Source organism: Akebia trifoliata, chromosome 8 (assembly GCF_017979445.1).
Source record: "Akebia trifoliata isolate Shusen 1 chromosome 8, ASM1797944v1, whole genome shotgun sequence".
Classification (NCBI taxonomy): Eukaryota; Viridiplantae; Streptophyta; class Magnoliopsida; order Ranunculales; family Lardizabalaceae; genus Akebia; species Akebia trifoliata.
Window position 1 is genome coordinate 14,180,023 of NC_141382.1, and position 72,089 is coordinate 14,252,111.

The following is a 72,089-nucleotide window of genomic DNA, read 5'->3' on the forward strand; positions in this document are numbered from 1 at the left end:
ACTCATGTTCTACTACTCCTGCCTCGCTAAGCTTCGGATCTGAAACTAAAAAAATGGAGGATGAAAGGGTGAGTAACAATGGTTACCCAGTAAGGAAACAACAATTTCTGCCAATAACCTCTCCTAACATGAACGAATAAACATACTGAATCATTTTAAAATAAACAAAGTTTTACAGAAGAAAACTACGATTAACTGGTACATATAGCCAGGGATGAGCAACTAAACATTTTAAAACTCACATTACATCGATCAGCAGTACTCACTATAACATTCTCTTTTTATACAAATCTAATTGATCAAATGGAAACAATAAACATGCATTTCATTTTATATATCAACAAATAAGCAACAGATAGATAATACACGATGGTGGAGTATTGGAATTAGAGAGTTGGGATTCACGACTGGATCGCTCCCAGTCGGGACATGATGTTACAATTCCTTTCTGGCTTTTAGTTCCTGATTTTGTGGCCGGTCGCTGCCCTTACCACGTTTGGTTGACCATTTATCCGGCTCAGGCTGGCCGTTTGACGTGACCGTAAGCAATGGGTCTCTTTTCGATGTGTCAAAACGTTCGACTACTATAGATTGTTAGTGATCACTGACTAATCATCTTCGTCTATGCCTATCAGGCGTACATGTGATTCCCAAAGATACAAACCATTCGTATACGACCACCTTTACATTACAAGTTCACTGGTAAAGATAGAGAGGAATAAACCCGGATTCCAGTTGTGACTCCACTCTCATACGCGTCCCATACCACGTATGAGTTTGGTGGTCCCTACCGTACATCCCAGGATAGTACACCACTCCGGATGATATGATGCACTATCCCTTCAGGCATTCACAAACTCTTTAACAGCTCACAAAATAGCTACTTATATATATTATTTTCATTTGAAAACAAAAGAGAAATTAACAATACAAGGTTGAGAATAGATATCCAGTTTCCTACCATGCAAGTGTGGCCACCCGGCCTAAAATAAATAACATAACAGAGCGCCTCGCGCTAACAGAAAGTAAATAAACATGCAACCAGTAACATTATCCCTGGATATCCGTTCACCAACCTGCATACAACACAACAACGTAAAATGCAGACATCACCACCCTCGGGTGTACTCTGACATTTTACCGTTTCATACCCTTTTTCCCTTTTTTTCGACTTTTACAGTTTTCAATCTCTTCATAAAATATCCATTTTCTGATATTCATCAACTCAATATGAGTTTATTGAATATTAAATCACATTTTTCAACTATAGAATTTATTTCTATCAATAATATTGAAAAAAAATACAAATTTCATATCAAAACGGGGTCCGAGCAGTGCACAAGACCCAATTTATGACAATAACCCGTTAAAATACTCTACCCACGTATAATTTGTTAAAAATACAATTAACATATCAAACATGCAATTTCTGGCGTGAATTTTGAAATAAACAAAGAATTCTATATTTCGGAAATACATCCAAATTTTTCCAATAAAATCCTAAATGCAATTTTCACAATCTATGATTACTAATAGAAATTGAGAGTTCCTTACATCACTAGGCGACGGAATTGAAGCACGTGCGCGGAAATCGAGGCGATTGGCGCGGTAATCGAGATGGACCGAACTTCGAAGCGGCTGATTTTTAAAACTGGCTTGGTGGTTTCGAAGATCTCGATGTGCTCGTCTCTCTCTCCTCCCTTCTACGGCGAAAGACGGTTTGATCCCGAAATCGATGAAAACCGAGGTCGAAGTTACGAAAATCTCCGTATAAAAATACGGCTGATTTTTGACTATACAGGGTGAAAAAGACGAGAAAATGGAAGGAACTTGATTGGTTATGTAGAGTGAGGCTACGACGGCTACTGTTTCTCCCTTGCGTCGGAAAGCGATTTGACCCCGAAACGGACGAAATCCGAGGTCAAAGTTTCGAAATTTCCGTATCCAAATACGGCTGATTTTTGACGATATCGGGTGAAATAGAAAGTGAAATGAAGATAGGTTGGGTGGGTTTTGTAGAGAACGAAGCTGCGGACCTTTTTCTCTCTTCTGCGGCGATCGTCGAAAGTGGACCGTTTGCGAGAGATCTGAAGTGGAAAAATCGGAGGAAAAACAAATTTATTTTTTTTTTCGTTTTTTTTTTTTTTTTTTTTCCGCACTGTTTGGACGAGTGGGGAAGATGAGATTAAAAAATATTTAAATATTATTTATATAATATTTGGGACGAATTCGGTATTTCGCCTATTGTTTTGATCGACGATAACTTGGTCATTCGGTCTCCAAAACTGACAAACAAACTCTACTCTATTTTTCCTAATTTTTCATTCCGGATCTGATGGTATAGTCAATTTTTACAAATTATGTCTCCATAAAAAATTTACATTTTTGGCCTGACGTGACCCATAAACTTGATGTCGTTTTCGTTTTTGGCGATAATTCAACTTCCTGATCTCCAAAAATGACAAATAAATAGTCTATGTTGAATAATTTTTTCGTTATGAAACCAATGGTATGATCGAATTTTAAAAATTATTACTCCAACAAAAAGTTACTGTTTTAGCCTGGTCCGACCCGGTAATCGAGGATTTTGCAACTTTTATATTTGGACTCGCATTTGAGCGTGCTTACAGGCTAAACTATGTTTTTTGATCATTTTGAATCTAATGGTGAGGTCAGATTCTATTAAAAATGATCAAAATAAGGTCCCACAGTTTTACCCTAAGTCCCACTTTCAAGATTTTCTTAAAATTCCACTATTTATTTTTTTTCTCGAGATACGAATTAAAAATTCGGGGTTTCACAGTACTTGCATATTTACTACTTTATGATTTACTATTTTCAATATACTGTTGCATATTTATAATTCTAGAATATTTAGGAATGTCATCACACTTGTTAATTTATTTTAAATAAATTTTGAAAAATATAATTATTATTTTTTGTATCCATTAAAGAAATAATGAATACTGATAAGATGAATCGGTAGTTCTTTTTTGACACAATTAATTAATTTAAAATAAAAGAGATTTTATATTATCTCTAATAGTATGAGATACCATTTGAGAATATCATTGTACCTACTATTCGAGAAATTCTTATCTTATCTTTATTAAAAAATAATAAATTGTATTGTAAAAATAATTTGTAGATGACTAAATTGATTGAGGACATATGCATACCACAAATGTATGATAAATGTGACTCGTCAAATGATCATTTATAGTCTATAGTAGTTAAACGATTGATTTTTATCAGAGATCAACGATCAACCTGAGTTAAAAAATATAGTCAACTAATTATGGTAAATTTCCAGACCGACTATAAAATCAAGAACTAATGGTGAGTTCCACACTAGTTAAGTACTGGAGCATCAATAACTAGTTAAGTAATAGAGCATCGATATACATATTAATACTTTTGTATCGATCGTATACCTCATCATTCTTATAAAATACACCATCAGGATTGATATTCTTATGACATATTTATGTTTATTTTATTTTATTATAAGATGAAGATATTTCATTACTATTTTATTAAAGATTACCTTATTTAAGTATTACTCATTTTTATTTACTTTTTTAAAAGCCTGCATTAGTTGTAATAGATTAGTTTGTTTATCCATTCATATTAGGACTAATAATTTGGTATGTGAGTTTACTATTGAGTAACTTCCCTATTACTCACCCTATCAACAAAATATTTCAGATGTCCCAACTATCGAGATACATGTTCTTAATGAGGAACAGTATATAAAAGGATCGTAGGATCAAGATGATAAGCACTATTTCTGTTATATGTTAGTAGAACTATTTTTGAATACTTTTGAATTTCTTTATACATATTAGCATCTTGTGTGTTGTGTATTCTTGTATGCATATGTCCAGGGAGTGAGAGTTACTGTTTACGACGTGGATAACTATCGATCTATGTAAGATTTGTAGTTGTTATATGTATATTTTTGAGTTGTAATTATAATTATGTTTTTTTTAATGATTTATATTTGTTATGATATGGTGGTTGGAATGCAGTGGATATATGGATTTTGATTACACAGATATATCTCTATATGTGAAAAAAATTTCATAGGTTCAATTTTAAGGGGAAACTCTATTGAAATTATTTGGAAAAAATCTATATTGTATTTAAACTTTGACGATTTTGATTTTGGTTTTTTTTTTTTTTTTTTCTTCCGCTCCACCCTTAAGAATTGGAAAAATCTAGATCCTAAATCAGGGGGGGTGGGGGGCGTGACCATTTTAGGCCTAATGCTCTCTATTTTTTTTTTTTTTTTTGTTGACATTCAATTGAGTTGCAAAAATGAATAAATTTTGAATAAAAATTTATCCCTTTTGCCTTTTGCCTTTAAGGGCTTAAAAAGAAGAAGATTGCAAACTGTCCAAAGGTTTATACATCTTGAAACATTTATATCTTATGTCTCTAATCGTATTGATGCATGCGGTTATATGCAGTTTAAGGTTACCCAATCTTCAAATCTCCTTGAATATTGAAATGTGAACCTCTTAGGTTAGTAATTGGGGTGGATATTCTCTCCCCCCCCCCTCCTCTCGTTTATCCAAATGATCAATGTAGGGGGCTTGAGAATGCCAACATCTGAGGTTAAATTTTAAAAAAGAGGGGAGTGGTTTGTGCATTGAGCTATGAAACATATGTGCACAAGTGCATGTACAAATTTGCATCAACCCTTACAATTCTGAATCAAAACTCAATAAATAAATAAATATCACAAGTACTCCCAAAAAAAAATCATCAACATAAGGAAACAAACAACAAACAAACATGTTAGAAACAAAAAATCAAGATAAAAAGTTGAATATTTTTTGAAAAATGACCAAGCAAAATTAGTTTGGACCCACAAGTCCCCATAGAGTAGACAAATTATAGACTTAAGATGTTCATCATAGAACCTCAATGTTACGTTATTTGGAGTTATCACCATTCTTTCTTGGAAATGAGTGTGAATAGGCATTTGAAATGATTTTGAAATTGGTTTTATCATTGTAGTGACTTTCATATATGGAAAATGCATGGTCTACCTAAGAACAATATCAAAAATTGAAAACTCAAATTTCCTGAATCAATGTGGTGTAGTGAACAGTGCACTGCATCACATTGAAACCTAGGGATTTGTGCCTGAAATTTTCATACAGATCGTAGTTTGTTTCCCTGATTACAATAAACACAGATTTTTTTGATTTTCTGAAGATTTTTTGGATCGACAAAAAATAGAAATAGAAATGAAATAAAAATAAAAATAACAAATTAACTTCAACCAACTTAAAACAATTACATCTTTCCTCGGCAGCGGTGCCAAAATTTTGATGTCGCCGTTGTCATCTCGTCATAAATTAAATTTTATACTCTCCTTAGCTTATAGGCAAATAAAGGATCGAACCCAAGATAAAGAGGGGATGTTACCAAGTTAGCATGAATTGAAGTTAATCTAAGTGATAGTTCAAACCTATTTTTATATTTTTGTGAAAAAAAATGGAAAGTAAAATGTTGCTGGAAATTAAAGTAATGGAAGAGGAAATTATACTAAATAGCAAAAGATAAAACATCCATTAGTAATTAGAGTAACCTATGATTAGCACATGAAACTATATTAGAGTTTATACTTTTTTGCATTCAATTATAAAGGTTTGATGTGAGTTCTTTGAGTTGGAAGATATGACACGAAACTTTTGAGAAAACGCTGTAGTTAAGACTCCTTTACTCAAGAATGTGTGAAGTTCCTACCACTAAATATCTAATTTATGCATTGTTTATTTTGATCTCACTTAAGCATAAAACATCTAAGTTAAGCATATAAGGTTTAGAGATTCAACTAAAGCCTTGATCCATAAAAGTTTGATAAAACCTTGAAGTGAATCCTATAAATATTATAAAAAATATGAAAAGATAAAGAATAACAAAAAATTAAAGCTTGCTCCTAGACTTCCTCCTCTCACTAGTGGAAGGAGTTGATGAGATTATCGTTGTTCTTCTCACCGGAGTTAATAAAATCTTACGTTTACCTTACTTGTGGGGCAAGTAGGGGATCGAACCCAAGAGAAAGGAGGAATAGAGTTAAGCTAAGAAGATAAAATTCAAATTAACTAAAAGGAATTAAAACTGTTTTTCTTTGTATTTTTGAACTTATAAGAAATGTAAAATTAACTTACTAGAAAAGAAACTAAAGTAAATGAAATAAAAGCAAGTAAACTTATGAAATAAAACACCATTAGAGGTGGATCTACCTAGAACATGTTGATGAGCAATTCTTAGTTTCAAGCCTTTTTATAACTCAATCGTAAGGGCTTGGTATTAGCTCCTTAGATCGGAAAGTTTTGCAAATAAAATGAAATAATGGAACATAAACAAAGTAGAATTCTTTGAAAACTTCCTACTACCAATTATCTAGTTTAAGCATACTTTATCTTGATCTAATCTAAGCATAAAGTATCTATATTAAGAATAATAGGTGCAAGAAACTTAAAGAGAATTCATAAGCATTTTAAATAAAAGAAAGGCATGAAATTAAAAATACACAAGAACTTGCTCTAGGCTTTTCCACTCTCCAATGGAGGGGAACTTAGCCTAATGTCATTGCAAGAGAGGGAAGATAAGAGATGAAAGAACTTTTCTTCATTTCATGGAGAAAATTACAACTTCTTCTTCTTCTTCTTCTTCTACTTCTTATAAGACTAATTAGCCAAAAGAAATAACTAGAAAATGAAAATACAAAAAAATAAGAGATAGGCAAAGAGCCTTAGATTAAAGGAGTCTTGGATAAGAGAACCAAAATGGGACCCTTTCTCTAGAAATGAAGGCTCTATTTATAGAGAAAAATGTGTGTAGAAGAGTCTAAAAGTAGCCTCCACTTTTTTCTTTGCACAAAAGACAAAAGAGGAGAATATGAGTTAAGGATTAGGGCATTCCAAAGGATTAGGACATTCCAAAGTGTTAGGATATTCCAAAGTGGGCCCAAATGCTTTTGCCTTGAGATTTTGATTCCAAATTGTTGATTTTCTGCACAAGAAACACACGTAATTAGATTTATCTAGTAAATGAATTTATTTATATATAATTAAGCCTAATTAACATGCAACGTGGTGGTTTGAGGCTTATCATGATTATTATCTTAATATAGAGAAATAGGTACAAAAATCAAGATAAATATCCAAAAAATGTGCGTATAATTGAGTGTTTGGAGACACTCATCACACCCCTAAACTTACCTTTTTCTAGTCCCTAGAAAATAAAACTACCACTTTTGCAGGCACCTCAACTGTATTTAGCGAATGCAGCAAGCCCTTGAACCGCTAGGTTACCCCTAGTGGACGAGTTTGACTCGTGAGGGTTTGCAGAAAATATACCCACAAAATTTGAAAACAACTTTGAAGTAAAAATAGTCAAAATCAAAACTTATATTGAAAAGCACAAGTCTTTTTTTTTTTTTTTTTGGTTTTGTCAATCGATTAGAAGTATTGCTTGGTATAGAGTCCCACCCTTATTTCTCTACGACAAAACTTAGACTTAAATTGACCTTTGAGTGATAGTAATTCTAACTCAGAAATTTAAGAGATGCGATTTCCTAAAATGGAGTTTCAACCTTCTAACTACTCAAGAATAACTAGAGTAACTTAGGGTTTAATTCTAACTTAGCATCCTGTCTGGGGTAGTGAGAAGTGTGGATGTTCACTTTAATACCTCTAAGGGGCTTTATCTGTGATATTCCAGTATACTCACATTTTTACACTTGATGGCTTTCACTCTACTAAAACTTTGGATCTTTGACTTTTTTTTTTTTGAAAGGTTTCTCCTTTTTTTTTTTTTTCTATTACTTCTTCACTCTTTTTCTAAGAAAAGTAGGCAGCCATTTTCAAGGTACCCAGTCTAATTCAATGGTTGATGTACAAGGTGTATACAATCTAGTTCTGTTTTTCTTCTAATCAACCAACCAATTGAACAAGGAAGTCGAAGTTCATCAAACCTAGTTTTTCCTTAAACTCTAGGTAGAAAGAAGGTAACAAGCTCTTTTAATACAATCTAGACCTTGTGGTAACCTTATTAGAAGTGACTATAAACCAAAAGATAACTTTTCTCTAATTTTTGCCTAAGAGAACATAAATGGGGACTCCAGATCATAGCTTCTAATGAAATACTGATTAAATATTTTCACTAAGTGCTTAAAAGATACAAGCTAAGACTTTGAGAAAAATTCAACAAAGTTGCCAATCAAATATTTTTCAATTTTTTTTATTTTATTATTTTTTTTGTATAAAATAGAAAATAATAAGTGGAAATCCACCCATACACCCCCAAACTTAAACATTATATTGTCCTCAATATTTCAACATATACATGCAAAGGTAAAATTGAAATTGACAAAATGAAATGAAGTAGGTTAGATAGCAACCTGAGAAAGACCTTATAGTCCTGTTGATATTTAACACAATGTCCCTTGAAATGCATGGATTGCCTCCCAGAAGCGCTAAGTTTAACGTCTTTAGCTAGACGAAAACATAGTTAATTTTGATAGACGGGATCATCGAGAAAAAGAACTTCCTCCTGCGGACATACTCGAGAAACGGTTTGAGAAGTTGGCCATTCACTTTGAAAGTGGATCCGTCCTTAGGATTAAGGACTTCAACAGCACCATGGGGGTAAACTGTTTGGATATATATGGGCCAGTCCATCGAGACTTAAGTTTTCCAGGAAAAAGGTGGAGTCTATTATCATACAACAAAACTTTTTGATTAGGAATGAAATTCCTCCTAAGAATGTGCCTATCGTGAAAGAATTTGGTACGCTCTTTGTACCTTTTGGCACAATCATATGAGTCATTTCTAATCTCTTCTAACTCGTCTAGTTGTAATTTTCGCTTCTCACCGGCTTTATCAAAATCAAAGTTGAGGCGTTTGATCGCCCAATATGCACGATGTTCTAGTTCTACAGGGAGATGGCAGGCCTTGCCAAAAATTAACCGGTAGGGAGACATCCCTATGGGTGTCTTGAATGCAGTCCTATAGGCCAGAGTGAATCACTCAATCTCAAAGACCAATCTTTCCTTGAAGGATTGACTGTTTTTTCTAAGATAGTCTTTATTTCCCTGTTAAAAATCTCCACTTGTCCACTGTTTGTGGGTGGTAAGGTGTGGCAACCTTATGCGTTATGAGGTATTTCTTCATCAACGCAGCAAAGATCTTTTGCAAAAATGCGAGCTACCATTACTTATGATAGCTCGCGGAGTACCAAATCTTGAAAATATCGTCTCCTTGATGAATTTTATCACACAACCTTGTGATCGTTAGTTCTACATGCCACAGCTTCGACCCATTTTGACACATAGTCAACGGCAACTAGATGTATTGATAACCCTGGGGATAGGAAAAGGTCCCATGAAGTCTATATCCCACACGTCAAAAATTTTCGATGATCAGTATAGGATTTTGAGGCATTTCATTTCTCTTAGAGATTTTTCCTAATCTTTGACATCTATCACAAGATTTGCTAAACTCGTGGGCATCACGAAAAATACTAGGCCAGAAAAAACAGCATTGTAGGATTTTCATGGCGGTCTTCTTACCACTGAAGTGCCCTCCGCAGGCATGATTATGGCAAAACTCTAAGATACTGACTTGCTCACAGGTTGGAATACAATGTCTAATGATTTGATCAGGACAATACTTAAATAAGTATGGCTCATCCCAGAAATACCATTTTATTTTTGACAGAAGACGAAGTTTCTCTTGACTAGTCATTTCGACTGGGAATTGACCTGTAACTAGGTAGTTGACAATGTCCGCATACCATGGAACATTGGCTTGAGAGATTTGCATAAGTTGCTCATCGGGAAAGGATTCAGAGATGGGTAAGGATTCCTCGGATGGCTTGTTAACTATCCTAGATAAGTGATCAGCTACGACATTTTCTGCCCCTTTTTTATCTCGGATCTCAAGATCAAACTCTTGTAGAAGTAGAATCCAACGGATTAACCTTGCTTTAACATCTTTCTTTGATAGAAGGTACTTCAATGCTGCGTGGTCTGTGTAGATCACGACTTTAGATCCTATGAGGTAGGGGCGGAATTTTTCAATGGCATAGATCACTGCTAGCATTTCCTTCTCTGTTGTAGAGTAATTAAGTTGAGGCATCGTTTAAGGTTTTACTAGCATATTGGATAACATGAGGTTGTTTTTCAATTCGCTGACCCAAAACAACAGCGCCTATGGCATAATCTGAAGCGTCGCACATAACTTCAAATGGAATGCTCCAGTTTGGAGGTTGAATAATGGGGGCCGAGGTTAACTCGGACTTGAGCTTGTTGAACGCAGAGAGACATGACTCTGAAAAGTCGAAAGGAAACACCTTTCCCAATAGCTCACATAAAGGCTTCGAGATTTTCCCGAAATCTTTAATGAATCTACGATAAAAACCCGCATGGCCTAGGAATGACTTAATTCCTTTGACCGTTCTATGATGTGGTAATTTTTCAATTAGACCTACCTTTGCCTTATCTACCTCAATCCCCTTAGTAGCAGAAACAATGTGCCCTAGCACAATCCCCGATGTTACCATGAATGGCATTTTTCCCAATTGAGGACTAGATTGACCTCTTTGCAACGTACAAGGACCAAAGTCAAGTGATGGAGACATTCCTCAAAACTTGGTCCGAAAATTGAAAATCATCCATGAACACTTCGAGATATCTTTCTAGCATGTCAGAAAATATACTCATCATGCACCGTTGAAAAGTAGCGGGTGCATTGCATAATCCAAAAGGCATGCGACGATACGCGAAAGTTCCAAAGGGACAGGTGAATGTTTTTTCTCTTGATCGATTGGAGCAACAGGTATCTGGTTTGTACCCGGAATAACCATCTAAAGAAGCAATAATAAGAATGTCCTGCTAGACCGCTCTAACATTTGATCAATGAAAGGTAAGGGGAAAATGATCCTTAGGAGTCATCGAGTCGAGTTTCCTATAATCGATACACACATCTCCATCCATTTTGGACTCGAGTGGGGATTAATTCGTCGTCTTGGTTTACTAACCACAGTGATACCAGATTTTTTAGGAACTACTTGTATAGGAGGACTCACCCAACGACTGTCAGAGATAGGATATAATAATACCCGCATCTAGCAATTTCATCACTTCCATCCGAACCACGTCTTTCATGATAGGATTTAGTCGTCTCTAAGTTTCTTAAGGAAGGTTTAGCAAAATCCCCTAAACGAATGTGGTGCATCACCACAGATGGACTAATTCCCTTGATGTCAGCTACTGCTCCAACCAATAGCTTCTTGATGTTCCCTTAATACTCCTAACAACTTTCCCTCTTGGACTTCATTGAGGTGAGAGGAAATGATCACAGGCAAGGTTTGATTCTTGCCAAGAAATGCATATCTCAAGGTCTCTGGAAGAGACTTGAGTTCCAATTTTGGAGGCTCAACATGAGAAGGAACAAGATTGGATGTGTGTACAGGAAGACTTTCAGCTTTTGCGTGCCACCGCACAGAATCTAAGAGTGGAACGGATTCAAGCAAAGCATTGACTTCGCTTATAGACTCTTCTACGTCCAAGTCAAGGCCAAAGTGAGCCAAACATTTCGTTAGGGGATCAGAGTACCCTAATTCTTGATACGTTTGATTGACTAGCGTATCTATCATGTTCACTTCCTCCATACATCATCTACATCAATTCCTTGAAATTGTGGAAGACGTTCAGTTTCACTTTCATATCCTCAAATGCTAAAGTCATAATTCCGTTTCTACAACGAATGACTGCGTCAGACGTGGCTAAGAATGGACGTCCTAAGATGATAGGAATATGACTGTTCGAATTGATGACTGCTCTGTGTCTAAGACAACAAAGTCAACAGGAAAATAGAAATCTTTGACTTTAACTATCACACGTCCTCAACTATACCCTTTGGAATTTTTATGGACCTATCGGCTAGACTCAACGTGATATCTGTGGGTTTCAAAACCCCCAAACCTAATTGTTTATAAACCGAATATGGTAAAAGGTTCACACTGGCCCCTAAGTCTAAGAGACATTTTTCGACCACTTGATTTCCAATATGAATATAAATTGTCGAACATCCAGGATCCTTAAATTTTGGTGCAATCGTTTGTTGGATGAGTGACGAAGCTTGGGCTGCCATAATAGCTTCCCGAGGAAATGGTGTTTTCCTTTTAGCTGTGGTCAAATCCTTTAAGAATTTCGCATAGAAGGTATCTGCTTAATGGCATCTAGGAATGGGATATTGATATGCACATTTTGGAAGATTTCTAAGACACCCTCAAACTGCTTACCTTTTTTAGAATCTCTAAGACGATGGGGAAATGGAGCTTTTGGAATTGGCAAAATGATAGAGGATTTTCCAAATCTTTCTTCTTCTCTGTTGGAGACTCTATGCTTCTTTTTAAACTTTGTCCTTTCTAAGACCTTTTCTCCCGTGTCAATAGGTTGGACCTTGTTGTCCACCTTCTTTCCCGAATGCAAGGTGTGGATAGCCTGGACTGAGTCTTGTGGAGCTCCAGAATGGCTTCCTACTTCGTATTGACCTTTGATCCGTTTGGAATCAAAGGTTGACCTTTAGGGTTAGGGATAGTCTGACTAGGAAATTGACCTTTCTCTCTCCCACTCAAGGAAGAGCTAACCCTGCCCCAACTGAACTTCCATCTTAGCTATGGATTGCGCAGTGACCTGGTTAATCTGAGTTTGATTTTGATGGGTTTGCTGTTGAGTTTGGATGAACTGCTGTTGCTGCCTCATCAACTCGGCAATCATAGATTCTAAGGACGACTGTTGTTGGGTAGGCTGCTGGTAATTGGTCATGGGATCTGGTATGATGGCTCTACAATCGGTAGATTATTGGGGTTGATAAGGGACTTGAGGAACAATGGCTTGGTTTGTGGAAGAACCAGATTGCCTAGGAAAACTCCTATTATAACCTGACGGACCACTAGATTGAATAGGTTCGTTCTGTCTGTATGAGAAATTAGGATGAAACCTATTATCTGGGTGATACGTTTGGCTAAAAGAGTTTGGAGTTGGCTTCTTAAAAGCACTATAGCCATTAATCGCATTTGCTTGTTCAACTTTGATTTGAGGCAATGTGGGACAACACTCGACCAAATGGTCATTGCCGTCGCATATGACGCACAAAGAACTCGGTTCTACAGTCACTTACGAAATTGTACGAGGGTCTAGGTGAGGTTTGGATGCTGAGATGGTAAAGGCATCTAACTTCTTCGTGAGATTATTCATCCCACTCACTAGACTACACATGACATTTTTGAGATCAGGGTCTGCCTTCATCTCATACATGCCTGTCTTCCTAACCGGATCATCTCTATCAAAATCTTCTTGGTTAGTACTCCAGTTTTGAGCACTCTCAGCTAACTCTACGAGGAAATCATACGCTTGGTTGGGAGTCTGGTTCATGAACTGACCCTTATGCATTGACTCGACTAAGGTATGTTGATTCATTGTTAATCCTCTATAAAAACTTTGCACCAACTGTGCTTTGTCAATGCCATGGTGTGGGCACTTGACCAATAATCATTGAATCTTTCCCAAGTTTGGGAAAATTCATCATCAGGACGGGCTCTAAAATTTCTAATAGAGTCCTTCATTTTCTCAGTTTTGGCCACGGGGTAGAATTTGACCATAAATTTTTGGATAGAACATCCCAGGTAGATATGGAATTGGGTGTTAGGGAGTTCAACCTCGCAGCTACATGGTCTTCCAAGGATAACGGGAACAGAATAAGCTTGATACTCTCCTCATCTAGATTCTAATTTCTAAAAGTTTGACATATAGTCAAGAATCGATTAAGATGGGTGTAAGGTTGTTCACGTTCTAAACCGTGGAACTTAGGGAGCATATTGATGGTGGCAGCCCTAATTTCAAACTGAGGTGCATTGTTCAACGGTAAAACAATGCATGTGGGAGGAGATGCGGAAGCTGGAGCGAAGAGCTCATTGAGAGTTCACTCTCGATCACCCATCATAACTACTGATGGTGTCTTGCGTATCCTACTGATGGTACGTTCGATCTCAGGATCAAATGGTTCTAACACGTTATTTTGTGAACGTCTACCAAGCATACAAATCACACAGTCGATCAAACAATCACGAAAAGAAAAGACTGGACCTAGATAGGTTGCCTAAAGCTAGACAGCTCCTAACTGGGTAGAAATAGCGCAACTAGCCTTCCAACTCGATTCTATGAAGTCAAGTTTGAATCATTCGGATCTCTAGATCGGAGGAGGCGCATAATGCATAAGCAAGAGCACGCTTAAATACCTTCCTTTCTTGAATAGACTGAGTCTATCCCCTCAAAGGGCAAGATCTTACTAGATACAAAAATGACCAAGAAGCGCAATTGGCACAACTTGAAGCGGAATTTCTCCTATTGAGCTCGTGGGCCCTATAGTCAAGTCTAATTGATTTTAATTAATTTGATTGGATGACTAGTGAATTGATTATACTAATTAGAGCAAGGAATTGGTAATGACTTCCAATCCTTATATTATCATGTCATCCCTAGGAGAGAGGTGCTCTTTACTACTTAATTAACTATTCCAAGTGTGTGTAAATTGGAAAAATAACATACAAAGGCAAGGAGTAACCCACTAGCAAAGAGAGGCGTGGTGTTTTGGGATTACCTCCCGTGCTAGACGGGGTGAAGACGGTTTGAGTCGACTTGAGCCACCAACTCCAATTTTGGTGTGCGAACCTAAGGAGCCGTGACGGTATTGTCCACCCGTCGTCCTTCCTTAGTCTATTACAATCCAAGCCTTCTTGGATAATTAATAAAAATTACAAGAAATCCTATACAAGAGTTTCTAAAATAGAAATAAACCTAACTAAAGATTAAAGGAAATTGAATGAAAAGAAGAAAAAAAATGTTCACCTACAAGAAGCAAAACAGAAATGTTAGTAGAAATGATAGTAAATGGACTCAAAAACAGAATCTGACTTACCGCTAATCTTGCTGACTTTGTAACATTTATAGAAAATTTCGTTCTACCCCAAATCGATATACACTAATAGATAATCGGAGATCGGAGTAGAAAGTTACAGTCAGTTTAAGTTCTGCTGTCAAGGGTGAAAAAGAAAACGAGAATGACTTTTTTTTTTCAATATTTTTTTCTTCTTTCTTCTCTCTTAAAATCTCAAGAACACTTGAACTTATAAAAATGAAACCAAAAGAAAAAAAATAAAATAAAATAAAAATGAACAAAAATAAATTTTAAATCAAAACTTACCACTACTACCTTTACCTTTCCCCCCGGCAGCGGCGCCAAAATCTGATGAGACTATCATTGTTGTTCTTCTCACCGGAGTTAATAAAATCTTACGTTTACCTTACTTGTGGGGCAAGTAGGGGATCGAACCCAAGAGAAAGGAGGAATAGAGTTAAGCTAAGAAGATAAAATTCAAATTAACTAAAAGGAATTAAAACTGTTTTTCTTTGTATTTTTGAACTTATAAGAAAATGTAAAATTACTAGAAAAGAAACTAAAGTAAATGAAATTAAAAGCAAGTAAACTTATGAAATTAAAACCATTAGAGGTGGATCTACCTAGAACATGTTGATGAGCAATTCTTAGTTTTAAGCCTTTTTATAACTCAATCGTAAGGGCTTGGTATTAGCTCCTTAGATCGGAAAGTTTTGCAAATAAATGAAATAAGGAACATAAACAAAGTAGAATTCTTTGAAAACTTCCTACTACCAATTATCTAGTTTAAGCATACTTTATCTTGATCTAATCTAAGCATAAAGTATCTATATTAAGAATAATAGGTGCAAGAAACTTAAAGAGAATTCATAAGCATTTTAAATAAAAGAAAGGCATGAAATTAAAAATAACACAAGAACTTGCTCTAGGCTTTTCCACTCTCCAATGGAGGGGAACTTAGCCTAATGTCATTGCAAGAGAGGGAAGATAAGAGATGAAAGAACTTTTCTTCATTTCATGGAGAAAATTACAACTTCTTCTTCTTCTTCTTCTACTTCTTACAAGACTAATTAGCCAAAAGGAAATAACTAGAAAATGAAAATACAAAAAATAAGAGAATAGGCAAAGAGCCTTAGATTAAAGGAGTCTTGGATAAGAGAACCAAGATGGGACCCTTTCTCTAGAATGAAGGCTCTATTTATAGAGAAAAATGTGTGTAGAAGAGTCTAAAAGTAGCCTCTACTTTTCTTTGCACAAAAAGACAAAAGAGGAGAATATGAGTTAAGATTAGGGCCCAAGGATTAGGATTCCAAAGTGTTAGGGCATTCCAAGTGGGCCCAAATGCTTTTGCCTTGAGATTTTGATTCCAAATTGTTGATTTTCTGCACAAGAAACACACGTAATTAGATTTATCTAGTAAATGAATTTATTTATATATAATTAAGCCTAATTAACATGCAACGTGGTGGTTTGAGGCTTATCATGATTATTATCTTCTTATATAGAGAGAATAGGTACAAAAATCAAGATAAATATCCAGAAAATGTGCGTATAATTGAGTGTTTGGAGACACTCATCAGGAGTCTAGCCTATAGTCATGGCAAGGATACAAGAGAAATAACATTTGTATTCATGATAACCAATGTACATTATCTCCTTGAGAAATTACAGAAGTTGTTGAATTAAAATCTAACTAGAAAATAAAAATTAGAGAGAAAATGCCAAGGGTATTGAAAGAGAAGAAGAGAATGGACAAGAGTCCAATGACTCTTTTTAAATTGGAAAAATGGTCTATTTATAAACTTGAGGTGTTCTTGGATGATCCAAATATAGTCGTCATTACTCTTTGCGTATAATCTCACGTGTGAAGCAACATGGAAAAAATTTAGGACGAGCCAGTCAAGGAGGACTGTGTTACATTGAGAATTCATTGTGTCGCAGTGCTCTAGAAACATTAATAATTTATTTTTTACTGCATGCTTGATCTAAGTTCTTGATTGCATTGCACTCTTGCTTAAGTGATGTGGTGTCCATTTGGATGAGTTGATCATTGATATATATAGTGAATACACACGATCAATTTTCTAATATTTACAATTATTTTGTAATTAAACTAACTTAACGTGATATAACATAAAATGTGATAAATGGAGGCTTAACACAATTATTCATCTAAAGTAATGAAATAAAGACGAAAATTGAGATAAATACCTGGAAAAAAGTACAGATAATTCAGTGTTTTGAGGTACTGATTAAAGAGGACATGCCCTCTTAACAAAAACCCACTTAACCTAATTGTTACTACTTTAGGGTTTAGTAAGGCACTTAGTGGGACACATGTACGACTAGAGATGGGAATCATATCATCTCAATCGTTAAGAACTTGAAATGGCATGTCATTTAATGTGACAAGATGTTGATGAACATACATAATGATTATAATTAAAGATTGCGTACTATTGATGACACCTATTTGAAAGAGGGAACATTTCTAGATATGACAACGAGGTTTCACACTTTCTTAAGAGGGGATAATTGTAGAGGGTAAAATTGATATTTTATTAGGATCCTGCACGTGCCTTAATGAAGACAAGAATTAAATGGTAGAAAAACGATTGCGTAAGGTAAATGGTATTCAAGACATGTCAATAATTCAGCTCTGCTCAACAAGAAGGTAGCGCATATTTCAAAATTTGTCGTGATTGATAGGGTAGACCAAGTTAAAAAATTTGCGCGATCCTTTACCTCGCTTAACAAGCTCTAAGACTCTGGAAAAATCCCAAAATTCTTAGAGCACGATAAGGAAGGTTCCATTTTTGGTTTAGGATCCCTGTGATCATGAGATGCCCCATGAGCAAATCCCGAATAAAGGGGAAACCCTGATCTTAAGGAAATCCTATATAATAAAAGAAGGATCCATGGCTAAAGGTCTTTTTTTCGATCTCCTGGAGATTGAAGCTAATACTAGTGACATCTTTTCTGCAACTCTAATTTGATTGTCGAAGAATTATTGGCAGGTACCACACTGGTGCTATCAGGAAAGTGTCTTCTCGGAATAGTAGAGTGGAGTAAATTGAGGTAAAACTCAAATTTTCCTCTATAATTATTAATATCTCTACAATCTCAATTATCTAGTTAATAACACGAGTGATTTTTCCAAAATTGAAACTTATTAGATGGTTAAGGCCATGTCATTTGGACCATTCAGATTGGTGACTAAATTTGTAAGAATATAGAAAGCAAACAATGAGAGCTCATTTTTATTATATTTATTATATATATGGTAGCATTCCGTAGACAACGTTTTGTCCTATATGGCAAAATAGTTTTGAAATGGGCGGATTCTAAAACTTCTAACCCTATGAAAAATGGTTACAAACTAGTGGTTAAAATGAACAGTCCATGATTCATTAACTTGTAAACTAGGATTATCAATTTCAGAATTGGCTGATCTTTTGCAAGGATGATCCCCTCACCATAAAGATCACCCTCACAAAAAATCAGCCGATTCTGAAACTTTTTTCCCATATAAGACAAACACGTTGTCTAAAATGTTGTCTATGGATCCCAGCCCTACATATAAAATAGGGTTTTTGTCTCAGTATTAAACATAATCTCCGGTGTTAGATCTATTTGGGAAGATCCTAAGGTGGATATTGTTTCCCACTCAAACAACCTAAAACCACCCCCACTCTCCATTTCTCTTAAACCATCCTCTCCATTTTTGAAATCCAAAACTAATTTTAAGAAAAAAAAAAAATTAACCACATGAAAACTATTGAAGGGAGGAAAGGTCTTAGGCTTAGGTCTCTCTCTCATTTTGTTTTTATTAGGGAAAGAGGGGAGGGGGGGGGGGGGGGTCGTGATTTTTATTTGTGTGATTTTCTGTGATTTTTCTATATCTACATTTTTTTAATAATTGTTAGAGATTCAACGGGTAACGAATACGTGCACATGTCACACACGTGCCGCAGGCACGGGCATCCGCTAGTATATTATATAATGAATTATGATCCATTGATTCCTAAGAATGACCCATGAAAAAAACACATGATCTCAACCCTTTAAATGCAAAATCCAATGGTGTAGATTTATCCTTGAGATAAGTATCTCCGAGATTTGTGTTCTCAAGATACTCATAAATCTCAACCAATGGATTTTGTGTTTGAAAGGTTGGGCTCATGTGTTTTTTTTTTATGAGTCGTTTTTAGGAGTCAACGAATCCCAACTCTTATATATATAACGAATTTGGTTGAGTGCTCGATTTGGTTCGGTTCTAGAATTTCCTAAATCAAGAATCAAACTAAAATTTCAAAATTGTAAATTAAAACCAAACCGATTTGCTAAAAAATCGAATTAAACCAATCCGAAATGCCTTGACTCAGTCCTGTTCTTGGTTTGGCCCGATCTAATATGCACCCCTAATTATAGAGAATTACAGAAAACATACCATAGAGGATCCGCTCCCTTGATTGTGAGCCTAATATGTTTTAAACTCCAATCAAAACATGCCACGTAAACACTGTTGGCCAATTACTGGACGGTGATGTAATTTTGTTAAGATCAAACATTTCTTATTTCATAGTAAAAAGAGTCAGTGATAACCGGACTATCCCACATGGCATACTCAAAATACTCTCCTGATGTGGCATGTGTTATAACCGTATATTTTTTTTCCTCGGGATATAAATCTGCATATCACCATATATCATTACTCTAGAAAAAAACTGCTTGGGCATGAACGGAGATTTTTTCAGCCAGTTTCTCTGACCTTCGAATTTTTGTGAAGTTAAACCATGCTTTACGTCCTACCAAGTTAAACAGCTTTCGGTTTCCATGGCTGTACACCTCACTGATTATGCCTAAATTCCCACAATGTTTGTAGATTAACGGTGTTGGAAATAGCAAGTGCAAAGGCAGTTCATTTACGAGCGAAACATGAATCGTAAAGAACAAAAGAAGATCCACATGTTAGGAGGTTATGAAACTGACAGAACCGATACACCACGATTCCTTCCACCATGACACGTTCTCTCCATGCAGAGAACCCACTCACCTTATTTAACTCACAATATCCTTAACTTCTTCCCGAGCACCAACTCTCACATAGCATAACACAAACAACTGAAAAAAAAAGAAAACTACAAACACATCTTAGTTCTAACGCAGTGTTGAAGATGCCAGGACTTACGATAGGAGATATTGTTCCAAACCTGGACGTGGAGACCACCCATGGAAAATTCAAGATTCACGACTACATTGGAGACAACTGGGCTATCATCTTCTCTCATGCTGGTTTGTATTAATTAATTAATCCTCTCTGGGTGAGAGTTTGCTTCGTTGTTGCTTAAATTTAATGTTTGTTGGTCGGGTTTGTAGGTGATTTCACGGCAGTGTGCACGACCGAGTTAGGAAAGATTGCAGCTTATTCGGATGAATTCGAGAAAAGAGGGGTGAAACTATTGGGTCTCTCTTGTGATGACATCCGATCCCACAGAGAATGGATTAAGGACATCGATGCCTACATGGTGATTGATCACTTCCTCCTCCTATTATTGTTTGTTTTGTGTACGTGTGTCTTATTGGTTGATCGTAATGGTTCCTATCTTAACAGCACTCGCTCTGTAAAACAAATCTGAATGTTGGGTCGTATGACTGGCCTGTTTGCCACGTGTAATAGTACTCTTTTAACAGTCTAACTAATCTGTCAAAGTCAAAGGTCTACGTAAAATGTCACGTGGCACTAATCCGACCTAAATGTTACACTACAAAATCAGTCTTATCATTTTTGGTCATGGGCATTGAATCTTTTCACGAGCAAAGTCAGAGATTCTATTGACACACCAATCATTTTGCAAATAAACCATTCATGTAGTTGGTGTGTTACAAATAAAAGTTGGTGTGTTAATAGAAGCTCATTCAAAATTACTGGAGTCCACGAGGCAAGGAAGTGTTTTAATTAACTTAACGGCTGAGATAAACTTTGTGATACAACTGTGATGAGCGTTGCATGCAACAGGGGTCCAAGGTGAAGTACCCGATCGTAGCTGATCCAAAGAGAGAGATCATAAAGCGACTGAACATGGTGGATCCAGACGAGAAAGACTCCAGTGGAAACCCAGTCCCATCTCGGGCTCTCCATATTGTGGGTCCAGACAAGAAGGTGATTTCCCATGAGAGACTCTATTGGCACATCAATTTATACTTACAATACGCCAATCATTTTGAAATTAAACATCATATAGATCGTTGTGCTATAAGTAAAATTTGGTGGGTTGATAGAAGTGCTCTTTTCATTACTCTTATAATATTCCTAAATTACCCTTCACCTTGTAGTTAGTTACTTATTCTTGATATTTTCTTCGGTGTGCAGGTTAAACTGAGCTTCCTGTATCCGGCGACCACAGGGCGGAACATTGATGAGGTACTGAGGGTACTGGATTCACTGCAGAAGGCAGAGAAGCATAAGGTTGCGACTCCGGTGAACTGGAAACCGGGTGATCCGGTTGTGATATCTCCAAGTGTGTCGAACGATCAGGCTATGGAGATGTTCCCACAGGGGTACAAGACAGTGGACCTTCCATCCAAGAAGGATTACCTGCGTTTCACTAATGTCTAATATGAATGTTGCCTATCAAAATATATATATATATATATATATATATATATATATATATGCCTAGTATGAATGTACATGAATTAGTAGTGGCTCATTGTGTTGCTTGGTAGGGTCATGTGTTTGGTTGTATGCAGGTGCGGTAAGTGGGTTTATATGCATGTATGTTTGTAAAATTTTAATCTAATTAGCATATTCTCTATCATGTTTTATGTTGGGAGTTCTGGTGCATGGCACACTAACTCCTATAAAATTAGAGGCGTGATGAATGTGCGCGGTTGGGCCCATGCGGCTGATGTGTGGGCAAGGGCACATAACCATAGATCCTTTTTATCAGGATACACAAGAAAACGGTGCTGTGTCTATGCCTTTGTCATGTCAGCCACGTACCAAATCGAGTGCTCGTCCGAAACATGGTTTCCTTGAGATGCACTTTTTTATTGGGAGTTTGGGAACCGTAGATCTGCGTTCTTCAGGGAAACATGACTTCCTTGAGATATACTTTTTATGGGAAAAGTGCAGTCATATGTCTCGAGTAGTGTAGATCTATGATTTGAACTTGTCATGTCAAGCTAGTCGATTAAATTGGCCACGCCCGATTTTTCATAAAATTATGATACGTCGGAGCCAAAACCCACTGTGAACATGATTTACAAAAATAATAATAATAAAAATAAATAAGTGAATAATAATCTATATTTTAATGAATGTTTTGATTTTTATCCCCTTAACAATTAAATATTGATGTTTGGTGCACCACTGGTCATGTGACCATGTCAAAGTAACCAAGTAAATTAGATCATTAGGTCTAACGAAAGTCAACGTTGGTTTGGTGGAACCAATACCTATCACCACCTAGTTCCACAACTTGATTCGCGACGCGAGAGGGATTCATAAACGTAATGCTGAAGTAACATGAAAAATGTACACATGCTGACGTGGATGTGTTAGAGGTTCCCCCCTCTCTTCCCTGCTACATTTCAATGTTAGCCCCCCCTAGTACATTTCAATGTTAATCCAGCACGGCTCATTGACAAATTGTGGATGAAACTACCTTAAAAAAAGAACATAGATTTGTTGACAAAATTAGTCGTAATAATATGACCCATTAGGTGGCATATTCAATCGACTCCATGACATGATGAGTCGTGACAATTTTGGGTATAGTAGATTAGCCTCTTGGGATACACGATTACACTCCCCCATAAAAAGGTGTATTCCGAGGGAATTGTGTATCCCAAGGCGTACAAATCTATGATTCCCAAATTTTTCCACGTCATGGAGTCAATTGAGTATGCCACCTGGTGAGTCATATTATTAGGACTCATAACAAAATTATGTGCAGTGTGCTAAGTTGATGAACAACTAATGGCTTGACGACATATGTATGGAAATTGAAATAATGACGTGGATTCTCTGTAGCAACTTTTTCTTGTAACGTTTCGTTTTTTGTCTGTTAAAAGTGTCATTTGAAACATTTGGGGAGGTTTTAAGCTCATCTACACAGATCTAGGAGTCATCATCATTCAATTAAAATGTGAATAGACATTATAAAAGATTTTTTAAATCCTGTTTTGTTGGCTTGTAGTGACTCACATATCCAAAAGATAAGAGAAAATGTTCTACTTAGAAATCTAAGGTAATAAGGTTCACTTAGGGGACAAGGAAGGTGTTAGACACCTTGTCCTTCTCTTCCTAAGATGATTACCAATAAATAACCAAATTGTATAATTAGGAAACTCTCTTTTTAAGGAAATTATGAAAAGAAAAGCAATAAACAAATTAATATAGTCTAATTTTAGAAAACTAAGAATTAAACTAATGAGCAAGCTAAAACATAAATGTTGCTTGCTGAAAATTTTTATGACTTTAGTATTTTAGTGGGAATCCACATGGATTTTAGTGGGAATTCACATGGATTTCATCTTCTTTGATGCTAAGACTTTTCTTAGGGTTATGTACTCACTTAGGAGCATATTTTTGTTGGTTTAATTTTTAGGAGGTGTCTATGAGTTGGATACCACCATGAAAAAATTAGGGACCTTATGCATGAGATGTGTCCTCTTTGAGACTATTTTTGTTAGCTTAGAAAGTTTGGTATAGATCTAGATAGATCTCCACCTTTGACCCTTAGCTATTTTAGAGAAATGTAGTGTGATGTATATGCACATAATATATGCATGTAATGAACATAGAAAGATAAGATTACCTTCAATGAGGGATTACTCTTTAACTCTTAAGTCATTAGAAAAAAAATTAGAAAAATCTATTATAGGAATTTAAATTTTCAAGGAAAGTAAAGAATAAATAATCTAAAAATTTAAAGCTTGGTAGAATGTAAATAAACAATTATTCTAATACTCTTGAGAGCTTATTGAGGGTTTATAAGAGGAGATTACCTCTAAGAGGTTTTACTCTTTATCTCTTAGCCTCACTAATGCAAATAAAGATCTATATTATTATAAAAAAGTATGAAATAACCTTGTTTAACGTAAAAAGGGGAATAGGTAGAAGATGAAGGTTTAGAAGGGATTACATAGAAAAAATTAAAACTAAACCCCATTTTGGTTTCTTCTTCTTGGTTAGAACTTCTTAGATATTTAGGAAATGATTTGAATAGAGTTTGGGTAGGCTAGAAGACTTTGAGGAGAGTCTTGAACATAATTTTAGATCAATTGAGCTCCTCATCCTTTTGCCTTGGATGGATGTCCTATTTATAGGATTTTGGAAAATCCTTAAGGATAAACTTGTTCTAAATCATAGGATTCCCAATATTTTCAATAAAATCTATAGAGAAAATCTAAATTACCTTTCCTCTCTTTAGACTTGATAGTCTTTCACTCACCTATAGGTCACACCAATCATGATGATCAAAAGGATAGGATTGTAAAAAGTCATAGTTTCTAAAGAATTTTTTGAAGAAGGTAAAAGAGTCTTAGGTCATTAGTTTGGGTTAAATCCAAAAATATTAGGCTAGATGACATGTAAATATGGATTTGGATTTTGAATATTAAGGTTATCTAGCTTAATTAATCTTCCAACAACCTAGGGTTAAGAATGTCTTTATTCACAAGTTCTAGAGAATTCTATGGATTGGGTAAAGTTATCAAAATCCCTTGAACTTGATCTAATTACATTACCCTTTTAAGATTGAGGATAGACTTGGGAATATAAGGGTTATCTACCTTAGTTTAGTTCTAGCAATATGGGGTTAGGGTAGTAATTATACTCATGTAGTGACCAATTTGACCAAGAGTCTTTGTTGGAAGAATAGAAAAACTATAAAAAGACCATGATAATGGATTTATTGACTGTTCCTTCCTGAGAGGTAGTTTTATGATCAATTTCCTGGAAAATAACAACAAGTTCATTATAATATGTTGATACTGGTCGACCATTTTGCTTGGTAATATCTCTAGCTCAACTCAAAAATACAGGTTTCGTCTGATCCATCATAGAACGTTTTTTATATAGGCTCCCATATCTCCTTGGCTGTGAAGAGATGAATAAATCGCTACATTAGCAACGGACTCATTGAGTCAATAAGTCAACTATTCACTCTGTGATTTTCAGTAATCCACACTCCAAGATTGGGATCTCCAGATTCTGATTTTTTTCGTTTCTCCGGTGAGATATCCAGCTTTGTTGCGAGCGCCAATACGCATCTCCATGAGTTGAGACCAAAATGGGTAATTGGTCTCATCGAGGGTAATTCTGGTTGGAAATGCAGAATTGTCTTGGTGTACGATAATCTGTTGTGTTGGTGTTGGGGTAAGCTCGGTTGATGCTCCTATAGTGGTAGCCATCAGACTCACAACAACTTTACGAAGATGATTTTTGGACTATGAACTTCAAGAAAAAGTATGTATATGACTGTTTTATTGCAGATGTTTTTGGAATCAAGCCTGCTCTGATACCATTTCAAACAATAGAGTTTCTGTAGAATAATTTTCAATATTAATTCTTCTCCAAAACAGAGGCAATATATCGATACAATTACATCCTAAAATTAGATACAATTACACCCTAAAATTAGGGAAACAAATTGTTATTTATTTATATACAAGATTGGTCAACTAACCAGGTTTCTGAGATTAATTACAAAATCAATCTAATATTACGCACAGCTCATTCACACACATAGGGATTCATTTTTTTAACCAATGACCTATAGAGTTTTGTTTGCTTAGATACCAATGAAAAAGATATCAAATATGGTGCTTCATTCTTTCTATCTGTTAATCTTTCTCCATCCCACGTTTCTTTATTTTGCTTAGTTTCTTAATAAGTTTGTGATTAAACAAAGTTGAGGTTAGAGTTTGATACTTTATGAAGGTAAATAGTTGAATTTTGATGAATATAGTAGTGACATATTTTTGGCTATTCAGGTATGAGCTTATCAAGTTGAACTATTTTTTAGGGTTATCATTGAGCATTGTCTAAGTGTTCTCAAAACAAGTAACTTTTGCTTCATAATTTAGGTTAAGTTGAACATCTTGTTTTCTACTTGGGATAGCTTGTCATTGTCATTCATGCTTATTAAATAGTGTTTTTTTAGTATGCATTATTTAATTAATTTTATTTCCTTCCTTCAGAATCTTGTGTTTGTTGGTACGAATGAAAGATGTTATGTGATCTTAAGAAATTGGATTTTGGAAAAGGAATTTTTGCTTTTGTAAAGAAGAATGAGTATATTAAAAAAAAAAAATTCCTCATTTCCTAGCATAATAAAAGAAAGATGAATGAGTGAGGGTGAACAATCTAATCACCTATATGTTGTTGGTATACTTCTTGAAATGAATACGATCCAATTGCCCACTCATTGGCAAATTTGATTGGGTGTTGTAGTCAAGGCACTGAGAGATTGATTGTTGCGGAATGTGACTCATAGTAAGCTTTTTGCTTACTCTTGTAATGCATTTTTCTTTTGAATTTTAATTAGTAGATGGATTAGATTAATTAGGTGTAAAAAAATTAAGAAGAGGGTCTACAAGTCTTAAATATATGAACACTGATGTGTGATTGCTATCCAATAATTGGGTACTAGACCATTGTACAAGATCTGATGCATTATCCTTTTTTTTTTTTTTTTTTGGTACAAGATCTGATGCAATAATTGAGTACTAGACCCCCTTTTTTTTTGTTGCTTTATAAAATTGCACTAACAAGACATGAATGAACAATTCTGTCTTGAATTATCATTTTAAGTCTAAATGCATAATCATTCTATAATGCTCTAATGGCACTGATATTTACCTCCATCGTGATAAAAACTTGATGCCCCAAAACATAACAACATGGAGTGCATGTAATTATCTTGGAACGACATCCAATAAAGTATGTTTGACATATTGATTTAATGTACTTCAGGTTTGTAACATCCTCTTTTGTAATATATCTTGTTTTATGTATTCTGAGGGTATACTATATTTGATATACAATTGATCTAAGTTAGTATCCATAGACAAATATTACTTTCGATGTCATTGTGATCTTTGGGACCCATGTTTTTAGTTTAGAATTAGTCTCATGTTTGATTTGTCTTGCTGTAAATTCAGGACAATTGATGAACTTGGAGTAGAAAGGTCTATTGTTTCTAGTGAGAATCATTGCGTACTTAGGTCACTTGATCTTTTTCTTCATTTTAATGCAATAGAATTTTGTATTTTTGTGATATGTTTTGGTTTTACCTTTTGACTATGAAAGGTTCTGTAGCACACTTGGAAGAATTGGAGCAATTTTGAAGGGAATTGCTATGATGAAAGAGCTAACTCTTTGTACAAAACACTAATTAGTTTCATTTGGAAAGTGCATGTCCAAGAGAATCTTTACGGCATATTTGAATAAGATTTGTGCCAAAGGCCGTCAAGTATGTTCTGTTCTGATTACTTGTTTTAAGCTTGGCATGCTTAGCTGGTTTTGTAAATTTTTTGGAGTTATAATTGAGCTTAGCAAATTGAATGTTGAAGATAATACGTTACGAGAATTTGACTTTTGGCATTATATATTCGTTTCTTGTGAAGCATTGTTCTAGTAGTTTAGGTGTAAGGGTAATGGTAGGATCATCACAACTTATGTGATTGTGGGGGGGCGAAAACCTGATTTTTCCCTCACACTCGAGAGATTTGTCGCCCAAACTAGTAGGAACAGAACCACTATGTGTATCCAAGAATTTTTTTTTTTTTTTTATCTTTTTTACTTATGAATCCAAGAAAACGATGATTATAAATTGTCGTCTAGGATGTCGTTTATGATGATTGTCAAATCTAGTCGCTTTTCCCAACACTTTCTCTACTATCTCATCTGTTGCAAATAAAAAAACTACTCCAATTAGAACGACTACTCAATTTGCACAATATAACGTCGTGACCACATCCTGCTTTCACATTTAGGAGTTCAGAGTCATCAATTTCTAAAGCCCCAAAAGGTTTTTTTTACTTATTATTTTAATTTTGATTAAGTCATGAATGAAAGATGATCCGAGTTATATTTTTTCAACATGGCACTCTATCAATTTAAAAAGGGATTGACTAGTTGCATACCACTCATTACCAATTGCACTCCATCACTTATAAATTCCCCTTTGCACTCCCTTTGAATGATTATACTCGAAAAATAATTTTAAAAAAAATGTCACACTCCTCTCTTTTTTTTTTTTTTTTTTTTTCCTTCCTCAACTATGCCTAAAGAAATTATTTCTAGTTCAGTAATTTTTCTAAAAAATATTTTTTTCGTTTCAGATTCATGTTTACAAAGTTATATTTTCTTCAAATACGTAGTTTCAATTTAAATTCAAAATAAAAAAAAGAAAATTAACTCCTTAATTAAATTGGAGTCAAAGAGAACAGAAACAAAATCAATCACAAAATATAATCAAAGTAGAGCACGAGCGAATACGAGCCTACGCTCGTCTATAAGTTAGAATAAAGTTTAAATCCAAAAGATTAAAAAAAAATATTTTTTCTAAAGATAGGTATGCAACGAACCATTCGAGGTGTGCAACTAATTGGTCCCATTAAAAGAAAGGTGTAGCAGGGAGTTACAAGAAAAACCCAATTTTTGTCAAGTGCGAATATCACCGATGATGAATAGCTAGAAAGCATCGGATGGTGGTGCGCTAAAGAGAATATTTTATGGCCTAAACTATAGGGTGTACCATGCGCTCAATGTCTACTCTTCATTAGGTAGAAGAAGTAACGAAATAAGTCGTAAAGATTGCCCCACTGGTAACCCCTTTAAAAAAAAAAAAAAACATAATGCAATAATTATACCAATTGGGCCCCATCAATGCGAGAATCGAAAAGATCACATCAGTATTCTTCACAGCTATGAGATGTTTTTTTAAAAGGAAAATGATGGACATGCCTTTGTTGTTGGACCGTGCGTTCAACACTCTGCTGACATCGTAATGCATAGAAAATCGTTGATTTTTTAACATTGCTGTAGATGCTTTTCTTCGAAATACGAGTAAAAAAGAATCTACAGTTATATACGCACCACCACATCATTTTTGTCACCTTTGTGTCATTCCAGCATTTTCCTTTTTTAAATTGATTTCGTGGAAAGAAATTTATGCTCATCTATATACTGCCACGTCAGCGCATTTTGAGCACAATGTCCAACGAAGGTAACATATGGAGAAAATTACGGAGGAAAAGTGGAAAACCACTTTGTGCGAGTTTGAGACAGGTAAGTCCCCACATTTTGAACCGTTGAATTGGCTGGTTCACTTCTTGATATGCGATGCCTTTCGGCCACAGTGAGCTATGATTGTTTGACGATTTGCACACCAAAATCAGCTTTAATTAATGTTTTGCGGTCTTTGGATAAAAGCATCTTTCAGCAGGGAAAGTTGAAAACTCGCTACAACCATACATTGTGAATGGAAACACATACGTACGAAGCCTAAAATTGGTTGGATACAGCTAATCCGGCTGACTTTTGGGTGCGTAGTTAGATCCATTCACGGGTGCAACAACACAAACACCCTAACCAACTAAGGTGCTGTTTGTTAAACTGAAAAAAATAAGTGCTGAATAGCATTAAACGTTGAAACTTATAAGCACTGAATTTAAGTGTTAAAAAAGTTATTTGTTTAGATGCTGAATCATGTTTGTTACACATTGCTGAAACTGATAAATTGTCTTTGTTACCCTTACAATCATATTATACATTGTTTGCATGTTTTAAATGCTTATTTATTATCAAACACAATAAAATATATTATTTCTTATAAAATAAAATACAATTTATTTTTAAATAATAAATAATACTCAAATCTTCAATTATAAATAATAATTTCTATTTATAAAAGCCCACAAATTTCAAATTAAAAATAATAATGTCATACAAGTCACCAAAATTTGAAATCAACTTTAAAAAGAACTTAATTTTTTATGAATAATTTTCAATGGAAATGAAGGATGTGTAATTATAAAAGTACCCTATGAATTAATAAGGGCAACCCACACTATAGCCATTTTTTGTTTTGTTTTATATGGATTAAAATTTTTGGAATGACCAAATTTTTAGTGAGGATAATTTATATGGTCTAGAGATCATCCTCACCAAAAATCAGTTTATTTTGAAACTTCTAACTCGTTAAAAATAGTTTTCAAAAAAAAAAATGGATAATTTACAATTCTTGAACTTGTTTTGATAGGGTTAAAAATTTCAAGATGTGCTAATTTTTTGTGAGAATGATCTCCTCATTGTAGAGATCATCCTCACCAAAAATCAACTCATTCCAAAATTTTTAACCCATATAAGACAAAATAATTTAGCTATGGTGTGGGTTTATTAATTTGTGGGGTGTCTATATACTTATCCATGGGATATAAGAGGTAATATCCTTTTAAGAATAAGGGCATAGTTGTCCATGCTCAAAAAAACAAAGGGCATACTTGTCCGTGTTGAAAAAGCGAAGTGCTTACCACTTCAGCACTTTTTTTCAGCATCAAAATAGTGCTGAATTTTTTTCACTTATTTTCAGCAATAAGCACGAGTAAACAAACGCGCTATTTTGACAAAAGTGCTGAATTTAATTTTTTTCAGCAAGAAGCACTGAAAAATAGCGCAAACAAACACCACCTAAGCATAATTAAGAATACTTTCACTAGTCATGGAAATTGAAAATGCACAAAAACGAGGAGGTAATATCTTTTTTTTTTCTTTTTCTGAACGGTAATACCTCACTTGTGCTTCGAGAACTGTTGCCGAGAAAGATGATCCATGGAAATCATGAATATGATGAACTTGACTTCTTCAATCCTCATTTGAGGAAGGTTGTTGCCTCTTACTCTAATACTAGTAAATAGTAATTTTTGATGGCAGTGTAACTTAGGACACCCATTGATTTCTAGTCTTTGAATTGTAGGTCTCTTCTAACAGATGGACCCCCATACCCTTATTAAGAGTAGGGTTGGCAATGATCTAAATTATATCCAATGTCCGATCCGATCCGATTCGAAAAAATAGAATTTTCGAATCGGATTTGGATGTACCCCAATTCGATCCAAACATATTTTAATAATATTTTTTTTATTCTTAATTTTATATCAATACATAAATATAAATATTTTAGTCTTTTTTATTTCCCTCCATATTTGTAATAGGAAAGTAGATTTCTTTAAATTTTATATGATTTTATATTGTTTAAATTTTTTGAACATTGGTAATTTGAAAATAAGGCATGTGTTCGGATCGGACCAAGTTGATTTTGAATTAAGAATGAAATGAAATAGATCGGATTCGATTCACATATTCATTATCTGATACCAAACCAATTCATTGCCAACCCTTATTAGAGCATCTCCAATTGCAGTTATTTAAAGATAGCAATGTCAAATTTTGACACCACCACCCAAAATTTATGTTCCAATGCATGGGCTAAAAGTTTTCTCAAATATAAAGTATGTCATGTTTTTAATGCCAAAATTGATATTGAATTTAGTATAATTCAAAAGTAAATAAGTATCTTTTGATTATTATTTTTTATCTAATTGTTATCAAAGTATACCAATAAATTTTATTTTTTTTTTTTGAGACAAAGCACTGGAAAATCTCATATCAAAGATAGAATATTTTATTCCACTTTTATTATTTAAAATAATAAAGTTGGAAGAGATAGATACGGCATTGCCATTCAAGATGCTCTAATAATTCAAAAAGTACAAAATCCTCAAAATCCCAAATTAATGATTTAAAAGATCAAATTGTTATCACATTGGCAAAATTCAACACCACATCCCTCTAGATTTCATGGAAAAACTCTGATAAAAAAAAAAAATTGGATTTTATTCAAGGTTTGAAAATGGACGGTTATTAAACTTTCACGAAACTCCCAAATTTAAAATTAAAAATCAATAGTAAATACCAAATTTTTTTTTTCAAAGTTTATAGAATTTTGCTCACTACAAATAATTGGCATTGGATCATTTTTTTAATGCCACAAGGTGAGGTCAATTACTTTTTGTAAGAATGGAAATCTACTAAGTTAGTAAGGGTAGTCAGATTCTTTTAGGATGATTACTTAAATATTCAAACCATGAATTGTAGGGGTGCACATTGGATTGGGTAAATCCGAGATCCGAACCAATCCGAAGCTTTTGGATTGGATTGGATTGGTTCGGATTAAACACACACACGGTTCGGGTATGGATCGAAGAAAAAAAAAATCCGATTAATTGGTTCGGTTCCGGATTAGGATATAATAAAATCGAACCAATCCGAAAACCGAACCAATTATATATAAATAAATATATATATATATATATATATATATATATATATATATATATATATATATATAATTATTTAAAAAATAAAAATTTCGATTTTTATTTCTTTTTTCTTCTTCCTTTTAATTTTTTATTATCCCAAAGTCCATGTTTAAAAAAAGTCCTACTTTTTTTTAAGCTTTGAAGATTGGAGGAGATAGAATGCTTGGATTGAGGAGGAAGGTATCTATCTTTAATAAGTATGAGAACCGAGAACTGATCCGAACCAAGATTGGATTGGATTGGTTCGGTTCTATAGGGTAATTGGATTGGTTCGATTTCAAATTTGTAGAACCGATCATGTTTGATTCGGTTCCAATTTTGCCAAAATCCGAACCATATGCACCCCTAATGAATTGCTTGCAAGACTATGAGCAAATTTGCTCATAGCTCAACAACCATTTGACATGTAGCACATATGACATCAACAATAGAGAGAAAATTTCTCTTGCCCACTCGTCCTCTTGTTAACAAATTTCAATTTAAAGATTTAAAATTTAAAATGGGTCATTGAGACCACATGGATTATGACATTGTCAATCTAACACTACAGTTTTCTAGATTTTATGAAAAAAAATCATATTAAATAAATAAATAAATAAATGATTTTCAAGCTTGATCCTTGGAATTGAAAATGGACGATTACCAAATAATACCTAAACTAAAAATTAAAATTCAATGGTAAAATAAAGTTTTTTTCTTTTTTCATTTTTTTTTTAAGTTCATAGAATTCCGTCCTTTACAATCTTGTGGCATCGAATCATGTTTTTTTAATACCTTAAGGTAATCTGATTTGAAAATTTTTGTTTACCCCCTTGGGCACAAGAGAAATTTCTTCTCTTATTACTAATGTCATTTGAGCCACATGTCACATGGCTATTGGATTGTGAATAAATTTGCTCATAGTCCTGAGAGCAAAAAAGCACTCTCCGAAGAAGTTCACTCCCAAAAAAAGCGCCCCTAAACCAGGGGCTTCCACTTCCACGAAAAGAATCAAAGAATCGTATTCCCAAACGAGGCCAAGTAATTAGAGAGAATAGCTTCTTAATTCACTATGAAAAAGCTAAGAAAAAGCCTCCTCTTTATTCTTTATTCTTCCTTCTTTGTTTGTTCAATGTAGAAAAGCTAAGGGCTTATTTGTTACCACTATTTTCAACTACTTTTTTTTGGCTCAAGAAGCATGTTTGTTAGTAATAACTTCTGCTTCACTAGCTTTTGCAGGGAGTTTAAAATTGCACTTTTGAGAAGCTTTGCGGACTGCTTTGCATGCGAGTCCCCATGAGAAGCCAACACTAAAAAGTATTTGGGGGATGAAATGACAATTTTATCCCATATTCTTTTTAACTCATTGATTAAACAACAAACCAATTCGACTTCTCTCCACTCAGCCTCTGTAACAAAGACGCAACTCCCCAACTTCTGCTTTCTCGTAGACACAAAATCCGAAAAAGCTGGAACCTATAACAAATAGACCCTAAGAAAAAGCCTCCTCTTTATTCTTCCTTCTTTGTTGAATTTTCTGTTCTATACCACTATTAGCTTTTATTCATTCTTCTGCCCCTTTACATCATCGTTTATGCAAGAAAAAAAAAAAAAAGAAATGCACTCTTCATCACTATCAGCCTTAATCATCGTTAATCTTCTGATCTCAACTATCACTCTAAAACAAGTTCACTCTCTTCCTCTCCCTGTCTGTAGGAACCTATGTGGCAGCCTCTCTATCAAATACCCATTCGGCATCGACGATGGATGCGGTGCTCCTCACTACCGGAAGATGTTAAACTGCAGCAGCAGCGGAGACTTGTTCTTCCAAACCCCTTCTGGCAACTACAAAATCAGATCAATTGACTACGATAAACAGTCAATGGTGATCTACGATCCTAGCATGTCCACGTGTACAACGCTACAACCACATCATGACTTCATTATGTCTGATATCCAATCAGTTGTAATTCCACCTACATCTGATACTATCTTTGTCCTTCTCAATTGCTCAATTGACTCTCCTGTCCTCAACCACTACCGCTCCCTCTGCTTCAACTTCTCTGGTCACTCTTGTGACGAGCTTTACAATGCTTGTAGTTCTTTTCGGATTTTTCATATTCTTTCGGGTGGGTATCCGCCCTGTTGTTACACGGGTTATAACACGGTGAAGTTGATGAGCATGAACATATTGGATTGTTCGCATTATACAACCGTGTATAACACGGATGATGTTAAAGGTGTAGGACCGTTAGATTGGTCTTATGGGATCAAGCTTTCTTATACTGTTCCTAATACTGGATGCCAACGTTGTGAGAGAACAGGTGGTACGTGCGGGTATGACACAGAGACAGAGATGATGTTTTGTCTATGTTCAGGCTCAACGAATTCTACTAGAGAATGTGGTGAGTACTATTACAGTTTTACTCTTTATTTTTAGGCATACGGTACCTCCTCCAGATGTTGGTAAATATATGAGATAACACCCTGTGTTTCAAATTTGACGACATACCCTTTGAACCTCGTCTTCGAGTCTAAAAGAATGATCTTGCCAAAAATCTTTAAAAAAAAAAATTTCTTTTCCAAAACCATTCATCATGTTCATCTTAGGGATTTTGTGACCAAATTGTTCCTTGTTCTCCACATTGTTTAATTAATCATTTGATTTCATCTACAGTTTTGCCATAAATGACTGCCAAATAAGTCAAGGGCCATAGATTATGGGCTTTTTGGGAAAAATAAGTCAGGAGTTGTTGTAGGAAAAAAATCAAGGATTGTCAAATTAATCGAGGTTGAAGATGATTGTTTTTAATCTTTATTTTTAACTTTTAGAAAAAAATCAAGGGTTTTTTATTCGTAAGTAGTTGAAAAATTCCTATTTCAGCAAATTTTTTATTAATTTCTCATAAAAGACCATGGTCATGAGGGAGTTGTTTTTAGTTTTTTGTTTTTTTTTTTTTTTCCAGAGAGATCTGATGGCACTCACATATGTGATGGTACATAGTACCTACATGGGGTGGCCAGGATGTATTACTGATTTTTAAAAACTCTTGTGCGGGTAAATAGCGGTAAAAGTTTTTAAAAAAGAGTCGTGGGGTGACACAGTAATAACTGTATATGCTTTTCCGTGAGATACATGGGGTGACGCAAAGAGGGGTATAGATGATCCAGTGACATGATGGTGCGCACATAACTTCAGATGCTTTTTCGTGAGATACAATTAAAAAAGCATTTACGGTTATATGTGCGCCACCCCGTCATTTGTGTCACAGTCCTGTGTTACGTTAGTTTCATTTCAGCATTAGTGTTTTAAAAATTCTTATGGAGGCAATGCCCCCGCTCCCCTTAATTTAAATGGTACATCCCACCTATAGACCCTAGTCATAGTCTATTAATGCTTCAGTTGACATAAAATCACTTTGATTAGTTTACTAACAACCAATCGATTCACGTTTCAGCTGGAGGGAGTGCAATGGGCAGAGGGCACCAATTTGCACCGTTGGTATTATTTGAAGTACTTAAACTGATTTTAGGAGCACTTCTCATTGCGGCTCTGTAATGTTTTTTTATTGCCTAATTTGGTCAAGACGACTCTCAACTGTCCCAATTTCTCAATATATGTTTTTGTATTTTTTCACTTTTATTTTTAATCTCATGCATCCATATTAAGAGTTTCCAATTGAAAGCCTAATCAATTAATTGGGAAGAAAATTCAAAGGATTTTTCTGGGCTCAAAGGATGCTGGACATCATTTGTCCCATGAACAAAATGATGGTGGAGTCAGAGAGAAGAAATTAAACAAACAAAAACGCATATGAGTTTCATCAAATGAGAATTGAATACACTCGTCAGTTAAGATATTTGGGAGGATGGAAAAAAGTTCCTGAGTGAAAACGTTGATTTTTTATCAATTTTTGTCAATAATTTGTAAATCACTTTTGATGGATTTAGAAGTTTCTGATTGAGCTGATTTTTTGTGAGGATGATCTTCTCATCATAGTGGCCATCCTTGCAAAAAATCAGCTCAATCCAAGACCTCTAACCCATATTTTGAAAAACCATTGTTTTTTCATATGTTTTTACATATGGCCCTTGAACCGCCCCATATATATATATATATATATAGGTTCAAAGGACAACCATTTCAACACACATATAGACAACGTGTTTTGTCTTATATGGGACAAAATGTTTGGAATGGACTGATTTTTTGTGAGGATGATCTCTGTGATGAGGGAATCATTCTGGCAAAAAATCATCCCATTCCAAAACTTGTAACCCCATCAAAATTGATTTACAAAAATTGGACGGTCTATAATTTTTCAACAAAAATTGGACGGTCTAGAAGTTTCATAATGAGCTGATTTTTGGCAAGGATGATCTCCTCATCACAAAGATCATCTTCACAAAAAATCAGTCCATTCCAAACATTTTTGTCCATATAAGACAAAACACGTTGTCTATATGTGTGTTGAAATGATTGTCCTTTGAACCTGACCCATATATATATATATATATATATTTATGGATTAGGATCTGTATACACATAAAGCTACTCATAAAGCTACAACATGTTTTGTCTTATATGGAAAAAAATGTTTGGAATGAGCTGATTTTTTGTGAGGATGATCTCTATGGTGAGGAGATCATCCTTGCCAAAAATCAGCCCACTTTGAAACTTCTAGCCCCATGTTTACAAGTTGAAAAATTTTAGACCGTCTAATTTTTGTAAATCACTTTTGATGGGGTTAGAAGTTTTGGAATGAAATGATTTTTTGCAAGGATGATACCCTCACCACAGAGATCATCCTCACAAAAAATCAGCCCATTCTGAACATTTTTAACCATATAAGACAAAAATGTTGTAGCTTTATGAGTAGCTTTATGTGTCTACGGAACCTGACCCTATATATATATATATATATATTTGTAATTTATAAGTTATGTATGTGGCGCCCCGCCGAACGCTAACACAAATCCCCATGTCAGATCTCGAGGTACTAAGTGGCACCTCGAAATTTCGGCATGGTCTCCTCTGTTTATGTTAGCATTCCAAGGCGTTCAACCTGCACCTGATAAACGACATACAATCCTGCATACATATACAAAATATAATACTAGCGGAAGCTTATACACGTCTAATAACGTACGAATTATCATAGTGCGGAAGAAGAAAATTTACGGGATTATACAAAATTTTCTCACTCTAACAAGAGTCCTAACGCTCAATACAAATCTATAATACTCCTAGACAAATGGAGTATAACTCCACTACTTACCAGGTGACGGACTCTGGCTGTCTATCTGACCCACCAGATGATTCTCACTCATGTTCTACTCCTGCCTCGCTAAGCTTCGGATCTGAAACTAAAAAAATGGAGGATGAAAGGGTGAGTAACAATGGTTACCCAGTAAGAAAACAACAATTTCTGCCAATAACCTCTCCTAACATGAACGAATAAACATACTGAATCATTTTAAAATAAACAAAGTTTTACAGAAGAAAACTACGATTAACTGGTACATATAGCTAGGGATGAGCAACTAAACATTTTAAAACTCACATTACATCGATCAGCAGTACTCACTATAACATTCTCTTTTTATACAAATCTAATTGATCAAATGGAAACAATAAACATGCATTTCATTTTATATATCAAAATAAGCAACAGATAGATAATACACGGTGGTGGAGTATTGGAATTAGAGAGTTGGGATTCACGACTGGATCGCTCCCAGTCGGGACATGATGTTACAATTCCTTTCTGGCTTTTAGTTCCTGATTTTGTGGCCGGTCACTGCCCTTACCACGTTTGGTTGACCATTTATCCGGCTCAGGCTGGCCGTTTGACGTGACCGTAAGCAATGGGTCTCTTTTCGATGTGTCAGAACGTTCGACTACTATAGATTGTTAGTGATCACTGACTAATCATCTTCGTCTATGCCTATCAGGCGTACATGTGATTCCCAAAGATACAAACCATTCGTATACGACCACCTTTACATTACAAGTTCACTGGTAAAGATAGAGAGGAATAAACCCGGATTCCAGTTGTGACTCCACTCTCATACGCGTCCCATACCACGTATGAGTTTGGTGGTCCCTACCGTACATCCCAGGATAGTACACCACTCCGGATGATATGATGCACTATCCCTTCAGGCATTCACAAACTCTTTAACAGCTCACAAAATAGCTACTTATATATATTATTTTCATTTGAAAACAAAAGAGAAATTAACAATACAAGGTTGAGAATAGATATCCAGTTTCCTACCATGCAAGTGTGGCCACCCGGCCTAAAATAAATAACATAACAGAGCGCCTCGCGCTAACAGAAAGTAAATAAACATGCAACCAGTAACATTATCCCTGGATATCCGTTCACCAACCTGCATACAACACAACAACGTAAAATGCAGACATCACCCCTCGGGTGTAACTCTGACATTTTACCGTTTCATACCCTTTTTCCCTTTTTTCGACTTTTACAGTTTTCAATCTCTTCATAAAATATCCATTTTCTGATATTCATCAACTCAATATGAGTTTATTGAATATTAAATCACATTTTTCAACTATAGAATTTATTTCTATCAATAATATTGAAAAAAAATACAAATTTCATATCAAAACGGGGTCCGAGCAGTGCACAAGACCCAATTTATGGCAATAACCCGTTAAAATACTCTACCCACGTATAATTTGTTAAAAATACAATTAAACATATCAAACATGCAATTTCTGGCGTGAATTTTGAAATAAACAAAGAATTCTATATTTCGGAAATACATCCAAATTTTTCCAATAAAATCCTAAATGCAATTTTCACAATCTATGATTACTAATAGAAATTGAGAGTTCCTTACAATCACTAGGCGACGGAATTGAAGCACGTGCGCGGAAATCGAGGCGATTGGCGCGGTAATCGAGATGGACCGAACTTCGAAGCGGCTGATTTTTGAAACTGGCTTGGTGGTTTCGAAGATCTCGATGTGCTCGTCTCTTCTCCCTTCTACGGCGAAAGACGGTTTGACCCCGAAATCGATGAAAACCGAGGTCGAAGTTACGAAAATCTCCGTATAAAAATACGGCTAATTTTTGACTATACGGGGTGAAAAAGACGAGAAAACGAAAGGAACTTGGTTGGGTTATGTAGAGAATGAGGCTACGGACGTTTCTCCCTTCTGCGTCGGAAAGCGATTTGACCCCGAAACGGACGAAATCCGAGGTCAAAGTTTCGAAATTTCCGTATCCAAATACGGTTGATTTTTGACGATATCGGGTAAAATAGAAAGTGAAATGAAGATAGGTTGGGTGGGTTTTGTAGAGAACGAAGCTGCGGACCTTTTTCTCTTCTGCGGCGATCGTCGAAAGTAGACCGTTTGCGAGAGATCTGAAGTGGAAAAATCGGAGGAAAAACAAATTTATTTTTTTTTTTTCTTTTTTTTTTTTTTTTTCCGCACTGTTTGGACGAGTGGGGAAAATGAGATTAAAAAAAAATTTAAATATTATTTATATAATATTTGGGACGAATTCGGTATTTCGCCTATTGTTTTGATCGACGATAACTTGGTCATTCGGTCTCCAAAACTGACAAACGAATACTCTATTTTTCCTAATTTTTCATTCCGGATCTAATGGTATAGTCAATTTTTACAAATTATGTCTCCATAAAAAATTTACATTTTTGGCCTGATGTGACCCATAAACTTGATGTCGTTTTCGTTTTTGGCGATAATTCAACTTCCTGATCTCCAAAAATGACAAATAAATAGTCTATGTTGAATAATTTTTCGTTATGAAACCAATGGTATGATCAAATTTTAAAAATTATTACTCCAACAAAAAGTTACTGTTTTAGCCTGGTCCGACCCGGTAATCGAGGATTTTGCAACTTTTATATTTGGACTCGCATTTGAGCGTGCTTACATGCTAAACTATGTTTTTCGATCATTTTAAATCTAATGGTGAGGTCAGATTCTATTAAAAATGATCAAAATAAGGTCCCACAGTTTTACCCTAAGTCCCACTTTCAAGATTTTCTTAAAATTCCACTATTTATTTTTTTCCTCGAGATACGAATTAAAAATTCGGGGTTTTACAATGTAGGTGTATATTTGTAAGTTATATAGTTTGTACTTTGTAGACACGTGGTTTTCGTCGATAGGACGGTCACATCTACGATGAATTGAAGTCGCCACCATTCAAGTTATAAGTGGATGTGAATGGTCACCCGGTGTACATTTTTAAAAAAAATGACATTTTGGCATTAGTGACTCGAGATGGATAAGGGACCAATCTAATCAAACCTAGGGATTTGGGTAAGTGGTTCGGTTGAAAAAAAGGGAAGGTGTTAGGTACCCTTTTCTCCCCGTCAAGTGGCGGTAACCTCAAATAATTTGGTCATTTTTTATTTTGAAGAAAATTGAAAAATAATGTGCCACGTGGGGGTCTTTGTACCCTAGATAGGAATTCATTTTCGACTTGAAAATTGAAAAATAATGTGCCACGTGGGGGTCTTTGTACCCTAGATAGGGATTCATTTTCGGCTTGATCATAGGGTCATTTCATTGATGGAAATGACCCTTACGGATCTTTAGCCTTGGGGTCGACTCATTTAAAAATAAAAACGAAAGAGAAGAAGGAGGTATTTAGAAGAGAGAGAAGGAGAGGATAGAGAGAGAGAGGGGGGGTGGTGTACTTCAAACCCACTTTGTACTCTTGATCTTCTTTTCTTCTTCTTCTTGACTTCTCTTCTTCTCTTAAGTCCTTAATGGAATATGAGAGTGAACTTATTTTTTTAGAAGATGATATGAAAGAGTAGTGGAGATGAGTAGAGAGTAGATTTTTCTTAAAGAGACTTGGTAACCATTTTTGGGATAAGAGGGGAGATATTTATAGATGTTTGGAGGAGGTTTGGGAGTATAATGGGGTGAAGAGTTGAGAGAATAGATAATGGCATGGGTATTTGAAGTGAAAGGTGTGGAATTTAAAGTGGAATGAATGGTAAATGTGTAATGAGTGAAAATGGGTGAGGTTTAGATCCAAATGGGTTGGATCCTACCCAAATCCATTTGGGGTAGAGTGTTAGGTGGGATGAGATGAGTGATGGTTGATGGGGGGAGTGGGGGTGTAAGAGGGTTGTTTAGAGGAGGAGTGTTAGGTTGGTTGATGAGGTGAGGTGTGTAGATTTAGGAGAATGGGTTGTGTAAGAGGTTGTTAAATTGATTTTTGGAAGAATGAAGGAGATGATACCATGTGACAATCATGATGAGAGGGTAAGGGGATGAGATTGGTTGATTGATTGATGGGGGTAGTTTGATTAGAGAGGGGAGTGTGGGTTAATTAATTGATGATGAAGGAAGTATAGGTTGAGGTGATTTTGTTGGAGTGTTTTAAGGGAAAGTGATGGGTTGATTTGTAAGGGATATGGGTGGTGATGTGGGTGGTTGATGATGTTAGAGAATGGTAATGGGTTAGGGTATGGGTTGATGTGATTTAGGAGAGAGGTAAGGTGGGTTAGATAAGTTGTTTAGATAATGGTGATGGGGGTGGGTGATTAGATGAGGGAGGTGAAGGGTGGTGATGACATGTGTCATCTTTTCATATTGAGGGGTTGATTGGTTGATGTGGGTAATGGGTAATGAGTTAAGGTTATGGGTTAGGTAATGAGTTGGATATGGGTAATAGTTAGTGGGCTTTTAAGTGTTGGGCTTGGGTTTAGGAGGGTTGTGGGTTGTTTTGGATTTGGTAAGGCTTATCTTGGATTGGATTTTGAGAAGGGAGGTTGTTTTCAGGGCTTAGAAAGTATGAGATTAATTTTGGGTTAAAGGTAAGGTAGGAAATGAATTTAGGAAAGAGTTGAGACCTCGTGGGCTTTAGGTGGGTTTAGGGTACTTGCGAATTTCGAGGCGGAGTGGTGGGTGATAGATGAAGGGTAGGTCTCCCAAGTCTCACCTTTTTAATTTTTTAATTTTATTTGTATTTTTCTTGAAGTTATTGATTTGATCAAAAATGCCACGTGTTGACAAATCTGGCTTTTTAGGCCCGTTGAAGGATTTTATCGATTCTTGATGTAAGCGAGGAGCGGTGATATTGAACACGTGTAGGACGGGTCCTAACCCTTTTCGTGGTCCCTTAGACCATTGGGTGGTCTTAGGGGCATCGATTTAATCAAAACTGTCATTTTTTAATGTTTTGGGCCTTAAAGGCCCGTTGGCCTATTTTGTCAGAAAATCGATATTTCGAGTGGAGCGGAGCATGTCGAGCTTCTTGGTGGACCTACTAACCCATTGAGAGGTGTTAGAGGCTTTGATTTGTCAAAAATGTCAAAATTTAATGCTTCAGGCCTTCGAGGCCCGTTAGTCAAATTTATCGGAAAATCACTGTTTTTGGGCCCTTTCGAGTTAGGGCCCGTTCAAATTAGGGTGTCTACATACTTTATATAATTATAAAAATAATTTATAATATATATAGGGTAGCGTTCTTTTGACAAAAGCCTAGACTGTAGACAAAGCATTTTGTCTTATATGGGCTAAAATTTTTGGAATGGGCTGATTTTTTGTGAGGATGATCTCTATGATGAGAAAATCATCCTTACAAAAAATCAACAAATTCTAAAATTATAATCCTAGTTTATAAGATGAAGAATCATGAACCGTCAATTTTTACCGTTAGTTTGTAATCACTTTTCATGGGGTTAGATGATTTTTTGTGAGAATGATCTACCAATTATAGAGATCATCCTCACAAAAAATCATTTCATTTCGAAACTTTTTAATCATATAAGACAAAACTTTGTCTAGAATATTGGTTAGGATTTTGTCAAAAGAACGCTACTCATATATATATGTTCATAAATGTGAATTAATATAATATATGTTTATAAATTTGGGTTATTATAATATATGTTTATAAATACTTGTAGATTTATATTTATATATGTTTATAAATCTGAGTTATTATAATATATTAATAGTTAAAAAGTATAACATAATAAACCTCTTGGCTTGTTAGTAAGGAATTGTGGTTTGTCTCCATTTGTATTTGTATAAGAGGTCTTTGGTTCAACTCCCCCTAAACCTAATTTTTATAAACTTAAACAAATGTATCAAAAAATGGATTTACCTAGATCGAATATGAACCTGATCCCAAAATTTACCCAAAAGAATCGGTTTGTTCTGGGTTCGATTTCAACATTTGAAATTAGAACCCAAACCAAACTTGGACTGACATATTTCGGTTTGGTCCAATTCGGGTTTACTCGAATGTACATCCCTACGCCTAGGGGATGAAATATTTTCAGGAATATCTATCAATTGCATTCTATGGTTAGGAAAAACAGTGAATGATTTAGAAAGTTTATGATATATTTTTTTTCTAATTGTTCTAGTGAGGGAGAATCGAAAATTCATCTTTTCTAGAGATGGATATTTTGAAAATTCAACTAGGTGTAATTATATCATTGATAAACAAACAAAACCAATCAAAGGAAACTCAAACCAAAAGACCCACAAAGCAAAATTTAGAAGAGAAAATAATAAATAATATATATATATATATATATATATATCTATATATATATATATATATATATATAAAACAAGATTTAAAAAAGGAGTAAAACATAGATCGGAGAAAATGCCAATCTTAACGGTAGATTACAAGCATTGCAATTACTTTGCAAAACCAAAAACTAGAAAACCAAGAATTCATAATGCAAGATAATTCTAGTATCCTTACTAAACAACACAGAAATAATAGTTGGGAAACATTTAGTGTCATATAGATTTTGACTTTTCTTAGGATGCAATTTGCAACAATTGGCCACAATTTGAAAAAATAACTCTTTACATAGATTAGTTGGTGAAAGCGTGTAGACCCAAGTATGAGTTTGATTTTCGGGAGTTGCCACCTAATTTTACGGTGTAAGAACCAAATTTGACATCAAATATGAATTCGGGTTGATCTGCGATAAGAAACTAGGTAAGGTGTTAGATTACAAAATCTAGAAGGTGTTACGTATTGATTTCGCCCAACGCAAAAGTCAGTCTCTAATAAGATTCAAAATTCTCCCTAGGTCAACCAAAAATGGACTAAAGTCAAGATACTAGATTAGGGGTAACATAGGCATTCAAACAACCTCAAGAACCGTACACCACATTGAGAATATGCTTGACATGTGGTTTGATAGAATTTTAGACCATGAAAGGTGCAAAACAATCCTAAATGTAGAAAAGAAATCCTAACTTTACTTAAATTATAATTTTCATATTTATTCTCATTTAAATATAGAATTATCTGAAAGGAAGAATCTTCTCAAATTGAGATTCTTTCTTAATTAAATAGAGTTTCACCCAAATAACGCCAAATGTTCATCTCCAGATTCTTATTGATTGGTGTGAAATGAACGATCTAGATTGTAAGGGGATTTTTACCCCCCCCCCCCCCAACTACAATCTCAACTACCTTGCGCCATTGGTAATAAACTTTTATGGATTGTTCTAGCTTTCCCTAGTTCACAAAGACTTGAATCTTAATAATACAAATCATTCACAATTAGAAAATATATGACTGTATAAAGAAAATAGAAATGTACTTGTTACGATGCCAAAGAGATATAAACTTAATTTTTAATATTTCTAATATCTAATTATTTTTTATGGGTTGGGATCTGTCGATTCTTAAGAATCACTCATGAAAAATACACATGATCTCCCAAACCTTTAAACACAAAATTCAATGGTTGAGATTTATGAGTATATTGATAGCATAAATTTCAGATATATTTATCCCAAAGATAAATCTCAATCATTGGATTTTGCATTTAAAAGGTTGGAATCATATATTTTCTTTCATAAGACATTCTTAGGAGTCAGAGGGATCTTGACCCATTTTTTATATATTACTTGAATGGTATTATTTAGTATCACAGCCAACATCACATCTGAAGAATCGCTTAAAACTTGAAAGGATCCAGTTTGATATTTGCTCTCTTTCATGATCTGGTTTTGATCTTTTTCTCTCATTCATCGTCAGCCCAATAGAATGCGACACTTAAACCCCACCCCAAACCAACTCCAACCAATTCATGAGTAATTGTCCCACTTCTTGCTGTAACTAACGCACCGAAAATCAGCATGATCGCTGGCATGTCATTGCGGATAAGACTGACCACTGTTCCACGTGGCGTTTGGGTGAGGATCATGACTCACTACACAAGTTTCCTAGGAAATATCACCCAATGCTCTTATTGGAGTTCGTGTGGGACCAGGGGGCAATTTAGACATATCCCTGTATTTTGATAAATATTTTGAATACTCTTTAAGTTTTCAAAATTACTGATTTTCTTGACCATGGTCCTCTATTAGAGACTAATGGAAATTAAGTTAAATACCCTAATCCTCAACTTCTTACCAAAAACCCTTTTTTCAACCAATTCAATCTTTAGGCTGCCACACCCATAAAAGGCAAATTTATGTTCTTCTGGTAGGGAAAAAATATCAATTTTTGCACATATTCTGCAATGTTTCACATTCAAATGTGCATAGGATCTTGACAAGTCGAAATGTGCCCCTAAAATACTATTTTCAATGTGGATATGAAGATCAATACCTATGCTTCCTCAAAGTACAAGCAAACCAAACAATTTATTCTATTTTGACTTGATTCATAAGACAACTTTAGACAGAATCATGTAACTAACTTATCAAAACTGTCCAAGAGAGAATAAATGGTGACCTTGTCATCCATAAATAAGTAAGACAAAATTGATAGTTTTTTATTAAAGTCGTGATAAATGACTCTCCCATGTGGCATACTCAAAATACTCACCTAACGTGGGGTGTGCCAAAACCATAGAATTTATGACTTGGGATTCACAATTGCAGATTCTCATAAATCTGTGCAGTTGTGTATCCCGATGAAAGAAAATTTATGATTTTGACACACCCCACGTTTGTGATGGAGTCATTTTATCACGATTCTTCTATTAAAAAGAAAGGATATTTTGGTAATGTCAAGTTTATCCCCTTGTAACATGCAAGATTAGATTTTAACCTCTTGATAGTAAGTCAATGTTGTTTTTTCTTAATGATTTAACGGTAAAATTTTGATGATTTAGTAATTTAAGTATATGAAGAACATTTTGATACTAATAATCAAAATTTTACCGTTAAATCATCAAGAAAAAGTAACTGGCTTACAGTAAGGGGTAGACCAAATCTTGCATTTTGCAAGGGGGTAAACCTAATATAACCAATTTAATAGGGATTTATATCTAAAATACCAAAAAAATGGTTCTACAAAGATGTTGAAATGTGGGTATCTTGGTCATTTTCTTACTCAAAGAATACGGTCAAGGGTATATCATAAGTTTGAAGAACAATAAAGGGTATCTCAAAAATTCACCAAAACTTCGAGGGGGCTGCTTCAATTACCCTAATTGTGATAACTGCGACCATTTCAATGGTTTATTATTTTAGACCAATAATAAACTACAATGGTCTTTCAAGTTTCAACAGCAAAGTGACCAGCCAACTCCTCTCCTACTCGTCTTAGTGCCGTTCGGTAAGTCTAATCGTCTTTCTCAAATCTCAATCTACCTCCCAAATTAGGCTTATTTCATTCTTCTCAAGCTTTGACTTCTGGTTCTGTAAATTTTGATCAAAGCTCTCGATCTCTGCAGAATTTGAATAGATCTGGTGAAGAAATGGCGAGAAAGAAGATCAGAGAGTATGATTCCAAGAGACTTCTCAAGAAACATTTAAAGAGACTTGCAGGGATCCAATTAGAGATCTGCTCTGCTCAGGTTTTGATCTCATCTTTTTCTCTCATTCAAGCTTTGAATTTGATAGTTTCAAATGTAAATTGACAGATTTTTATTAGAATTCGAGTTATTTCGTTAGTTTCTGTTTCTTTTTATGGATTAGGAACTCTCTCTCTCTCTCTGTCTTTTATTTGGGTTATTCCTGTTTTTTTCTGTTTAATTCTTCTCTGTATAACTTGCATTAGACTTTTTTGATGACGAATACCTGATTTCGTTTTTTTTTGTGTGTGTGAGATATATGAGTTTGTAGAGTTGATTGTTTCGATAACTGGTTTTCTTGTTTTATTTGTTTCTCTTTATCTCAAGTTGCTCTGTTTCTCTTTCCAGGCTTTTTTTTTTCTTCAATTCTGTGAAGAGAATAAAATGGCATTTCCTTTCACCAATAAATAAAATAAAACAAAATTGATGCCTCTTTAAATTGAAATTTTGCAACAATTTTTATTCTTTAAGTCTCATTTTTGTTTGCAAAGAAGGAAGCTTGTTTTTTTCATACCTGTTGCCATTTTCACTGATTCAAATGTGTTCTATTTTTATTGTTTTGGACTGAAGAATGTGGATACTTTGTTTCTGTACTTAAGGTAAGCGAGTCGACAGATTTTACTGAGTTGACGAACCGTGAACCATGGCTTTCCTCCACAAAATTAGTTGTAAAGCCTGACATGTTGTTTGGGAAGCGTGGGAAGAGTGGTTTGGTAGCTCTGAACTTGGATATGGCTCAGGTTGCTCAGTTCGTAAAAGAACGTTTGGGTGTGGAGGTGCTTGTCAAACTGACATTAATTATAAATTCTATTTTCTTCTGATATAATCGCATTGCTTTACATAGAAATTGAATCTTCTTTAGGTTGAGATGGGTGGATGCAAAGCACCGATAACAACGTTCATTGTTGAACCATTTGTGCCTCATGACCAAGAATATTACCTCTCAATCGTCTCCGATAGGCTTGGTTGCACCATTAGCTTTTCGGAATGTGGGGGTATCGAAATTGAAGAGAACTGGGATAAGGTAAGTTAAGAATTGATATGGTTGTTCCAACATTAGTCATATTTTTCCACACAATTGTTTGATACCGGGTTGCATTATTTGGTTATTGAATCATACAGGTTAAGACTATGTTTCTCCCTACGGAGAAGCCTATGACAGCCGAAGCTTGTGCTCCACTGATTGCTACCCTTCCCTTGGAGGTAATTTCTTAGATGGGTTTTTCAGTGTTTAAATGCATTCTAGTGTGAGGCAGATTTTGTGTGCTTGATGGTAGCATAATTTCTGTGTCTTGACATCATTGATACATGAGGTAATTTCCATGCATTTATCTCATCATTTAGTTGACGGGCAACTTTTTGGAGGTTTTTTTTTTAGAAGTCATATTTATCGGATTAATGGTCTATTTTGAGGGCATGAATGAATGAACATTTTGAGGAGTCGAAATGAAAATTGTTTAATGGTTTAAAAGAAGTCAGCAGGTTTTACAGTTAGGATTCTAGAATTATTGTCTTTGACTTCTAGAGCATCTTCCATTTAAAGAGGTGGCCCAAAATGCCTGGATTAGTTCTTAGTCAATCATGGTGCACCATATATGTCATTCAATGGCAAAACATACCCATTTTATAATTCTATTTTCTTTTAGAAACTTCCACATCTTATGTTTACATATATTATGTTGTCATTCTCTTGGAATGTGATTTTATGTTTGTCTGTTATGTGCTAATTCCATTTTTGTTGGCTCAGGTTCGAGGAAAAATAGGGGACTTCATAAAGGGCGTATTTGCTGTATTTCAGGGTATGCTTTTGTTTAGGAATGAAAATCCTTCCCATCAAATACCATAAGCACCATTTTGAATATTTCTTTGAAACATTAAAGGCTCATTCACTAAACTTTACTTCTATAGATTTGACTTCCAAGGTGCCAACTGCATTTAGGTTTGGTATCATTCAAAATGATTGAAGAGTTTAGCATTTTTTGTTTGATATATCTGACATGAAATAATCTTGATACTGAGCCTATAACTTTGTGATCCACATATGTTTTTTTTCTTTTTGTCTAATTTTTTTGATTGAGTTACTTTGCACATCACTCCCTGTTACCCAAACTGACCGATTATGCCCTCCATAGATTTGGACTTCAGTTTCCTTGAGATGAATCCATTTACATTGGTGAATGGGGAGCCATACCCATTGGATATGAGGGGAGAATTGGATGACACTGCTGCCTTCAAGAACTTTAAGAAGTATACATTTAGTTTTCATGGATTTTTTAATCCATATTAGATCTCTTTCCATTTGATAAGCATAGGGGTTGTCATCCTTAATAAATTGTGATACTGTGCAGGTGGGATAACATAGAGTTTCCATTGCCCTTCGGAAGAGTTCTCAGCCCTACAGAGAACTTTATTCATTCACTGGATGAAAAGGTTGATGCATTTATTTACAAGCGCATTTATATATTTTGTTAGAATTTTACTGTATTGGACTTATGAAATATCAAGGGAAAAGGTTTGCTCCATTTCTTTTGATGGAAAATTCTCTGATAAGTGATAACAATAGGAAAAAAGAAAAGAAAAAAAAAAAGAGATCTTTAGAATCTTGAAAGAAATTAATTTCTCTCCTTTAGGATCAGTGTCATACTCTAGTCCTATGGACGAATCAGTCGATGCAGGAACATTCTGTCCAGTAATAATTGCATTCAAGCTTCAAATTTTGGAGAAGGGATACCAAAATAATGCACGTTGACTTGAAAGTAAAAGAGTTCCGAGTGCATCAATGTCAAGAACATTTGATTCCATTATGCCACCTGAACTGCTGATACCCTGTTTTCTATGACATTTAAGCTGTTAAAGTTATTCATCAACTTGAAGCCTCCAAACATATGTGCAGATGGGAATGTCTAAGATGTGTATGCCTATGCATTCAGTATCTTTATCTCTTCTTTCGGTTAAGGCAACGAATCTTTAATTCTGGAAATAAGTTAAAATACATATGGAAATCCAGAGGGGTCCTTAGACTTCTGTGATATCCCCAACCATAAGACACTATTCCTTAAGAATGACATATTGATGGTCAATGCATCTTGCAAGTCTATTCATTCTGTCACAATCTTTGTTTTCTTGTCTCAATTTAATTCAAGTTTCAATTTAGAGACCAGAATTTACTTCAACGAGTGAGGAGAGGAAATTTACTTACTAATTTCCAGTTGCATGCTGAATTCTTACTATTATGTTGCAGACAAGTGCATCCTTGAAATTTACTGTTTTAAACCCTAAAGGACGCATATGGACAATGGTAGCTGGAGGTGGTGCTAGCGTAATATATGCTGATACTGTAAGTGTAACCACATGTTGTATCGTACAATTCACTTGCCTTTATTTGATTTGTTTAGTTTTATGATCTTCTACCAATTTCTAGCTTCAAAAGTGCACAATGCAACACTGATGTTGCCTTTTGTTAGAAAACCAGATGCAACATATTATGATACATGAGATACATTGTATCATATTAATATATCTCATCTCAAAAGGAAGGGGAGTGTTGGAGAATAATATATGTAGCAATATCAATTAGGATATTCTACATTAGGAAGTTTTAATAAATTAGAATATTTATGTTAGGCTAGTTTCCTTATCTTGGTTGATGCAATTCCTATAAATATCCTATTAGGATTTATGTAATAATCATCCAAGAATTATCAACAAACTTAGATTTCTACATGGTATCAAAGCTCAAGCTCCACTGAGCACATCGATCTTGGTGCGTCATTCTTCGAAGATGGCGCCACCACTACCGCCATTGCCGAGTCTAAATCATTTTGTTCTCGTAATTAGTATTTTTTTTTTCAATAAAAATACTGAATTTCTCTATGTTTCTACAAACCTCCCTGCTGAACAAATTAATCCTTTACGGTCTCGATTTTCATTTTATCTATAATCTCTTCAACGAGAGTTTTTGTATTTAAACCGCAACGATCCTTATTTGTATGATTATGGAAGAGATCATGGTAGACCTAATCTAGTGGGCCACCGGCTTCGACAGATTCAAAATGAGGGGGATGCGACAGTGATGGACTTCACAGACAAGCGGTGACCACGATCAAGCTTGATTGGACGTTTGCGGATATCCATCGTCAAGTGTTTCATGAGATCAAGAGGAGTTATTCAATTAAACCAATTGCATACTCTTTCTTTAAAAGACCATGCAATTGCGGTAGGATGTAAGAGATGAATCATATTATGATGCATGAGATACATTGTATCATTGTCAATGTATCTCATAATAATAAAAGGAAGGTTGAAGTGGTGATTGAGAATAAAATATTTAGTAATATCTATTAAGATATTCTAAATTAGGAATTATAGATAATTAATATATCTATATTACGTTAGTTTCTAATATCTTGGTAGATATATTCTCTATAAATATACTAATAGGGTTCATGTAATATTCATTCAAGAATTCTCAATAAACTCAGATCTTCTACATGGTATTAGAGCTCAAGCTCCACTAAGCACATCGATCTTGGTGAGTCGTTCTTCGGCAATGGCGTTACCGCCATCATGACGTCATCGTCGGACCAAAATCTCTTTTTTTCCCCTTTACCATTTTTCTAGTTTCTTCAATAAAAATCACACCTCCTTCTATATCTCTAGCGATCTCATTTCTTTTTTTCTTATCTAAAATCTCTCCAACGAGAGTTATTTTATTTAAATCGCATAATTCTTTTTTGTATGCTTTTGGAAGAAATCATGACAAAACTAGTCTCGTAAGCCACCGGCTCTGACAGACTTAAAAAAAGAGCGGGATGCGACAGTGATGGACTTTACAAACAGGCCACCACCAAGAAGTATTATTGGATTTTGGGGGATTTAATCTCATATCAATTGATGAGATTGAGAGCATTCATTCAAAGAAACCAATTGCATACTCTTTCTTCAAAAGACCATGCAATTGCGAGAGGATGTAAGAGATGCATCATAATATGATGTATGAGACATTGTATCATTGTCAATATATCTCATAATAAAAGGAACGTTGAGGTGGTGTTTGAGAATAAAATATTTAGTAATATTTATTAAGATATTCTAAATTAGGAATTATAGATAAGTAGTATATCTATATGAGGCTAGTTTCTAATATCTTGGTTGATGTAATCTCTATAAATACCCTAATAGTACTATAAGTACTATACATTGACAGTGATACAATGTATCTCATCTCAAAAGGAAGGGAATGTTGGAGAATAATATATGTAACAATATCAATTAGGATATTCTACGTTAGGAAGTTTTAATAAATTAGAATATTTATGTTAGGCTAGTTTCCTTATCTTGGTTGATGTAATTCCTATAAATATCCTATCAGGATTCATGTAATAATCATCCAAGAATTCTCAACTAAAATCAGATTTCCACACCTTTCTCTAGTTAATTCAATTATCTGAGCAAAACCTCCATGATTTGGCCATGTGTCTGTTTGATAGGTTGGAGATTTGGGTTATGCATCAGAGCTTGGGAACTATGCAGAATATAGTGGAGCTCCAAATGAAGAGGAGGTATTGCAGTACGCCAGAATTGTTATTGATGTAAGAACTCGTTAATTTGAGCTTGTTGGGCTTTCAACTATTTTCTAGGGTTACCTTTCAAAAAAAAAAAACTATTTTCTAGGGTGATTAGAAACTTTAGTACTCCATTTACCATGCTGCCATGACCTAACTTTTATTATATTAGTGTGCTACCTCAGACCCAGATGGTCGTAAAAGAGCCCTTCTTATTGGAGGAGGTATAGCTAACTTCACTGATGTCGCTGCTACTTTTAATGGCATTATTCGAGCCCTAAGGGAAAAGGTAGCATTGATTTGAAACATTCAAATTGTACTTTCTGATTGTTTACTTTTTTTGACATTTAGATCTGCATCTCTTTTGATTTGGCAGGAATCCAAGTTAAAAGCATCAAGAATGCACATCTATGTTCGAAGAGGCGGTCCAAACTATCAGACTGGTCTGGCTAAAATGCGTGCCCTGGGAGAGGAACTTGGTGTTCCCCTTGAGGTATGTGATGAAAATCTGCTTGTTGACTGGAAAGCATTTTAGTTGGGCTCAAGTTGTAAGAATTCTTTTTATATTTGAGACTGTAACTGCAAGACTCGTATCTATTTCTATACCACCTCTATTGAATTGTTATTTGAGCTTACGGTTTGTTGAAATGGAATATTAAAAATGTAGTATTTCATAAAGATAAATTGATTGACCTTGTAAAAGATGATTTACTTAACCTATTTAAAAGCATCTTATAAAATGCTTTCTAAAGCACACTCCATTATATAAAAAATTGAATATGGGCTCTTGACATCAAGCTCAGACGTACTATCCTTTGACGCCGTCCCCCTTTCTCAATTTTAACTAGCAAATTGAAATCTGGAGGAGTGCTTTTCTAGTTTTATAACTGCAGTTTGAATTGGCTACCTAATGAAATCTCCTTTTCGCAGGTTTATGGGCCTGAGGCCACAATGACAGGAATTTGCAAGGAAGCAATTGATTGCATCATGTCTACGGCATAAGATCTCTCCCCTTTTCATTTCTCCTATTCCTGTGATTCTAGAGTTTCTTCTGCATGATTGGGTTTGAAACTTCTCACCTCCTCTTCTTCTTCCTCTGTTTTTGAAGGAAAAACTGTGTGCATGGCCATAAAACCTAAAATGATTCTTCTTCGTTGTTGACACTATTTACTGCCATAAGGCAGACAGTGAAATCCAAAAATAAAATCTTTTTTTATTTTTATTTTTATTTTTTTATATAAAGAAAATAGCAACTTTATGAATTGGTATGGATGTTGATGTTCCCAGTGTTTGGGATAAGGCCTAATATGTTGGTGATGCTGATTTATGTTGAGGGGCAATAAAGGTCTGCCAGATTAGGCTGCTTGTACCCCTTAATCAATCTCTGGTAATTTTCCTCCGCAAAATCACCTAGTCTTCAGCTCACCCTATTTTATATAGGTTTCAGATAAAAATGATCTATAGTTGCTTGGTTCTATTATTCATAGACAAACGGCCAAAGCCAACTTTACATATCTTGAGGTGTAAGATCAAATACTTTCGAGTGTAGGTATGAGTTGTGCTGGAGTGACCTCATTTCACACTTTGGTCAATCCAGCATTATTCGTTCGTAAGTCGTGATAAATTAACACTTTTAGCGCACGCACTTAATGCTCTTTTCATGTTTTTCAAATTGTAGGGATCCAGAACAGTGTGTTGTACTTAACAAAGGTCAGGTGGCATCTCATTTCATGACAAGTGGTATTTGTGGGATTGACGGGACAAGTATGGGTATGTGGTCCATCCCTTAGTGAACTTACCCACAAAATATCAGATTGATTTGGGATGTGCATTGTCTTAAGAATGATTTCGAATTGTTGGATTTAAGCTCTTTTTCAAGAGCGTAGATCCAGTGGGTACAATTATCAAACACTGATTTTTGGTAAGTAAGTTCACCAAGGGATGGACCACATATCCATATGATCGGCCAGTCCCACAAATACCACGTGGCATGAAATAGGGGGCCACCTGATCTTTGTTAAGTACGGCACACCATTTTGAATCCCTACCCTTTCTAACCACACCAAAGTGCATCAAGTGCGTGTGCCAGAAGCACGTTAATTTGTTAATTTATCACGATTCTTCGTGTAGGTACCACATTGCGCACCACTCTTACACCTTATATATAGAGTCAGGGAGGACTTCTCTAATTGTTCACCAAATTCGTCAATTTTGTAGATCCTTTGGAAAATGTGAAATGATATTCTTTCTGCATGAAGCAAATTGGAATGTTGATTTTTTTGCAAAATGTGGGGGCGTCCTCTGAATAATTCAATCGAGAATTTATAATCTTGTAATTACACTCTTTGTAGTCCCTTTTACTAGGAGTACAAATAGCCTTACTAAGTAAGGATTTCACCCCTTATTATGGGTCTTTGGGCTCACCTTTTGACATCTAAAATACGATCCGATGCTTTAGAGTTGTAGAGGATAAAATTCTATGAACTTGGAGAAATTATTTTTCACTGTTGTATTTTTATTTAAATTTTGGACTTTGGTAGTCGTCCATTTTCAAAACCTTAAGTCAAGCCTAAAGGAAATTGTTTTTGGATTAAATCCAGAGGTGTTGGGTTGCTAATGTGGGCAAGGCTTAAAATCTTACTAAGTAACGAAAATATTTCTCTTTTATTAGTAATAATTAAGGGTGGGTCCTTTGTACTTCAACTTTGCAATAAATCAAAGGGTAATTATAAAAGCACCCCACGAATTAATAAGGGCATCTCACACCATAGCTGCATTATTTTGTCTTATAAGGGTTAAAAGTTCCTGAATGAACTGATTTTTGGTGATGATGATCTCTATGATGAGGAGATCATCATCACCAAAAATCAGCCCATTCCGAAACTTCTAACCCATCAAAACTGATTAACAAAAAAATTAATAATTTACTATTCTTGAACTTGTTTTGATGGGATTAAAAATTTCAAAATAGGCGGATTTTTTGTGAGGATGATGACCTCCTCATCATATAAATCATTTTCACCAAAAATCAGTTCATTCTAAAACTTTTAACCTATAAAAGACAACAATTTGACTATGGTGTGGGTTACCTTATTAATTTGTGGGGTGCTTTTATAATTACTCAAAAAAAAATGTTGTGATTATAGGCACGTACAAATTACTCATTACCTGAAATCTGAGTTGGAATCGAACTGAACCCGGATCAAAACTAGAATAGACCAAATTGAACCCGAGCCAAAAGATTTTGGTCTGGGTTTGATTTATACCTTTGAGAAACAGTCCAAACTTGAACTGACTGAAACCTGTAGAATCGAATCGAGAATCATTTGGAAAACCGAACTACAGCCAAACCCCGGGGGAGGGGGGCGGGGGGCATAATTTTTTTTTATATTTTATATTTATTTAATTTAATATATAATTTTTGTAACTATTTGTCAATAAATACCTTAAAAAATGAATTAAAATCACACAACTCTCAATTGTAAATAAATTCTCACATTAATTATAATTTTTAAATTATCTTTACATTATTTTATTTGTATTAAGATCATCAAATTAGTATCGCAATTTTTTTCAAATTGAGACATTGAGTTCATCAAGATCAAGTCATCATCATCAAGTTCACGTGACAACCGACCAAATTTGGCACGTGACAAGGCAACCGGTCAAATTTCTAACTTAATTAAATTGACACGTGACATTCTAAATTTTGAATTTCTAGAGGTTTGGTTCTTCTAATTATATTTAAATACTTGATTCTCTTCTAAACTCTCTCATTTTTTTTTTACCAATAATTTTAATAGATAATTGATCATTTCAATAATAATGATTCAGATGATTATGATTTGACTAATTACATTAATCATATCTAAACTCCAAACTCCAAACTCCAAATCCTAATGATTCTTTCGTAGAGGCGGCTAGTAATAAACCTGAATTGTCTAGTCGCCCTTCTAGAGGAAAAAAAAAAAAAAACAACGGTATGTGGTTTGGAACCATTTAGTTAATAGAGAATTTAAATCCCGATGGATCTAAACTTGAAAAAGTTAAATGTAATTATTGTGATAAATCTTTAATTTATTCAACTACTGGGACTAAAATTAGGTCAATGAAAAATCGTGTTTAAAAATGTATCAATCTGATTTTAGTCAAAATTTAATTAGTCAATCAAGTGCAGGTAATGTAAGCATGTGGTCATATTTGAAAGATGTAACATGATTTGAAATGGTAAAATTTTTTATTAGGGAAAAAATACCATTTTTAGTTGTTGAAAACGAATGTTTTATAGAATACATTTAAAAAATGTATTTTCCAAATCATGAAAGATTTTGTAGAAATACTTTAAAAAGAGATGTAATGAAAATATTTAAATAAAAAAATATTAAAAATGAAAAGTATTTTACAAAATGTGTTCGGTAAAATTTGTTTAACTTCCGATTTGTGGTCGTCCGATGAAAATTTATCATATATATGTGTTACGACACATTTTATTGATCATGATTGGATTATTAATAAAAGAATAATATATTTTGTATTATTATCTTCAAAACATAATGGAATCGTAATTGGTGAAGCTATAAATTAATATTATAAGAGATTATAAAATTTCTAATAATTTTTTTATAATTACGTTTGATAGTGCAAAAAAATAATAATGTAATTGTATCTTTTCGTAAAGATTATTTATTAAATGAAAAAAATAGTAAAAGATATATTTTAAATTTAATTATATAATCTGGTATTTCATATATAGATAAAATAATTGATAATATTAGGGAAGTTATTAGTCTTATTAGATTATCACATGTTAAAAAACAAAGATTGAATGAACTTTGTATTTTAAATAATTTAAAACCTACTAAATTAGCATTAAATGTGCCACATAGGTGGAATGCCACCTATATTATGTTAAAAAAAAAAATAATTTCTTATAAAAATGAAAATAAAAATAAGGTTTATAATCAAGTATCTTATCACTACAAAAATGGCTACGGTAGAAATTTAATGACGTTTTATACAAGTTGTCGTTAATTGTAGACTAACAACGGCGTTTAATCTTAAACCGTTGGTTATCTTATCGTCAATATTTTTTAAATTTTGTTAAATATTAGACGGCGGTTTGAAACAACTGGTAATATTATAAAATACCGGCGTTTCAATGAAAACGCCGTTAATTAGCTTGAATATTTTTTAAATGTATAAAAATAGATATAACGGCGGTTATAAAGTACTTCTAATACATGTGCAACACTGGCATTTTTTACTAAATCACTGGTAATATTACAAAAATAACGGTGCTTTAATGGAAACGTCGCTAATTAGCTTGAATATTTTTTAAATGTATAAAATAGATTTAACGGTTATAAAGTGCCGCTAATACTATGAAACAACAACAGTTTCTACTGAATCACTGGTAATATTACTCAAATAACGGCGTTTTAATCAAAACGCCGTTAATTAGCTTGAATATTTTTTAAATGTATAAAAATAGATGTAACGGCAGTTATGAAGTGCCGGTAATACATATGAAACAACAACAGTTTCTATTAAACCGCTAGTAATATTACAAAAATAACGACGTTTTAGAGGAAATACCGTTAATTAGCTTGAATATTTTTTAAAGGTATAAAATAGATTTAACGACGGTTATAAAGTGCCGCTAATACATATGAAACAACGGCATTTTCTACTAAATTGTTGGTAATTAGCTCAAATATTTTTTGAATATATAAAAAAGACTTAACGACGATCATCAAGTGCCGCTGATACACATGAAACAACGGCTTTTTTCTTAAGAATTGCCAGTAATTTAATCTATTCATTTTTTTAATTAATTAAATTTATAAAATATGTTTTATAGCGTTTTTTAAACGTCGGTAATACAGTATTTAATGATAGTAATTAATGATTCGCCGTTAACACATTTAGTTTGTTTGGTTATAATTATAAGCGGCAAAAATTTTCCCTCTCTCACGCACTCTGTTTTAGTGATATCGTCATTTTCAAAATATAAAAAACAACAATCTTGCTAGCTTTTAACAAGATTGTCATTTTTCGAATAAATATTAGTGATCTCGCTACCTTTTATAAGAGAGACGAGATCGTTACATTAAAATCTCTACAATCTCATTATGCATGTTTTTTGAAGTAAAATGAACAGTGTACTTGACAGAGAATTTTAACAAAAGTTGCACATGTTTTCATAATTTTATCTAGAAGATCTTCAACCCTTTCCCTTTTATCTCATTAAACAATTTGAGTGTGTGTTCAAGAGCCAGGGCCTTTTCTCTTTCATCCATGCTTCTAAAGCTGTCTTGTTTAGCTTCTTTCCCCTACACTCACAAAATATCCAAATTTACATCTTAAATAATAATTTTTATTACCATTAAAAAAAAGAAACAAAAACAAATTAACAACTAACAAGGGAAAAAAATTTGAACGAGTAATTGCCACAGATCTTTTTGAGGACACCATTTCACTCCCTATATTTCCCAAACTATCCAAAGACCAGCTAATGAAATGGTTGATATCACAGGGTGCACAATGAAATATTCACCTTACTACACATTAGCATGTAAAATCATAGTTTTAGAACTCATTGAGTCAGCTCAAAACTTGACCGAGTCAATTCCACTTGATTGGATTTCAAGGTGTCTTGATCCTAAAACTTTATGAACCCAACTTGCCAAGTTAACTTGGCAAATCAACTGACTCAACTCCTCATCTCGATTGAGTCATCCAAAAAATGAACCACCTTGGGTCAGAAACTCAACCAATTTAATCGGCTATATATGATATTTTTTAGGAGATGTATCTTAAAAATACTTATATGTTAAATATATTTATTTATTTCATCTAAGTAAACTTGCAAGTTTTTTATCCTTCTAGATTAGTTGGACATCGATTTGATTCAAACTCTCAAGTTTTAAAACTGTGTAAAACTTCATGTTGATTAAATCGGTTGAAATAAATATAAAAAAAAACTTGTATCTAAATCGGTTTAGATGTTCATAGAGTTAGGGGTGTGAATGGATAGTTGAAAATTCGAATCCGATTCGAATTCGAATTTAAAAAATCGGATATTATCCAAAAATTTCTAATATCGAATTCGAATTCAGATAGTTTTATATATTTGAATTCTTATCGGATATGGATTTGGATATTAGCATTTCGAATCCGATAATATCCGAATCGAAATAATATATAATATATATTATTTTATTTGATTAATTTTTTTTATAAATAATATAATATATAATAATTATTTTAATAATGAAATTATCATATATTATCCTATTCGAATTTGAATTAAGATATTAGATAAAAATTTTGGATTTGATTTTAGATATTTCTACATCCGAACCGATAAGCATTTGTTGATAGCCTTACAAGTTCATATTTACCCAGAAAAATCAGTTTTTAGAGGAAATTTTATCGTGAACTGCCACCAACACAGTAACATCGACTACGATTTTTGAGAAATCGTCGACAAATCACCAATATTTTGGCGGTAATCTTTCATTTTGTTTCCTCTCTCCCTCTTGCACTGTACGTCTCCCTCGATTTCATTCCATCTCCCTCTTGTACTCTCTCTGTTTATCTCACTTTCTTGCCTTAACACCTAATCTCTCCTTCTCACACCCTCTTCGTCTTAATTACGGTTTTAATCCTTACAAAAGTCGTAAAAGCTCAACTTGTTGTAGTTATTTTATTAGGGCTCTCTTTGTCTATCGCACTCTCTTGTCCTAACTCCCAATCTCTCCTTCTCAAACCCTCTTCGTCTCTGTTACGATTCTCATCCTTACAAAAGACGTAGAAACTCAACTCGTTGCAATTATTTTACTAGGGTTCTGCAGATTTGAGGTTTGTAAATGTTTTGTTTTTTAAACCTCATTTACTTTGATAAATCTCATTTACTTTCATCTTGAATGTTCTATTTTTCATGAATTTTAGAGTTTTTGTTCTTTTTCTTTAAGAACTATGGATTTTTTTGGGTAAAATTGTTACTTGGATGCTGGGTTTTGTGTAGAATCTTGAATTGAGTATGCTTATACAGGTTTCAAAAAATTTATGGAGGAAATTTTTTATTTTTGGTTAATAATTATGGGTTAAGTTTTATGGGATTTATTCTATTTTTGGTAATTTGATCTTTAATGATACCCAACTTGTATGGGGTATTATTGAACCGGTTTTTTTCATGAATTTTGGAGTTTTTGTTCCTTTTTCTTTATAGAACTATGAATTTCTTTGGTAAAATTGTTACTTGAATGCTGGGTTTTGTATAGAATCTTAAATTAGATATGCTTATACAGGTTTCAGAAAATTTATAGAGGAATTTTTTGATTTTTGATTAATAATTAATGATTAAGTTTTATGGGATTTGTTCCATTTCTGGTAATTTGATCTTGAAAGATACTCAACTTGTATAGGGTATTATTGAACCAGTTTTAAAAAAAAAATAAATTTTGGAGTTTTTGTTCATTTTTCTTTATAGAACTATGGATTTCTTTAATAAAATTATTACTTGGATGCTAGTTTTTGTGTAGAATCTTGAATTGGGTATGCTTATACAGGTTTCAGGAAATTTATGGAGGAATTTTTTTTGTTTTTGATTAATAATTAAGGGTTAAGTTTTATGGGACTTGTTCTATTTTTGATAATTTGATATTTAAAGATACCCAACTTGTATTGGGTATTGTTGTTTACATGTATTGCATCTACTTGTTGAGGCTTGGAGTTTTCTTATTTGTCTGGTAATTTGAATTATTGAAATTAAATTTGTTACTTGTAAGGATTCCACAATCAATTGAAACTTAGAATGTTAATTGATATGCTTATTTGGTTAGAAATAACTACTAATTATTTAATTTATTTTTCATATAATTTATTGTGTGCTAACCCTTTTGTTTATTGCATATCTTAGATGGACCTTTCAGAGGATGAGTCATGTCTATCACAGAACGAGACTGGTGGGAGATTGTCTAGATCCACCACCAAGAAAAGAAGGGGTCCAACAAGGTGCTTGAGCCTAATTTTTCTCCTACCAAATGAGAGACTAAAAGTACAATTTGATCATGCTAAACAACCATTTGGAAAGCATGTGTCAAAGATGTCTAATTTTTGTGGGGTTATAGCTAGAGATCCACGTATGTTTCGTTTAGATGTTCAATCGTGGAGAAAGATTGATAAGAATGACAAAGAACGCGTATGACAAATGCTATTGGTAGGTAAAATATTTCTTAACATAATAATAATACATTTTATTTTTGTCTTTACTGAAAACTTTTAGAATTATATAATATTTGATTGGCATGTTGATATATATAAGCTATTTTGATTTGAGTCGTGTTGGGGTGACACAAACGAAGACACAAAGGTGACAAAATGATGTGGTGTCATGCACATTACCGTAGATGCTTTTCTGCGAGTTACGAGTAAAAAACATCTACGGAAAAGCATCTACAATTATGTGTGTGCCACCACATCATTTTTGTCACCTTTGTGTCTTCGTTTATGTCATTCCACCATTTTCCTTTTGATTTATCTAATTCATTAATTATGTGAATTTTGAAATGCCTTTCCATATCATGAGAATGTTCTAAAGTAGTTCTAGGATGATTTCAGATGTGCATTAGGAAGATTACTAATATGATGTTTTATGATAATAATTTAGGAAATTAGTCCAAAGTTATTGATTTATTTATTTTGAATGGAATGTTTTGGGTAATACTATTTTGATTTTTGTCTTGATCGAAACATTGCCCTGGAATGAGATTTTATACCTTGACCATATGCACCCTGTGGTTCTAAACTTCAGGTTCTTGCAACATTGGCTACAAATGCATTAGCTAGCGACACACTGATCAATGAAAGTACTTAACCGTTTCTAAAGCAGACTGATTAATAATAGGAGAACCAAAAGCAATTCCATGGACACCTGCGACTCTTCTAATAGCTGCTGCTGATGCGTGGTGCCACATGGATATTCGTAAGGGTGATATTGTTGCTTGGCCCACTAATCTTAGCTGGATGATGGGCCCTTGGCTAGTTTATGATTCTCTATTGAATGAGGCTTCCATGGCTCTGTATAATGGATCTCCACTTGGTTCTGGATTTGCGAAGTTTGTACAGGTATTAACTTCTTTTTATATTTTTGACAAACTCATTTCTGATCTTTTATTTGTCCATATCTCGTAGCGATTTCCTATACCAATAGCTTTTGAAAATAGTTGAAGAAAACACTCAGCTCCTGGAGCTTTGTCCCCTGCCAACTCCTTCACTGCCATAAGGGTCTGTCTACCCGCTTAATAGGTCTTTCCATACTTTGTTTTCATGTTTTCTTGAGAATTTCAGAAAAATATTAGTACATTTCTTCAATACTTGATAAAAATGTTTTACCAATATATTGTTGTAGCCTTGTAGGAAACTCTAAAACATGGAAATTCAAAATCATGAGTCACAAACAAAATCAAACATAAAGAAAGTTATTATTGAATTATATCATCATCATCATCATCACCATACTTAAGTATTATTAATATTTTTTTTCTTAATGAAAATTGATATTTTGTGATAACTTTAGATCACTTTTACAAGTAGAGAGTTAGTCACAATCATTTAACGCCACTAAAAATATTAGATTTAGTGATAATTTATTTTTTACGATTAAATGAGGATCATTAGCTATAGCCATCAATTTCCACTAAAAGTGCCTAAAAAAGTTTAAAAATATATTTAACATCAAAATTATTTTTTACGGCTTAAAGTGGACTGTTAGCCACAACAAAAAACTATCCCAAAAAGTCTTAAAAAAAATTGTGACAACAAATTTAATGACAAGTTCTTATACTTGGCTAAATTTTTAAAATTTATCTATATATATATGTAGGGAGCGGTTCGGCAGCCCTAAAGTTTGCCAAATATTGTGCCAAACATTTTTTGTAAATCACTTTTGATGGGGTTAGAAGTTTGGAATAGGCTGATTTTTTGTGAGGATGATCTCTTCACCGAAAATCAGCTCATTTTGAAACTTCTAACCCTAGTTTACAAGTTGAAGAATCGTGGACCGTCCAATTTTTGTAAATCACTTTTGATGAGATTAGAAGTTTTGGAATATGCTGCTTTTTGGTGAGGATGATCTCCTCATCATAGAGATTATCCTCACAAAAAATCAGCTCATTCCAAAGTTTCTAACCCATGTTTTGAAAAATGTTTGGCACAATGTTTGGCAAACTTTAGGGCTACTGAACCGCTCCCATATATATATATATATGGGCATGTTCAGCACCCTACTATTTACCCTACGTTTTGTCCTACTATTTACCATAGAGATCATCCTCACCAAAAATCAGTCCATTCTGAAACTTCTAATCCCATCAAAACTGGTTTACAAAAATGGACGGTCCACAATTCTTCAACTTGTAAACATTGGGCTAGAAGTTTCGAAATGGGCTGATTTTTGGTGAGGAGATATCATCCTCACCAAAAATCAGCCCATTCCAAAACTTCTAACTCATGTAGGACAAAACACTTAGGGTATGTTTGATTGCATGGAAAGTGACTTTCCATGGAGTTTGAAATCCATGGAAAAATAGTTGTTGAAAATAGGTAGGGTTGGAAAATCAAATTCCATTGTTTGATTTTACTTGGATAAAATCATAGAAAAAATATGAGAAAAAAAAGAAGAGGAGAAGGAGGGGGAGAAGATGAAGAAGATGAGGAGGAAGAGGGAGGGGGGAGGATATGGCGGTGGTGGCAATGGCGATGGCGAGAGTGGCGGCGATGGAGACGGTGGCGGCGATGGCGACGGTGGAGATAAGTGGGGAAGAAGAAGGGAGAACGTGGTGGTGATGGTGATGACGATAGCAACGGCGGAGGTAAGTGAGGAAGAAGATGATGAGGAAGATGGGGGGAGAACGTGGTGGTGATGGTGGCAGAGGAGGTGAGAAAGAGAGAGAAGGTGGCAGGAGATGATGATGACAGAGACAGAGACGATGATGGTGACGACGACGATGGTGATGACGACGACGAAATTAGTGTAATGGTGGTGGTGGTGGTGGTGGTAGGGAAGAAGATATGAGTGGGGAAGAATTGGGGATGGAAAATATGGGTGGATTTCACTTTCTCACCCATATGGGTGGGAAAGGGAAATCCATGTTTTGGTAGACTTTTTGATTGGGGTGAAAAATGAATTTCCATTTCCATGTGCAATCAAACACTTGAAAAATGTCATTTTCTATGAAAATTGAGTTTTCACCCTATTTTCCATGTGCAATCAAACATACCCTTAGGGCAAATACTAGGGTGCCGAACATTTTCCATATATATATATATATGGGTAGCGTTCAATGGCCAACAGTTTGGCAAACACATTTTTCAAAACATGGGTTAGAGGTCTTGGAATGGGCTGAGTTTTGGTGAGGATGATCTCTACGGTGAGGAGATCATTGTCACCAAAAATCATCCCATTCCAAAACTTCTAACCCCATCAAAAATGGTTTACAAAAAATGGACGGTTCACGATTTTTCAACTTGTAAACTGGGGCTAGAAGTTTTGGAATGAGCTGATTTTTGGTGAGGATGATCTCCTCACCGTAGAAATCATCCTCACCAAAAATCAGCCCATTCCAAGACCTCTAACCCATGTTTTGAAAAAGTGTTTGCCAAAATGTTTGCCAAACTGTTGGCCATTGAACGGGACCCTATATATATATATATATAATTATTTTTTATATATAATTATTTTTCATGAATCTATTTATATTTTAAATGAGAATATGAAATCTTCATTACCACTCCGTATTGAAACCAAAATTCAAATTTAATTAATTTAAGTACAACATTTAAACATAAAATGTTCAAATTATCATTAAAAAAAAAAGAAAAATCTTGATCATAGAGATTTTAACAAGTTATGTATCATATGTCTCTGACCTGCAAATAAAACAATAGAGAAATGATTAGATACGATAAATTAAATGAATAGATTATATACATAATTGGTGAAAAGTAGATCTTCGTAGAAAAAAAATGCAACATAACCTCCTTTATGTCCAAATAATTCTGAGTTTGAAGCCTCGCATTCTATATTCATATCTTCCCGCTTGAAAAATCATAGAAAAGAATCACAAAAACAAAAAGAAAGTGTACGTTCGAACGATGATTAATCTAATTCTTTACGACACTTAAATGTGGACAAATATGATAACACCAAAAAGCATATCATTATTTACCTTTGAGACTGGTGGTCATGGTTTCAAATTTCAACAAACTCTAACTTGATATTCACTCACTTACGATAATTGTGGTAGTGATTGAATATAAATATAATCCTCTATCACAATTCAGATCAAATGATAATTAGATGTAATCTTCAATGGTAGTGAGACACTAAAAAAATGAATAATTGTTAGAAAACAAAAAGTTGACATTTCCTTGAGCATTGTGAATGATGCTGCTTTTATGATTTTTGTAGCATATTAAATGTGAATGAGAATCAATGGATGGAGGTAATGTCATTTGATAATGTTTTGGGTAGTGTCATTATCATGTAATAATACCATACACAAGAATAGAGCTTATTGAATTTAAGTGAGAATTAGCAGAACGTGGTGAAGTTTATAAAAAGAACAATGAAGAAATATATTAAATTAGATGTACCCATTTAAGACATCAGGATTGAAAGATCTCTAAAATATTTAAAATAATGTAACAGATATGTTTGACAAATCTATAAATAAAAAAATAAAAAAACAAAACAAAAAAACTCCAGTTATATGAATAAAGATAAATCGATAGAAACAAGTTGAAAAGTATCAGGTATTTCAAACTCAAATTCTCATATTTTAATGTCACAACAAATTTGTTATGTACTACATTGAGAAGCATGACTTGCATCAAAACATGAACTGAAAAATATATGGAGATGATGAGGAAACCACACAAAGTCAGCAAGAAAAAGAAGCACCACAAGGATTCTTTTAAGTAAGATTCCATCATGGGCAATGGAATATCCAAATAATGGTTTTAGAATGCAAATCAAGTGTGAACATTTTAGAATATAAATCAAGTGAGTAATCCCCAATCCTTGCACGGTAAGGATTCTTTTAAGTAGACCTACAAAATTGCTAACTTCTCTAAAGTAAAAAAAAAAAGGTAAATCTAGAGATAAGCTAGGTTTATGACATTTGAGATTTGTATACTAGGAGTTTCTCCATTGTATTTTTTCCAATCATAATATCCAATTCTTTCTTACCTAACAAGGAAAGATTTTTCAATGAAAGCAATTGTTCCTAGCATATAAAAAGAGCTCATTACATACCTCAATCAGATTCACATTGGTGTACTTAAGTAGTGTCATATTACAACATATAATCAGAGTAACATAACATATGTCTAAGAACAAATAAATGAAATAAAGGATAAGTTTGTTGCAAGGGAAGGAACGACTGAAATCAAGTAGCACATAAGTATAACATGACACTACGATTTCATAGGCTAAGAACACATGATTAAGAAGGATTCTCAAGGCAATTTCTTCATAAATTAACTAATAAAAAGAAATTGTAGTATTATACATAGATAAATTCTTCAATATTATGGTGGGAACCTCTCCACACAGACTCAAAAATAAAAGTCAAAGAGAAAAAAATTCATGCAATCAAATAACAAACTTCAAGTGATTAGCTTTAAATATGAAAAGAAAGATACTCTTATAATAAAAATTTCTAATTTCTCATGCATGTGAAAATACTCTAGAAGGAATTTAAATACGAGTTAAAGCCCATATCAATCTATTCATCAATCTCTCAACATCCTCATCTATGCTATGAATGCATTGGCATATTAGACTTTTAGAGGTAAAATGTCTCAGACACCAACACAACACTATATTTGTATAACATAGCACATGAGGAGCAAGAACCATTGAGGGCATAAACCTAGAAATCGAACTTGTTAACATAAATTAGAATAAGCTATTTAAGTAATCAGAACTAATGAAGAGTAAAAGAAATTATGGGTTTAGAGAGAATCTACAGGAGATCCGAGAGATTGAATTAGAATAAAAAAAATCCTAAATAAAGCAATAAAAATATTCTTAAAAGATCAAACAACAAATTAAACCCTACAACAATCTGGATTTTACCTAAAAAAATCTAATATCACTAAAATTTAGATATAGGGATCGCAGACATATCAGATGCAAGAATTCTTGATTGAAAACTATGGATTTCTTCCTTAGATCCACAAATTGACGAAGTAATACTAGAGAAAATCAATTGAATGACTCCAAATGCAATGATCTCAGTTGAAAACTAGCACATCAAATCAAATCTAGCTAATAATCACATAATAGAGTTTCAAAATCGTAAAAATGATAGATGAAAGAGAATATTGAGAGAAAACAAGAGCTTACATGAGAGACAAAGGATTTTCTAAAATACATAATTTTCCCCCCAAGAGTTTTTGGTGAAAACTTTAATCAATTAAACTGGAATTTGAAAACAAACTAATTCGACATAAAATGAACTCATTTGAGTCATAAATTGTATCTAAAATTGTAAAATTTCCAACAATTAAATCAAATTGTCTCCTAAGTATTATGAAAAGACCTAAAACACAAACATATCTAATCATTTAAATAAAAAACTTCATTAAACCCTAAATAATTCTTCATGTAAAAAATTGCCTAAAAAAATAATGGAGGTCCAACCAAGCCCTCAAAGAATAGTTGACAGAGCTAATATGAACTCTTAAGCCATGATAAACAACAGAACATTTAATGCAGAGGAAGATCCCAAATATAACAGAAGTCTATGTTGGATTTTTTACATTGAAATAGAAATAACTCTAAAGCACAAAATACAAAAAAAATTATGTCAAATCGAAACAAAAAAAAAAATGAGATCCAAAATGAATCTAATCATATCTAATCTAGAAAATTCTTAAAAAATGATAGGTTCTTAGATCAAGAAGAATAAGAACTAGAAGAGAATGAGAGATTAAGAAGAAGAAGAGTTTCCAATAAGAGGGAGATAAATTTATTTTTATTGCTTATTCAATAATGAAAACTACCCTCCTATATATAGATGGTTAACTTGTCAATTTAAGAACAATAGCAATTCTAAATTTAACTCTAAAACCTAATTAGACTAATACTAAACTCCTAATAAACTTAAAATAGAAACTCTCTAAAATAATACTAAATGATAGTAGAAAATTAATATACCTAGGAAACTAAATAAAATAGAAAACTAAAATAAAGATCCTAACATCCCCTCACCCTTCGAAATCACTTGTCCTCAAGTCAGAAAAACTTCGATAACAACATTGTTCTTAAGTGTGTCTTGATGAATCTTAGTGGAAGGAATATTGGTTTCTAGAATAAGTAGTTGGGTTTTTTTTTTTTGCAATGATGCCCCTATTTGAATTGTTTGTCATAATTAAAACAAGACCCAAGGCTCGTCATTCTGTTTGCTCTGTACGAGAAAGTCGTTGAATATGAGGAAACCCATGAGGAACTAGCCTAAGTAATGATGTTGTAGGCTCAAGATTTGTTGGTCCAGTAGGAGTAGGTAGAAGGACTAGACGATTGGAGTTCATTTGAAATGTTGACTTTATTGTTGTAATAGTTACAGTTTCGTCCTACAATTTTACTAGTTCAAAAGCTTGTATAAGGGTAGTAGATTTCCACATTGGAACTCTTACTCGTAGATTGTCACACAAACCGAACCAAAGCAACTAATCAAGAAAACTTTTGGTAATACTCTCGTTCTATTGGCCAACCGTTCAAAGTGCAATTGATATTCACTGATTGTTCTGGTTTGACGCAACTTGGAAAGTGTTCTACTAGGATCATTTTGATCTAATGGGCCAAATTATGTACACAATGCCCAAGTAAATTGTATCAAATTTAATCCGTCTAAAGTGCATTATAACCATTGATACCATGGAATCGCATCTCCCATAAGATGAGTCGATGCCAATGTCAGTATCTGCTTATCTATGATTTTGGTGATTTTTTGATATTGTACCACATAGAAAACTCAATCCGTTGGATCATCTCTATTAAACAACAGAAAATCAATACCAATGGTACGACCTTAAATTATAACCCCCATATTGAATTATAGTTTCGCTTTGATTTGGATGGTCTTGTATCTCCAGTTACTATCTAGGTGGTATTGGTGCCAATTGCTCAAACCGTTTCCACATTTGCTCCAACATAGCCAACAATTCATTAATTCGAGTCCGGTTCAATGTCTCAAAATTTTCTTCAACTCGTTGAGTGAGAGTTTGAACTTCAACTTCTAGCTTATTTACTGTCATAGTGAAGACCATGGATAGATGCTCGAATACCAAATGGTATGGTTCTTAGATCAAGAAGAAGAAGAAGAACTAAAAAAGAATGAGAGATTAAGAAGAGCTTCTAACAAGAGGGAGATAAATTTATTATTACTGATTATTTAATAATGAAAACTACCCTCATATATATAGAAGGTTAACTTGCCAATCTGACTACAATAGCAATTCCTAATTTAACTTTAAAACCTAACCAAACTCCTAATAAAATTAAAATAAAAACTCTCTAAAATAATACTAAACAGATTAGAAAACTAATATAACTAGAAAAGTAAATAAAATAAGAAACTAAAATAAGGAAGCTAAAAAAAATTCATATCTTAATCAAAAAAATGAGATCCAAACCTTATTCTTCGACTTTGCTCTTAGTTTTCTAAAAGTCATGTTTTGGTTCATAAAGCTCTAGGATGCCATTAAAGAGAGAGAGAGAGACGATTAAAGATTTTGAAATTTTAAGGTTTTGAAGAGAGATAGAGGGAGATTATTTGGATAGTCGCTGGAGAAGATGGTTGCCCGATTTGCAAGCCCTAAAAATTGAGAGGAGCATTTGAGAAGATAAATCGAGAGAGGGTCTACTAGTGCCAGAGAGAATGAGGAAGGAGAAGAAAATCATGATTTGTGGATTTTCCAAAAACTAGATAAGCTGAAGAAAATGGAGTTATATCAAACAAATTGAAGCATCGTAGAAAGCGTAGATTTGAAAGAGAGATTAGGGTTTAGGATTAGATATTCAAAACTTAGATCAAGAAAGAAATCAAAGAAAAATAAGAGAAGAAGTCAAGGAGAAGGGTTTGTTTGGTGAGGCCACTCCATAGCTACAACTCATTATTTTTAGAGTTGTTATTAGCACCCCAACCTTTACTTATTACACCCTATTCAAAATTAAGTAAATAAGATAATGATTGAAATTAAGTAAAAGTTGGGTGCCAATATAAGCTATCTTATTTTTCTAGGTGAATCCCCATTACGTGTGCTTAATATGACAAAATTCCAGAGTTCGGTACACAGTTTATTTTAATTCCTGAAAAATGCATTCGTCATTTTTTAACCTATGAACTCGTGAGTTTGTCACTTTTAATATCTACGAATTCTTAGGTATACCAGCGAATTCATTGATTATAAAAAGTGACGAATTCACTTGAAATGCATGTTTGGGAATTAAAATGAATAGTGTTTCAACATCGGAATTTGGACATAAGTTGCGCACGTTTTGGGTAAAATCCCATTTTTTGCTAGATTTGTATATTTCTTAGGTTTAGGATTTTGTATGAGTCCAATCATAATTGTAAAAAATATTTTATTATTGCCACTAAAAGCTACTATTTTAGTGGCAACATATACATTGTGGCTAAAAAACTCACCATTAAAAATCAATTTTCTTGTAGTGATGGTTTCAAAACTCGATTTGACATCTTTTCTTGTCTTGGAATTATTGGCAGATTTTTGTGTTTTTATTTTATAACTAAAACTTATTATTAATAACAACAAAAAATATTGTCACTAAAACCTTACACCTTTTGTGGTAATAAAATAAAATTTACTACTAAATCTTTTCATATGGTCATGTATTTTAACCACGACATTTTATTTCGCTGTTAAAAGTTATTGTTTAGTGGCAATATACATCACAGCTGGAAGCATATTTTTAATAATGAAATATAACCGTAGTTAAAACCCTAACCCTTTAGTAGCACAAAATATAAGTCGCCACTAAATATTTTGGTATGGGTACCTTTAAGGGTACTAAAATTTACATCCATGGCATTAGTGGAGCATACTTTTGAGTTGCCACTAAATGTTGATGCTATAATATTTTTAATGGCAAGATATTAAGTTTGTCTCTAAATATTATTTTTTTAATGACAACATTTAAATCACGATTAAAAAACTCGCTACTAAAAATCAACTTTCTTATAGTGATGATAGATAGATGAGTGGGTGCCAACCTAGTTAGTTGTACTCATATTATTTAAATCTAAATAAAAATATGT

At 34.0% G+C, this 72,089-nt stretch overlaps 3 protein-coding genes across 3 annotated transcripts; all 3 read left to right on the plus strand.

The window, feature by feature from the left end:
• The first annotated feature begins 20,096 nt into the window (after positions 1–20,096).
• PER1 (1-cysteine peroxiredoxin 1) lies at positions 20,097–21,624 on the plus strand. Its single transcript, XM_086450925.1, has 4 exons — positions 20,097–20,279; positions 20,364–20,512; positions 21,004–21,147; positions 21,358–21,624. Exons 1-4 carry the CDS (start codon positions 20,162–20,164, stop codon positions 21,601–21,603), a joined length of 657 nt encoding a protein of 218 aa, XP_086307051.1. The 5' UTR covers positions 20,097–20,161; the 3' UTR covers positions 21,604–21,624.
• A 12,142-nt stretch (positions 21,625–33,766) lies between these two features.
• On the plus strand, positions 33,767–36,102 carry LOC147396222 (wall-associated receptor kinase carboxy-terminal protein). Its single transcript, XM_086450957.1, has 2 exons — positions 33,767–34,765; positions 35,819–36,102. The coding sequence occupies exons 1-2, from the start codon at positions 33,955–33,957 to the stop codon at positions 35,917–35,919; spliced, it is 912 nt and encodes a 303-aa protein (XP_086307083.1). The 5' UTR covers positions 33,767–33,954; the 3' UTR covers positions 35,920–36,102.
• Positions 36,103–46,801: 10,699 nt separating this feature from the next.
• Positions 46,802–53,959, plus strand: LOC147396223 (ATP-citrate synthase alpha chain protein 2). The gene is made up of 13 exons (XM_086450779.1): positions 46,802–46,935; positions 47,054–47,176; positions 47,773–47,949; positions 48,036–48,197; positions 48,296–48,376; positions 48,921–48,972; positions 49,306–49,420; positions 49,522–49,603; positions 50,415–50,510; positions 52,663–52,764; positions 52,910–53,026; positions 53,114–53,230; positions 53,668–53,959. Exons 2-13 carry the CDS (start codon positions 47,078–47,080, stop codon positions 53,737–53,739), a joined length of 1,272 nt encoding a protein of 423 aa, XP_086306905.1. The 5' UTR covers positions 46,802–46,935; positions 47,054–47,077; the 3' UTR covers positions 53,740–53,959.
• The last annotated feature ends 18,130 nt before the right edge of the window (positions 53,960–72,089 follow it).

Bases quoted from the DNA above. Each gene is read 5' to 3' on its own strand.
- LOC147396222 (XM_086450957.1), top strand. From the start codon at position 33,955: ATGCAAGAAAAAAAAAAAAAAGAAATGCACTCTTCATCACTATCAGCC. The intron at 34,766-35,818 runs GTGAGTACTATT...TTCACGTTTCAG, and splicing joins GAATTCTACTAGAGAATGTG to CTGGAGGGAGTGCAATGGGC.
- PER1 (XM_086450925.1), top strand. From the start codon at position 20,162: ATGCCAGGACTTACGATAGGAGATATTGTTCCAAACCTGGACGTGGAG. The intron at 20,280-20,363 runs GTTTGTATTAAT...TCGGGTTTGTAG, and splicing joins TATCATCTTCTCTCATGCTG to GTGATTTCACGGCAGTGTGC. The intron at 21,148-21,357 runs GTGATTTCCCAT...TTCGGTGTGCAG, and splicing joins TTGTGGGTCCAGACAAGAAG to GTTAAACTGAGCTTCCTGTA.
- LOC147396223 (XM_086450779.1), top strand. From the start codon at position 47,078: ATGGCGAGAAAGAAGATCAGAGAGTATGATTCCAAGAGACTTCTCAAG. The intron at 49,421-49,521 runs GTATACATTTAG...GATACTGTGCAG, and splicing joins GCCTTCAAGAACTTTAAGAA to GTGGGATAACATAGAGTTTC. The intron at 53,027-53,113 runs GTAGCATTGATT...TTGATTTGGCAG, and splicing joins TTCGAGCCCTAAGGGAAAAG to GAATCCAAGTTAAAAGCATC.